The sequence below is a fragment of the Eleginops maclovinus genome, chromosome 7 (genome assembly GCF_036324505.1).
Source record: "Eleginops maclovinus isolate JMC-PN-2008 ecotype Puerto Natales chromosome 7, JC_Emac_rtc_rv5, whole genome shotgun sequence".
NCBI classification, from domain to species: Eukaryota; Metazoa; Chordata; class Actinopteri; order Perciformes; family Eleginopidae; genus Eleginops; species Eleginops maclovinus.
The window spans coordinates 9,774,180-9,837,173 of record NC_086355.1 but is presented as its reverse complement, the minus strand read 5'-3'; the positions used below and the strand labels follow the sequence as shown (position 1 = coordinate 9,837,173).

Below are 62,994 nucleotides of genomic sequence, written 5' to 3'. Positions count from 1 at the left end.
AAGTTGCAGTTCTTCTAATGGCCACTAGATGCTGCATCCCACCACCCCATGACTTTATTGAGGAGGCTGAGAAACTCCCCCCACATCCTCTAATGGACCTCTAATATCAGACCTTCACAGAAGACCTTTTGACATGCCACAGTAGGAGAACCACAGGCGATAATATAAATTAACGATGACTGAACCCCATTTAATGGCTTCAGTTTCAGCTGCTTACTGAGACACTTGAATATAGCAAAGCCTTTGGACACAAGTAAACCCTGTGCACTTCCTATAAAAACACATTGGCTATACTTCTACTTTATTTAAAGATATGGCACATCCTCGGTCGACACAGTTATTTCTATTAGACCTATTTTGCTGACTGTTTCGGTGTTCACAATGGGATTGATTGGCCTCCTATAAATCTCCAGTTTTGAAGCACCTGTTAGAACAACTCACAACTTCATCACTCACAGGTAGAGGGTGTAACTTTAATCCTAGCTCATCCTTTTCCTACCCTTTTTTACAGTGTTGTCATAATTTAAAAAAGGCACACTTTTTGTTTATTTAATTGGATCTAATATGCATTATAGCCTTTGTATGCTGATTTCCCATGGCTTTACAATGGACATATGATATAGAGTCACTAAAGGATGCTCGCCTTTTTTCATACACCTTATCCAATAACAACAACAACAAAGCAAGATATAGAGCCAAAGAAAAATGACGCATCTTCTTTCTTTGACCATTTTTTCTAGGAGGTTGTTTACAATTAAATGATATGTGCACACTGGTAGATCAACAGGATAGAGAAAGTAAACATGAAGGGACAATCTGGAAAACTGTCAAATTAAATTCTGAGAAACCCTATGACCTTTGCATGACTCAAAATTGATATCCACATTTTGACTAAGGCTTTTTCAGTAATTCTCAAACTTTAGACCCATTTTTTCTTAACAGTAGGCAACACAAGTCCATTCAAATGTTGCTTTTGTTCATTGTGCAACTGCACACTTCAACTGAAGACCATAAGAAATATTCATCATGTGCCATGAAGGCTTGCAGTCACAAGAAACATAAACAACATAAAAAACTTCAGATCCTATTTAATATTTCAGTTTAAAATCATGTATAATTATGCATTGGCTTTAGAATAATATTGCAATCCCAATATTTCAAAGTTAGTATTGTTCCACTACTGTCAAAATTCAGTGACATTCAAACACCAATACTTCTCTTGAAAACTCTTTAATAAAACAATGTGACCAATTTAAAGCAAGATTTACACTTTTGAGCCGGTAAAAAGAAAGGACGATCTGAATAGTGAGATTTTAACTAATTAATGTTCAGAGTAAGATACATTTCAAATTAAGATTATGCAATTTAGTGACTGCAATGCAAAAATATGTTAAGGTAAAACTCAACATAGAAAGATTGATCAGCTGCACAATTAAAACAGTACATGTATGCAAATGACTCATTATTATTTATATTAAATGTAAATTCCCAAAGCTACAGAGGCGAGCAAGACAGTGTCTTAAGAGTACAATGTTATTTATTTTATTACAAAATGGTCACATTGACTACAATTAAATGTTTGACAGTAATTGGTTTGATCCTGTGAGTAAAACATGATTCTCTAGAATAAGGTTTTTTCATTTTCCTTTTATATGAACAGTTTTGGATACAATGATTAAGTGGACTGAAATGAATTTAAATTAGGAGAAAGCATTACGTTCATATTGAAATTAGGCAATAAAGGCTGCTGATCCTTGTTATTCTCAGGTCTGTCAATATTCAGAGTCAAATTCTGTGTTATCCAAGAGGAAGACATTGTTCTGATTTGAATCTCAATACTTTGCTCACCAGTCATTTTAAAAGATAGGACAGAAAGTGTAAGGTTAGGACTGTGGCTCTCTGGATCCTGCAGCTTTCCGCTCGTCTGAAATGGTTTGGCAGAAGTCTAATTAAAATAAATGGTTGTATTATCCTTCTATGAATTTCTTCATACACTAATAATGGATGGAAAAGCTCACAGAGTGCTCAGGAAGACACAAGTCAGGTTATCAGGTAAACTTCAGCCCAGACCTCCCATTCAAAACCTCACATGAATGGCGGCAATTAATATTAAAACCTGCAGGAGGCGCCAGAGGACGCATAGAGGATCGTCTCATGGTGCCTTTATGGTCATTTCACTTTGAGAAACCACGAGTCCATGCATGGTGTTATGTCTTTACACATCGAGTCTCCGGTAGAATTAATATGTTGAATAAATGTGGCAGTTTTTGCTCTGTTTATACCCTAAGAGCCATACAGGTAAAATATGTTTCGATTGGGAGGAAATTGTTTCATATAGATTGTGGTAAAAACGAAAGCTATTCAAGTAAACGCTGTTAAATCTGAGTAATTCGTTCAAATTCAGCATCAGAGTCAATTAAAATGAACAAAGACAATGGAAAAATGACCTCTAAAATATCAAATTTGGAGAAAAAGTTGCTAACATAAATATAAATAATAAAAAAGATTGTAAATACAGTCCATACAATACAATAAGATTATTCTGTAGTCATTAAAGCGTATATAAGCATGTCGCTAATTGTGTACTAATGCAAGCATCATCACCACATCAAAATGTGTCTTTGACGAACTGTGCGGAACAAAACACCAAAACAAGGAAAAGTATGAAATATACAAAAATCTGCATGGTTTTAAAAACTAGACAAAAATAATAATAATATTCTTAATCTCCCATTATAAACAAGCACCTTAATCCTAATGCAATTTGCATACTGATTAAAGTCGCAGAACTGGTTAAAAAAAAGAAGAGAATAAATAAAAAGAACAACGATTAGAGAGGGGGAGGGCGTAATAGAGGAGGGAAACAATAGAGAATCAAAGCATAATAATATTCCTAAATGAAGAGGGAAATGTTGCAGCGCTCATTTTATTAATCAGACTGTCAATTTCACCCAAGAGGCCAAACCCCAGAGCAATCTAAAACAGACTCAGAGATCAACCCAGGGACAAGCACCTCGCTCCTCACTCCTCTCTTCCTCTCCACTTGGATATTATTCGTCTGACCGAAGGCCGCCTCCATCATCAAGTGACAGCCCTCTCCTATTTATTTGCTTATAAACCTGTTACAATAAATGATCATTGGAGCAACGTCAGCCGAGCATTTTAACAACGAACAGCAACCACTTTTTGATGAATGACATTTTGCTGCTGTGGGGAGGATGCACGGCTCATTTTGAGCAGTCGCTCGTCGATTGCATTCAGATTCTTTCATTTTTTGCGTCTTGCTTATAAAAAGGTTTAGAGACAGTTATTTAGAGACAGTTGCTGAGTTGCATGCGGATTTAAGCTCCGACACAACTCATTGGTGCTCCAGCCCCCCCTGGAGAAGTGTTGTGTGGCGTTTTTTTCTCTCTCGTCTTGCTCGGCTTAATGATGGAGAGGATAAGAAAAGAGATGATATTGATGGAGAGAGGTCTGCACAGTCCGGTCGCAGGGAAGAGGCTCTCAGACACGCCTGGAAATTCAGTGCTGGAGGCCCTGGAAAACTCTCAGCACAGCGGACGGCTAAGCCCTAGAATAACTTCGGCTTCTCTCCATGGAAATCTGGGGGACATCCCAACGAAAAGCAAATTTGAAATTGACAGTCTTTTCGGCTCGCACCACAACAGTGAAAATACCTCTTCAGCGGAAATTTCTTCGTCAGAAAGCAGAAAGAAAATGAGTCTTTACTCCGAAGTTTCTCCAGATTCAGATATTAACAGCGATGTGGAGGTGGGATGCCCCTCGCATCGCTCCCCGAGCCAGCACAAGGAAAACAACAAAGGTAGCATTATATTTTGTTCAATATTGACCTTTTTTAAAAATGTTCTGCTTTTATATTTTGATATTAATTAATGCTATTATTTACCCTACCCAGAAAAAAGAAATAACGCTAAATTCAAGAAACAACCTAGCAATATTTGTTGTATTGTATTTATGTTTAATATTATCACAACAAATATTGTTACTACTTTTATTATACAATAGGAATGGATGAATGTAACATCAATGAAATATTAACAAACATGTTTTGCATTTGCTTTGTTTTGTAAATAAATATTTTATTTTTATTTTTTATTATTATTATTATTATTATTATTATTATTATTATTATTATTATCCAAAATCCTTCAGGTGAAGTGCAGGCCTACACACGCACTTTAGTTTTTTATGTATTATGGATACAAATAACAATGTGTTTCTTTGTATTATTTTTTAGGTTTTTCAGACTCTGGATCTTCCAACATAAGCTCCAACTCCCTCCAGAATATGAACGGTAATTTATCTGGAGGATCAAACAATTCAAATAGCGACCAAGTCAGAAGATATCGGACTGCTTTCACCAGGGAACAAATCGGAAGACTGGAAAAAGAGTTTTACCGGGAAAATTACGTTTCGAGACCGAGAAGATGTGAATTAGCCGCAGCACTGAATCTGCCTGAGACTACCATTAAGGTACACATAAATCTTCATTATTCCTGTGTGCATGTGTTTGTGTGGAAAAAAGCAATCCAGTGGGCATCAAAACGATAATAATAATTATAATACTCTGTTGTAGAAAATATTTTATTTATTTCTGCTCGTAAATGTTGCATTGTGCAATTATTATCTTTACCTGGAGGCTACTCAAAATAACCCTTTTATTTACTGCCCAGCCAATGAGTGCGTATGAAATCAAATGTGTAGACCACAATACATTTAAACTACACCTTTATATTGAAAAACATTGTTAGTTGACATATTTAAGAAATTTGGTAGATTTTAACTGCTGCATCATGATGATTGATTAATTTGGTGATGAATGGAAAGAGCATTTTTAGGGCACTTTATCATCAGTGGTGTCTAAAGCCCATCTTCAGGGGGCAAAATTTAGATCTTTGAATTGACATGGCAGCTTCAACATGGGCCTTGTTTTGACTCTGTGTGCAGGTGTGGTTCCAGAACAGGCGGATGAAGGATAAAAGGCAGCGTCTGGCGATGTCCTGGCCCCATCCAGCAGACCCTAGTTTCTACACTTACATGATGACGCATGCCGCAGCTACAGGAAGTCTACCTTACCCTTTCCACTCGCACATGCCTCTACATTACTACCCGCACGTCGGTGTCACGGCAGCAGCAGCCGCGGCCGCCGCCTCCAGTGCCGCGTCGTCACCTTTCGCCACTTCCATGCGACCCCTCGACACCTTCCGAGCGCTCTCCCACCCCTACTCGCGACCGGAACTCCTGTGCAGCTTCAGGCACCCGGGACTTTACCAGTCACCTGCAGGCCTGAATCCCTCCGCGGCAGCCTCAGCTGCAGCGGCGGCTGCAGCAGCGGCAGCGGCGGTGAGCGCGCCGTCAGCCGCCGGGCCCTGTTCGTGTCTGAGCTGCCACAGCAGCCAGGCCGCGAGCGCACTAGGCTCCAGGAGCGCCAGCGCTGACTTTACTTGCACAGCTTCCGGGCAAAGATCCGAGAGTGGATTTCTGCCGTATTCTGCTGCTGTTCTCAGCAAGACCTCAGTCCCGTCACCAGACCAACGAGAAGAAACTTCACTGAACAGATAACTCATCATGCAACACACAACCTTTTCCCTTTTCTTTGCCCTAGCCCTACTTTAGAGGATAGGCCATACTAAAAAAAACACTCCTGGGTAAATAATTCGTTAGGCAGCATTCTAAACACACACACACGCACGCACACACGCACACACACACACACACACACAAACACACACACACACACACACACACACACACACACACACACACACACACATTTTGATGCAAAGTCTAATCAAGTCCAGAAGACTTTATAATGAAAAACACATGGATAGCTATAGCAGCGAAAATGTTGCAACTCACAAACAATCTTTTTCTAAAAGCTTGTGCCCTTGTGTTGTGCCAGTAGACCGATTTTTATGCTGGATTAATTTATAGATGTTTGGAAAAATAACAAACCATGCAGTGTATCCATTCTGTGTTCACGCCTCAATCAATGTGCCATTTTAAATGCATTTATTTATTTCTACAAATCCCACAAATTAACCAAACAACTGCAACCACATTCCATATTTCTACGGCTCAATTGTCAAATATTCAGCGTGACGAACCAAGTCTCGCTACCTTGACTCCACTGTTATTTAAAGATTCAAACATAAGCTAATTATGCTATCTAAATTTGGATAGCAGAAGGTCTTGCTTTTCTGCCCAGCAGCATATCTTTCTTCACTAGGCCTAATAGACTGAGCTTTTGGCAGGGATGGCTTCTCCCCCAGCCTCTGCTCTATGGGGACCCCCCTAATAAGCTAGAAGGGTGCATATAATTTTGCACCGCGTCTTTCGTGTCAATTTTTATGTTAATAATGAGAGGATCATGACAAAAATTGCCAATCATGTACCTAGATGGAGCTCCTTTGAATACATGACTGTAAGAAAGTTCCTCGTTTTGAGACCCGCTGTCAAGTGCTAACAACCCGCGGAGGGAAGTCATTAGACATACAAAAGAGCTGGAACAAAGCGACAGTCCTGCTGCACAGATGCACTGGATAAGAATAATATATGACACATATAGGGTTTAAAACTATTACACACAAAACAGCCAACAAAGAGCCCCTCACATTTAGTTTGCTGATAATGGGAAATACCTCGACACACAGTAGCATCTCGTTTATTTTCATTGATAAACCATATCAATTCCAGTATTTTCATAGGTGTGTAATCCCCATTAGGACCTTATCACTTAGCACACACATTGGGGAACCGAGCAAGGCGAAAGTTCAGACTAAACAGCCTGAATTTACAATCTGTCTGCGCCTGTAAAAATGGCTATAGTGCTATTTTATTCGTTCCTGTTGGGACATCACCAATATGTTAATTATAAAACATGTGAATTGTAAATCGTGAAATATTTTGCAAATATCATGAATAGTTCTACTGATAGTTGAAAATTGAATTATTGATCGCCCTGGAAAATGCTTCACGAATTGTGGATGGTAAACTCTTTTTTTTTAAAACATTTTTTTCTTTATTTTGTGTGACTTGCTGAATGTTTTTTTTATTGTTTAAACACTGGATGTACAAGCCAATAGGAGCATCACGTAGCCTACACATTGGTCTGTAAACTTACCAATAGTCCAAATTCATGATCTGTATTTCGTGCAAAAATTAGGACTGAATTATGGGTAAAATGTCTTTACGGTCCACTCAAAAGAGGCTTTAAAAAGGGCTGACAAACAAGCACTGAAATTAAAATGATGAAAATAGTATTGGCCATTGTCCCTATGGGTCTCTGTTATAACTCTATATCTCTGTATTTAAAATATCAATGACTGTATGAATTTAAATATTTTAACTTGAAAAAAAATTGTGCAATATGAAATGTAAATCCTGTTATTTATTGATCGTGTTTGTTCTTGGAAAATAAATAAAAACAATCTTTACAGATTTTCGCTTTTTTACCTTAAATTAGTTTCTAAAAAAAAATTCGTTGTAGTATAACAAACTATAACTAATTATATTGCTGGAAATAATGCAAAGTGTTGTATTTCATATTTAATCACATTTAACCACGACAGTTAAGACACTTTGCGTTTATTTAGGTGATGTGACACGATTTCTTCTGCAAACACTTTACAGCATGAATTAAAAATACGTGGAAAGCTGCAGGGAATTTGAGGCCTGCCATCACGGGTCATTCCGGCCCTATAATTTACCATTATTTTTACATTACCTCTAAATGATACAAGCTGATACTGTCGTTAATTGCACTTGGTAAAAATATAGCCTACACCAGAATGCCCCCAAGGGACTTTGAGATAAGTTGCTTTTTTGAACATCCCCATTAAAGAAATAGGATTAGGGCAGCAAATATGGGCGTGATGTATCACCATGTTTCCTTGCTCTTTACTAAAGCGAGGGTTGCAACCCATACAACAAAAGCATTGAGATAGATGGAGGTGTAACAAGGAAAAGACAGAGGCCAGAAAAACACTGCCCACAATAACACGATTAGTTTTGTATCCAATGTGCAAGACTGAAAAAAGAATTCATCATAATGCAGAACACTGTCTGTCACCTTCGCGGAATGGGTTTTGACAAGAAAATAAATCTTTGGGTTGTTTAATATATTTTATATTTTCTTTATTTCGGTGCTAATAGAAAACCCAAATTAAATGTCCGCCTGCGAGATAGAAATGCAAAGATCGATGATCCTGCCCCTACTGTCCAATCACCCCTATTTAATTGACTGTATTTTCAGGGTAATTGAACTGCTTGTTGTAAATTGAGGATTTTATAGAAACGACATGAAAACTACATTTACTGACATTCATCGCATCTTTGACATTGATTATCTGATCAGCGCCGTGTCATGCTAACCTCCAATTCTTCATTACACACTGTTTATGAGCTGTTACAGAACAACTTGCTTGTTCCAGAGTGATTGATTGCCTTATTAACGCGTGTTCTTGTAAGTGTGACCGGACTGATTACGATGCATATGTTTAGAATAATGTTTCATTTAGCTGACTGCGAGTAATGCAGGGTGACAGCTGCTGCGGGAGGACAAAAAACCTAAACTACAGGGAGCAAGCGGGGCCAAAACGCATTTAAGGTGGAACTAGAAGACAGCAAAGCCCCATAATGGTCAGATGCAGTCACTCAGCGGCAGATGAAGGGCTGGCAGCTCAGGGTCTTCTTCACTGAGCCAACTGAGCACTTAAATATATAGGCTATATATAAAAATGATGATACCTAAAATCACTATATGCAGTTTCTTTGTTCCTATTAATGTTTTAAAAGCAGGAACATACACCAACAACTGTGCCGCCAAACATAGCTTCTTAAAACATATTGTCCCCACATTTGAATCTTATGCAGAGCAGTATTTACAACTGACATACCAGCTGTTACATCAAAATATTGAAATCCATCAAATCTCATCAAACACTGCCAAAAAAAAAAACATACCAGCACTTCACACCTTTATCTCCTCTTCATGTTTGAATTTTGTATATGTTTTTTTAATATTCCTCCAAAATGTAAAGAAAACATGCAACATGAACTGCAGCCTGATGAGATTTATGCCACCATTATGCATCTAAAGTAGTCTCTGCTCTGTTTGTCTCAAATCATTGCCTCTGTTCAAATGCTACTTTCATATATTACATGACATTAATTCAACTATAGCTCATTAAGACAGAATGAAATGGTTAAATTAACTTATCAACCCATAATGATGATGAATGAGGTATTAATTCAGATACAAGCTGGGCAATTTGCAATTTTGCGCGTTTTGATGGTTCTCAAATAACATTTAATATAACGGGTCATCCCCTCAATCAATTACACGAGCATGCGAGTCGGTCGTATGGAAAATCCTTTTTTCATGCATATGTATTGAAACATGTTCTCAATTATCTTTGAAAATTGGTTTTATTGGTTTAAAGACCAATTCTTATAGTAGTCCTTAGCTCTGGATACACTTAAGGTGGTGCAAAACATTGCTTTTCTTCCCTTTTATTCTTGAAAGACAGCCTGAGATACCAACATTAAAAAATAGTTTTTGATTCCTAATATTTTTGGTAAATATTATTATATACATAGTTTTTAAAAAAATAGTTTGAAGTAAAATATTTGAGTTTATTTTTTCCTGTAAAAAGGATTTCTGGTTGAATCTGGGCCCATCAAGAAATTAATGTTAGTCTTTTTCTATACATTTTTTTGTAGAATGAAGACTGTTTGGGATGTCTATCTCTGGTGTTACAACTGTGTCCAAAAATGTCACTTAAAAGAACCTCAAAACTTGGAAACTCATTAAAATTCATTTGAAATGATAGACTTGTTAACATCAAATCATCAACATTGCTAGTTTATTGCACATACAGCATGTGTGCTTCATTTATTTACAAACAAAAAAAAATGGTTTCACATGCCTGATTTGTTTATTTTTAGTCTCACTGAGATTCACTTTGCCCCTCTCTCATTGGAATACGAGCTACAGTGGTGCTCTAAGGGAATAGCTACGGCACACACACCACCTAATCCCATTGATAATGACAATCATAAAATATTGTTATTGGTTGCATCTGCAGGTACCAAAACCACCTAAAGTCAGAGTGATTTTGGGTCAGTTTTGTCATAATTCTATCATATTGATCTGGTTTATAAGTCAACACTTTTCCTTTCAATATACTTTTATTTTGCCAGTATGAATAATTCCCATTACAGTCAATATGTTTTTGGCTCTTTGCTGTAATTCTTTAATGAGTCTGGGTCACAAGAGATATTTTATTATTTATTAAAGTTTGACAAAATATGTAGAAATGGAGGCTTGAATTATTCAAGGGTGTTGTTAACGAGCAGAACGATATTTTTTCAATAGCATTAAGACTAAACTTCTGACCTGACCTTCACCTGTCTGAAGCTTGTGGCTATGAAAAGTTGTAATGTTAAATCAATATTCTCAACAACATTTATAGAGGATGATGGATTCAAACAAGTGTGCATTTACCTTTTTATTTTTCCCCTGCAAGATGTTGTGAGAATGCCTCTCCCCAGTAAATGTCTCACTTTTGGGAATTACCTGTTTACTGAATCTGATGTTTAAGTCAAAATGGAAGGAGCACTTCAGAATGACAAAAACCTTTCAGATAAATGCAGGATTTACTTCCCATGTTTTGACCTGATCAAGGCTCAAACCTGATCTGATCCAGGTTACTTTTCACGTGAAATATTAAGCAGAAAATAAATAAAATGGAATGGAATATAAAATATATATTTCTAAAGACATTGTAAAAGTGTTTCGAGTTGGGAGCAGAAGGGCTATAAACATTTAGTGTTTATATTGAATAGTAAATACAAAATATATATATCAGCTTTACTGTTCCCCATATAAAACCTTTACATTTTAAATATCTTTAAAATATATTTAAAATCAATAGTTTCCAAAAAGAATTAACAGCCACATAGAAGTCATCTCACTCTGATGATAAAATATTGATATGGGTAGTATACAATATTTTACATTTGTGTAGGGTTGGAGATATGGAGAACATCTTCAATCACAATGATTTTATTTCATAGAAACATACATGCATCTTAAATATTTGACTTTAAAAATGTTTGAAGTAGATTACCTTGCAATCATAACAATAAACTCATATTCAAAAACACTGCCATCAAAGACATTCCTTTGCAAACCCAACGTTGACAAGCAAAACTTGCTCCATGTTTCACAAACATCCCAAAAATACCTTGCGTTCAACATCTCAGATCACAACAGCAGAGCAAACACACACATAGCACTCGCCAAATCACAAAACCTTCAACCCTTTCTTCATGTTACTCGCATAAAGAAGTGGAGGAATTTTGGTAAGAGTTGCAACACTTGCTCGAGCATTACAGCATTTATTATAGGGACACATTTATCTGCATAATTCTACAGTTTGATAGGAGGCACAATCAACTCTACACTAATAGCTACCAATGCTTGCAAACAAAAAGTTATGCAACGCGAGTCCTCCAAATTTGCCATAAGAAAGCTAAAAAGAAAGGCATAAAGGACATATCTGAATTGGTATTCCTTTTCTTGAGTGTACTTACCTTGTGCTGCCATTTCAGTTGATTCCAGACCAGCACATTATCCTTTCCTGATAAACATTCTTCAGTGGGTCCCAAATCGATTAACTTCACGTCAAAGTAGTCAATCCTTCTTGTCCACAGCAAGGAAGCCAGATATAATCTTTAAACAAACAAAAAAAAAAGTGTCAGTCCTTTTTATCCACTAAAAGGAACCAGATGAAACCTTAAAAAACACAACTGTGCAGGAAGATAATTAGCAAACGCAACTAATACAATTTAATCCATCAGCAGGAATATCAACAGCTACAGGCATAGCCAGTTAAGGCTGCATTTATTCATCAAGTACAGCCATAGTCATAACTAGAAATTCAGGCCCAAACCAAGTTAGTGCAATAGTAGCCGTAATGCTCACAACTACAGCCACAACCCTAATCTCCAGTCACATAACATGGCTAGTGGAGACCAAGCTAGCTTACATGAGTTAGCTTAGCAATAGTTGCAAGAGCATTAGAAACCACAGTTGTCATAAAATTTCCAGATTAGCTTTGAGCTAACTGATTAATCTTTACACACAATATACATTTAGGATGATCCAACTGCTGAATTGTCACAAAACTATACACTGATTTTTGCACATGAATAAGAATTCAGCTAGTAGCCTAAGTAATCAACACACAGCTAGGCATAGCTAGCCAAAATAAAAGTGTGAATGTGTGCTCATTCTGGGGAAAATAGTAAGCCACTTTAGCTAATGTGGAAACTTGAACTTCCTCAAATGGTGTTATTGAAAGATAAGAAATATTTAGAAAGCAAACATTTACATATTTTAAGCCCTCAGGTTCCTTGCTAATGCTCACCTGAAGCATTGGTGCGGTTGACACACAGTAATATGCATTGTAATGGAAGCACTGTAAACTTGAATGTAAACCAAGTGGCACATGAAAGGATTAGCTGATTGCTTTTGTAATCTGCTAATCCTTTTTTGTAAAACTTTTTGTATCAGCATTTACAACAAGACAGCCCACTAGAGCAAACCCCAGCAACTGCTTGGCCACCTATTGTATACCCTGCCAGATAGGATTGGAATAAACCAACCATGGGGGGGCTCACTAAGTTTGCACACACATAAATATACAATTTAATCATAAAGATTTACAATTTATACAAATGTGTTGACAAATGTTTGAGCAAATTGAGAGATAAACATATTTGTAACCATTAGCTTCAGGAAAAACCCTCTTTCAAAAATACACAACTTTTCAATCCCTGTTTTTCAAAAATGGTAGAACCAGGAAGTAATAGAACTAAAAAGGTAACAAGTCATTACCAAGGTAAGACTTTGATATTTCAACTTGGTTTATCATCAAAAGCTAGACAGCCTACATGTGTTTCTTTGGAATAAACGGACCCAGATGCTCATGTATGTTATTGGGGATAAGCTAATCTAACTGTTCATGTGTGTTTGATACTTTGTGAAGGACTGTTTACCCTTATCTTTCTATATCACAGCCATACAAATATGGAATCAAATGTTCTATGATCAGTTGAATGTCCATTAGCGTGATGCTGAAAGCAAGAACTTTATAACCTTCAAGAAGTTGGAAAAAAGGATTTTCATGATTGAGATCCAATGGAACGGACCTCCATTTTGGGTTTCATCTTCAGTGTGGGTATTTTTGGATTCTTCCGTTGATCTAAGGGGACCAGAAGAAATACCCTACATGGAACCAAAACCATGCCAACATATCACTCCTGCCTAATGATGTCCTGCAAAAATGTTTCTGAACCTTGTAGAAATCAGTTTAAACTGTAAGTTGGTCTCAGAAAAGGGATTACTTGACAACTTGGCTCTTGACCCTTGTCTTTTCAAGGGGTTCAGGAGTAATATAATTGTATAACATGAAAGGCCTACAAAAATACTGTCTGGAATAGAATAAATTGGTACATTATATAAAGCTTGACAAACAAATCAATGTTGAAGAACACTGACTTTCATTTAAACAGTATTCAAATGCATATGTACAGTATGTGCTTTTGTATGGCTGGGTTTGTTGTGACTGTTGAAGTGAACATCTGCCTTGACTCAGGAGTGGATCCTTTTGTTGCTTTTCCATCCCCTTTCTCCTCCCATGTTTTGTCTGTTTCACAGTTACAATAAAAGCTTGAATTATAATTGTTTTAAAACCTGGATAATGTTAAATAAAGTGCATGCAAACAAGGCATTTACTTATTCAGTCAACCAATACACAATGAGTCATTCGACTGCCCCTGGCTTACACACATTCATACATTTTTCCGACACCAGGCCTTGACAGTGTGCCTAGGAGTAGACAGAACTGATGGGTAATTTACATTAAAACTGAACTTGAACACAATTAATGGGAAATGCAAAGAACACCATGAGCTCTGGTATCATTTAGAATTGAATTGATTTTTTCTTCTTTTTTGAACCACTATCATCTTAACTCACACGTGATGTTATTTTTGATAACCGGGATCAAAGTTGTGAAAATAACTGTTGAATTTACCAAATCAGCAAACCTAATAACCTGTCAACCGAGGTCAAATTCATTAGAAAGGACTAAGTGTTCAGAAACCACGAAGCTGACGGTCAGCCTATGAGCACCATTTAGCTGTTGAGTCATGTAGGTGAAAAATGGCCAGTGTTTACATTGTGTAAGTATTAGCACGATTGACCCTTATGGTAGACGGTGGGAACAAGATGTCTGATTTACTGATCAGCCCAGAAAATGTGTACATTCATCCATCTAGAGGTTATCTGTGGAGCTAGGGATAGCAATGATTAAGTGTCTTTATCCATTTAAATGGATTGCAATTAAGTTGGTATATCTATTGTGCCCTTATGATGAAACCTCGTAACTTTCACGCAACATAACATCAAGCCCAAGCAATAGGGTTCAGATTGCTTAGGCCAACATGAAATTAAGAAATAAAGTCCCTTTTACATGGTGAAATAGTGCAGACAAGGTGGTGGGCTTCATCTGGTTTATCTCCAAAGGTGTTAATTTCTCTCATAATTATTATTTGGGTTTCCATCCCCTCTCTTAAACATATTTCTTTGAACCATCTCATAACAAACATATGGTGTTTACCTGATGTTAAAACATTATCTCGTACTCATTGACGTTATTGGAACACACTGTTTTAAGTTTATATTGTTTAGTCTGTTTTTAATCCTAGTTTTCACCAAATAATGGGCTTGTTGTGATGTGCTCTGGCTTTTAATGAGCACCCTGAGGCAATAAGGGAGCTCAGACTTCTAATGAATAATGTGTTACCTTGCAAATCTGAATATCAGCTTTGGAAAGTACACCTACTGCAATTGTATAGGGTTACAAAAGCTTTGTTGGATTGGATACAGGACTTAAACAGTAAAATTACATTTTTGTGTGTAAACTACCATATCAATCTAACTCTTTGAATTGAGTCATATATATTAGGCCTATAATACAGCATTGCCAATTGTACTGACAATGTTAGCTCAGCTTAAACTTCCCAATTTTTTTTCAAAAAGCACAGGCAACAATACCAGCTTACCAGACACTTTTGTCCAAAGTGACTTACATTTTTGTGTTCAGTGACTTTTGGTTTTGACCACCAACTTGCAAATAATGGCCAATGAATGGATAACCAACTGTGCTAAAGCCAGTGGCGGTTCTAGACCAATTTTACTGGGGAGGCCAGGCTGGGGCCAGTTACCTTATGAGAAGGGCACAATAAATGCGGGTTAGAGTAATTGTTTCTCTACAGGTATTTTTTTCAGTAACTTTAAGTTAAGGTGTTTTGTTTCAGTAACAACATTGAATCAGTATTTTTTTATTTATTTACAATCCTTGTTTTATTAACTAAGTTGCAATTTTAAGGGGTCCGACAAGAATGCCGAGTTACATTGATTCCGCCTATCGCGCCACTGCTATAGCCAATAAATTGTAATATTATAAACTTTTCTTTGGGAGGGGGCCAAAGGGTGGTCCCAGGTCGGTGTCACTGTTGCCCCCCCTCCCACCCCCCTAGAACCGCCCCTGGCTAAAGCCATTTAACCTTTTACCAGAATATTATATTTTGATGTAAGTAGAGGTGTAAAGTAACTAAGTAGATTGACTCATGTACTATACTTAAGAACAATTTTGAAGTACTTTTACTCCATTACATTTATTAAATACCTTAAATTGTTTTGCAGATTTGTTTTATCAATCTGAAACCTAATCCATACTTAAAAGGGACTTTACTTACACCTGTAGTAAATTCACAAGGATCCAGAGCAATTTAAATCAGCTTCACCTTTACCAGCTTTGATGAACACATTAATGCATCACTAATTTTAATCAGATCATATCATATCATTCTGAAATGGGCCAATCTGCATAATGAGTACTTTTTACTTTTGGTATATTTTGATGCCAATACTATTGTAGTTTTACTGGAGTAAAGTGTTGATTGCAGGACTTTTACTTATAAAAGAGTATTCCTACACTCTGGTACTTCTACCTTTACTTAAGTACTAGATTTGAGTATTTCTTCCACCTCTCTTCATAACCAACAGTTAGCCTGCAGACCACAAAAAGTTGCCACGCAGGCACTTTACCTGACCGTTTTCTTTTTTTCTACCAGTGTGCATAGGAAGACTTACTATTAGTTTAACTGTACTAACAGTGAGTGGGCCTCATCAGACTCAGACCTCAGGCCCAGCACTGTTCCTTATGTTCCATGCTGTTCTTTCAGCGGACACTCCCCCATTTTGTGTCACACACCCTCTGTCTGAATAGGACTGGAGGACCGCTCTACTGCCACAGGCTGTAGAAACAGGACGACTCCACTGCCAAGGTAAATATTCCCCCCTCTTTTTCCAAACAATTCGCTTTGAGCCATTCACTTTGCAGGCAGATTAGTGTGTCTCGCTTGCTTTGACAAAGAACGTTAACCAAGTTAGCAACGGTTGCTAATGCTTATCGAGACTAACGGTTACTTTTGTGTTAGCATCACCTGCTAATGGTTAGCTCCCCCTGGTTAGCGTCAGCAATGCTAACGCTGAGGTTTTGCTCCATTTAAGTGGGTTAAAAAGTTATACTTGAAACGCCAGTCGTAAATAGCGACATGACAAACCTCTCCTTTGAGGACGGGTGTCGTTAGGTTATCACTGGTTTAAGGAAGGTTGCCTTTGAACAGTGAAATTGAAGTTATTTGGATAAGTTAGCTAAGGGTTTAAAAAAACCGTGTTGGAATGACATATTAACATATGCAATGATAAATTCAATTCTAAACACTATGTGAAAGTGTTTCGTTGTGCGCCTTTATATGTCGCAGTGTATGCTGTGTGAGCATAACCAGTTACCCTAGCGTTATCACTCACTCCAACAGGTACACGTAGCTAAACGTTTTGTTAACAGCAGCCCTTTTAACACTTCATTAACAATGTTCAGTTTTTGTTGAAACAACTAGGACATGTTTTTTGTGGAGTTGAGTTGTATTTTATCAGATGTGGATTGCACATGAAAAGGCACTTTATTGCACACAGTAATAACAGCTTGTGTTGCCCTATGTTGAATTACACTGCATAACTTTAAACTGCATAAGTTTAAACTCCATGTGTTCAACTCACATTGCAAACTGAGTCTATATTGAATCCCAGTACTGTTGCCAACAGGTGGAGAGCTTATCTGTGAGAGGAATCAAAGGAGGAACTCAGTAATAGAATATCCTATCCTCCCTCATCAACATGGGGGCCATCATCTCACGGTGGAGGGTTTGTTTTCAAATCTTTTACTGATTATGACTATCTGCTTCATGTTTGTGTAAAACAAATTCCATAATTGTACTTCCGTTAGCAATATTTGTACTTGTTTAAGATTCCGTTTAGTTTTTATTTTGTGTTTCATATTTAATACGCTTTCAGATTGCAGGGACATGTAGGACTCTCACAAATAAGGGGTTCTACCATCTGCATTCATTATGACTAGATGTTTAAGCTAACACCCCTCCAGGCCCTACCACTTCTTGGTGTATTGGCATGCACAGGTTAACTTAATATTATTGCCAACAAAAAGAAACACATGACGCAAAACACTCAGAAAGGGAATGATGAAACAGGAAGTCTCCATATCATTTGAAGAAGTTGAACGTGCAAAGAACACTATTATTATGGCAAGTTTCATAATTTCTCTCTGACCTTGATTTCGTAATGTTTCTCTTACAGGCTAAACCATCCACTGTGGAGATTTTGGAGGGAATTGATAAGGTATACTTATCAGAAACTACTGCTTTTCTTTATAAAATGTGTATGTGGATTTGTTAACATGGTATACATTAATCAAAGTACAACAAAGCCATTCTCTAGCTCAATATTTTGTCACGTCATTGTACCATGATGTAGGTCATTTCTAATTGACATAACAGAAAATATATTGATATTGCAGGTTTTCTGGTAATTCACGCTAGTCTTTTTTAAATAACACATAGTAAAGACAATTTTGGTTTGCAATAAATTCATTGAAAGTACTGAGTTTTTAGAGTACTGAGTATTTTCTAATAAATAAATAAGAACTTTAGAGTAAAGTTATTGAGAAACAAAATATTTCCAGCTTTACACTGAATGGTTAGACGTTTGCTCACACATACAGTGTTATCAGATTAAGAGAATAGTTTGATTTGAATGGAGTCAAGTTTGATTAATCCTTTTGAAGTGAGTGGTAGTGTGAAGTGTGATGTAATTTCAAAAACTACAAGAACATGGCCTGAGGTTGGATGAGTTCAAGCATGCAGAAGGGGCTGTCCGTCAAATTAATAATATGCATCTACCGTACTTGAAAGTAAACTACGGCTCATTAAAAGGTGGGTTTTATTTTTTCCAGCTCTGGCCATTAGTTATATTAGTGATCATAATGTTGTACGCAACAAAATCATATCAGAGATCTTTTTCTGCAGAGCCACTGGAAGAAAAACAAGTTTTCAAGCCCAGTGCAGAACTGAGCAATATTTTATATTTAGCCTTGCGCTGCCCCCACTTTTATAACTCTGGAGCCTCCCCAGGGGTCATGCCCCCTATTTTGGGAACCATTTAGTCAGTCTGTAAACGGCTGTCAATTAAATGTTTCATATTTTTATTTTTCGCTTTGAATCCTTAGTTGCCAAATAAATTGGAACACTACTTTGGGGTTCGTTTACAACCTGTCAATTGACCGTTGATTAGTTACCACTTAAGTAGCTTTTTTATTTAGAAACAATGCTAAGTAAAAACATGGTGTGTAAGCATGCGTCTCTTGACCATAAACAAACAGATGTGTCAACAAATGCCAGATCAGCTCCTCATTTGCTGACTGATAGGGCTTTAGTGCTCTTCTACAGTAAAGCTAGTGTTAGGTTATTCTTAGCACCTGCCCTTGAAGCAAGAGACACTACACATATACACTGAAGAGGTCACGTGGCATTGACATTTTGAAGAGACAGTTTTTGGCTTGTGAGTTATCCTCGGTAAATATCCTGTCACCTATTAAAAAAGAAAATGTTGGCTGTAATCATTTTTTAATGTGCGTGGTTGCACAACATGTACGCAAATGCATGTGGGATATACTGTATAGCTGAACATGAGATCTGTTTATCCGGTACTGAGAGTGACAGACACACATGTTATAGAAGAACCATAGAGACCAGAGGAAGTCCCATTCTGTCTTCAAGCTTTTTATAGAAGGGCTGAACAGCACTTTAACTCAGTGGTGTAACCTTTACATGTTAAACAGTTTGTTAAAAATTAAATAAATATTTGTCTTTTCTGTCAGAAGAGAAGTTTGACCAAAGTCATTGTTAGGTATGCTCCTGTAGTCATTGCCAGGTTTATGTTATACTTTATTTATATGCATGTTCACCTTTTTCAATTTGAAGTCCTGCATAAGTGTTCATTGTCTAAAGTTCAACAGCTAATCCTGATATGAATTGCCTTTATTTGCATCTATGTAAACACATGGCGCACATTCACTATGTTCAGGTGCCATAAAGGAAGTGGTCTTAAACAATGGATTCGCTACAAATATACACTCTATTTAATATTTAGGGAAAATGCACATATGATGATGGCCCAGCTTTACTGGAAATGACATAACAATATATTAGAAATAACAATAATTGAATGACCCAGATCTGAGGGCAGAAGCAGGAACCTTTAAGAGTCATAATGTTTTCAGAATATTAAAATATAGATTTCTTTCCAATCATTCGAGGTTCAATATGTGCTAGTAGTTTGTCGTCTCATTGGTTGGCCATTAGAAATTCCTTCTTTTTGAGTCATGCTTGCCTTTATAGCCATTTGTTCTCAAAAAAGTAGAAATTCTGGTGGGGGTTATTTTTATTTATATAATTGTATATCACAATATGGAAAATGCATGCAAAACAGAAAGAAATCAAATTGATATTTAAAGCTAAAAGATGTTCCACTGTTATCTATTACATGAGATCGAGCTCTAAATGTGCGTAAAACAACGTGTACTAATATAACTCTCATTTGACGTGGTTCCCCACAGGATTTACAGACTCTCGAAGAATACAGCGAGAAGTATCAGAGGCAGCTGAAGATATGGGTCGGACGGCTGATTCTGTACTCGTCTCTTCTCTACCTGATCACATGTGTAGTGGTGTATTTCTGGTACCTGCCCGAACAGATGATGGGACGGCTCATACTGTCTCTTCCCTTCCTACTATTTCCATTACTGTAAGTGCGCAACATTGTCAATAACATTTATACTAAACTGTTACTCCAATATAACCAATTAACATAGTTTTTCTCTTTCCTTTAGAGTTTGGTTACTTAGAAAGTTGCTTATAATTATTTTTTCACGAAGAACTGAAAAAAATAGTAAGATCATTTATGCTATTTATACATTTCTTAACACATAAGATTTTGTTTTTATGTTGAAACTATAATAACTATAATCCAGTAAAACAAATGTTTTGTTTGTTTTTTCAGATGAAAAGTTAGAGGATCTTAAAATACAAAAAAGGAAAATAGTAAGTGATTTTTTACACATTTGTTTCACATGTGTTGTTTTGATCTGTGATTTCCTGTGCTATTTATATTGAAGACCTAGCGCATTCATTTAAAACACTTTTTTGTCAACATGTAAATACCACTTTTAATGATTTTTATTCCCTCGTTTACCAGTTTCTCCCATTTTGAGCCAACTGGTATCATATTCCTCAGCCACTATCTGCCCAAAATCATTTAACAAAAATAACTATTTAAAAAGTAGGTATGAGTCTTAATGAGTCCCGGTGTAGAACCAACAATAGATTGGGGTGTAGCTGCTGCTTGTGTGTCAGTGTCAGTTTAAGATAATGGGTGGCTGTCAAACCATGTTCTATTCTCTTTTTTATGCTTTATAGTTTGGACTCACAATATCACTCGGTGTAGCAGAAGTAGTTATAAGGCCATTATAAAAATTGCACCGTTCGCATCTTGCAGATATGTTCTCCATCGTCCCTGAAATTACCCCTGCGAGCTTGAGAGATCTGCAAAGTGACGTTTCAGAAAACAATTGTCACGCATTAGTGGCTGGCAGCGTGATCAGAGATGTGCGAGAAACGTATTATAAAGCTCATAATCTCTACAGAACACATTGTAACTTTGATGTGGTTTCTAGCGGAGTGAGGACTTGCACTTCATTTTGTAAGTTACGTAGGAAGCCTTGTAGTATTGCTCTTATTGATCCCCTCAGCATCTGCAGTAAGATACTTGCTAATCTAGGATCTGCACAGACCGCGTTTGATCGGTACAGTGCATTAACCCAGTAAACCACTCTGCTAATGTCACTTTAATTAATAGCATTTAGTGCAGGAAAGAAATAAATCTGAGAAATTGCTTGTCATCCTCTGTCAAGTATAATAACTTTCAATAATTAGGGCTGATGGATTTTCACACTCTCCATTATCGAAGTAGTGAATGTAATTATTCTTCATATTATATGTAAACATTTAGAAATGTTGGTACTTAAATAAAGATGTACAATTTAGTGAAGTAACTTCCCCGTGCCCTTTCGTAGCCATGTTTATTTGTAATGTTATGGTAGGTGATTCTAGGATATTAATGTGTGTTCGTTTACCACCTATTAATTACATTAGAGGATCATCAAATAATTACTTGGCAATATAGCTACTATAGGAATCAACGTGTGTGCAAGGCATTGGAAAAATGATGTTGGCATTAATCTTTTGATACCTTTTCATTGTCTTTTGTTCAGCTTGAAGAAGTTATGGAAACTGAGACGTATAAAAATGCGAAAATGATTCTGGAGAGATTTGATCCTGATTCCAAGAGAAAAATTGTAAGTTATTTTATTAACATACTGTAACAAAAGTCTCATTGTCTGTTTGGTTTCCATATGAATTATTTGCACTCCTTGTTTCCTGTGTGAAGGAGCTTGAATCCACTCCTGTTGGACCTCAGATGACTCCAAAACAAGGACAAGGTAGCAAAGAGTTTTGAATCTGGCACTATTTTCTCCACATGTCCTTTGCTCTTTCTTACTATTGTAAAGCAAATCATAATCTTTTCTGTTAGAGCTTCGCCAGCGCAATGTCATCCCGAAGACCCCCTCAGTGGTGGTGAATCCTGCAAGCGGCGTTGCAGCGCGCCCTCCTACTGCCTCTGGGCCCACCTTTCCTGGACGATCTTCCCACTCTGCTCCAGGTGGACCCCCAGAGAGGGCCCTGTCGGCTATAGCTGCTCAGCAGAGCTTGATGAGGAGGCCTGTGACCCCGGGAACACCTGTTCCAGGAATCGGTGAGTTACCTGCGCACAGGGGGACCACACCATAATGTGGTCGATTAAGGTGTGATTTACTCTTCCTTGGCTCTGTGTCCCCAGTTGCTCAAGATTCTGTGGTGTGTGTTGTCAGCAAGAATGGTACAGTATCTTATACAGTAGTTGGAATGTGTAATCACCTTAATGGAGTTTTCAAATATCTAACTAACTCCTTTCTCAGACAAGTGTTACATTTTGAGCTGGTTTCAGAAAAAGGCTATAACCGCTGACACAGTCAGGATATTTAGAGAGTATAATGAATGCATATCTGGCTGCTTTTAGAGATTTTGAAAGCCAGCCAGGCAACACTATAAACAACTTTCCAAAGAACAGTTGCTGTAAATACAAGACATCTGTGGAGTGCAGAGTTATTGCATATTCTTTATAAATTATTTATGGGCTATGAACACTCAATAGAAGATGCAAATAAGTAACGGTAAAGGAAATGTGTTCCTAGAGGAAGCTGCATGCTGTAATTGCCATGTGGAATGCTAACTGTGAGGTATGCACGAATCACGATTACATTAACTATGATTAATTAGCCAGACCTGCATTTGTTCTCTGGGCAATGGTGGTGGAATCTCACTAAATGTCTTTTAATGCTTGTTGAAATTGCCTTTGGCATTGGGAACAACCTCGCAAATGGTTTACATGACTTGATGTTATCACCTGCTTCTGCCGAAAATTGAAAGTGAAAAGCAATTTGATACAAAGAGTCACCACAGAGTTTCCATATGTTGGTAAATTAATAACCAGCAGGATGTTGAGACTCTGCCAAGTCTCACAGAAATGACCAGTCATCTTCCTATGATTGCTCTTGATGTTAGATTATATTAATTACTACTCACCAACACAGCAGGGATTCTGGACGTGCTTTGCAAGTGAGATCCGCTGCTAATTCATTAAGAAAAACGGGCAGGTTTTTTTTGTAATATCCATCATCGTTTCTGCAGTAAACTGTAAATCTCAGCCTCACTCTTTCACTTAGTTTTACTGTGAGCAGAACCTATTTAATGCAGTTTGTATTCAACACTATGGACTGTGTCTAACAGGCATTGATGTTGTGCTTTCACAGGGATGCACCCCCCAGGCCCGCCCCTGGCCAGACCTGTGGTCCCGAGGGATCGAGGCGCCATGGACAGAGTCATTGAGTATCTTGTTGGAGATGGCCCTCAGAACAGGTACACAAATCTCTTCCAGGCAATACAATTTTATACATTTTGTTGGGCAGGTATAGTAAATGTATTAAGCTGTGTGTTTTGAAACTAATGAAATTATCTTTCCGTGTTATTATGATGCCAGTCCCTACGCACTTCATTCTGTCTTAACTTGATTGTCTTTCCTTCCTCATAGATACGCTCTCATCTGTCAGCAGTGTCTGTCCCATAACGGCATGGCATTAAAAGAGGAATTTGAATACGTTGGTAAGACTTAGAGAACCACAACGCTCTTTGTCAGTCTCCATCAAACACCGTGCCTTCATTTGCCCTCTAGCATTTGGCAGCGTAGTATATCATATAGCTCTTAAATGCCTCTGCCACTACCGACCCCTGTAAGCAGAAATGCAACCAGATTGAATATGCAAACCAGTGCTACACATCAATCTGAAGTGTTTATGCATCTCAGGCATTTTCTGTCATTGCTTCAAATTCATGTATATTAATCTATATCTGTTTTCAGAATGCATTGAGCAAGTGACATAAACTATATGAACTGTGTTTTATTTGTGTTATTTCAGCCTTCCGATGTGCGTATTGTTATTTCCTGAACCCTGCGAGAAAGACCAGACCTCAGGCGCCCAGACTCCCCGAGGTCACCGGCGAACTGAAGATGTCCTCCGAGGCACCCGTACCTCCTCCTGCTGCTGCTGACATGGATGACGACCCATCTGTTTCAGGTGATAATGACACACAAGGCATATACCTCTTAAGTGTAATGGTCATACAAGTAATCAAATATTACTTTTTTAGTACATTTAAATATATAATGTTAAAATGATCAATTCTGTTCACAGTAGTTTCCACTTTCTTTCTTTTGACTTGTTTAAGAAACGTGCATATCTCTTTTAGGTGATGCAAAGCTTGCGGATGTCTCTGCTGAAATGGACACCCAGGGGCCGGACACACCAACGAACACGGAGCCCGGCTCTGCGTCAGACGGCCAAAGCACCGAAAGCACCCCAGAGTCACAAGACGTGCCGTGTGAGAAATCTGACGAAGAGCAAGATGTGTCCCCCATGGAAGTGGAATAAAACGGTGGCGCAGTGATTTCAAGTCATGCTGGAACTTATTTGTTCTTTGAAGGGATGAGATAACCGTTAACTTATAAGTAAAGGCCGTGAGTTGAAATGATACAGTAAAAACGTCAGCAGTGATTTTCAACTTACAGTACAGAATGTCTTTTCTTTTGAGAATTGCTTTTATATTTCTAGAAATAGAAAATAATGAAATATGAGTTAAATATTTTGTAGCAACATCAAACATACCACCAGTATGATTACACATCCATCACATTATAATCTATTTTTGCTACATATATCTAGTTTTCCCATGTTTGTTTGTTCATATTTTTTTGTTTTTGACTTAATTTCTTACAGTACTTGAGCACATTTAATTGGAAACAAAGCAAATATTCTGTGGGGAAAATTTTAATATATTATGGGAAGTTATTTATAAATATTTTTCTATAATGCTGTGCCTTTCATGACACTGTAGGAAGGGGAACTCTGCAGCACTGTGGTGCTAAAAACATGTTTACATAACCATGCTACCATAATAGGAATGCACACATAAAGTATTTATTGCTAAAATAGAGAAAGGAGATTTATCTCCGTACTGTGCACCTGCCCTAAGTGCCTTTTTGTATTTTAAGTCTATGCTTCAGAGTGGTGTCGATGAAATGTATTTACATATAGACAATAGACACATTGAACTGTTTACAGGCTGTATCTCTTTGCTGTTTGTCTGAATTCTTGTAATGTATTAATAATAATAAATAAACTTTTGAGAATGTCTGTGTACATGTATACTTGTATCGCAACACATTCATCCCACAGATACATGGTTTTTCTTTCTATAAAAGTATGATTTACTGACTAAATGTATTTTGTATTTATGCATTTAAAAGTGATTATTCAGTTACATCAAAATATGAAAAAGGAGAGGTCAATCTATTGCCCTGGCTCTCATGTATTCCTGCTACCTTCATTGTGTCACGCATTTTATAATGCTGCCCTATTTCTTCTCTGGCCAGCTTCTCATCGAGGAGCATGTTTAAACAGTCCATTTTCATTAGCAGGCCAATTTTAGCTTGTGATCATTTTATTTTAGCTCATTGATCATTTCAGACAGCGCAAGATAATGGCGCTGACACGGAGCCCGACCAGTCTTGATTGCTTGACCCTCTTCATTTGCAACAAGAAAGTCATTGCTACTACAAAGTTGCTCACAGCCGTCACATGACCCTTTTCCCCTGAAGATAGACCGTAAACTCTGGGTGAGGTCAACAGCCCACGTCTTCTATGGGTTCTGATAATGTATGTTTACAGAGATGTGACCTCCTGGGCCTTGTAATGCATCACTGTGACATGACAGTAACGCCTGATTCCACCGCATGCTTTTTGAGGTTGACCTCTGACAAGAGCCAAACGGGGGAAAAAAAGGGACATCAATAGGACAATGTTTGGATTTGTTCACACCATTGGGAGGTTGCCCAGTATACATAGCATGAACATATGTGCATCATCATAAGTGATGTACAAAGATATCTGCGCTGTGTGGTTTGCAAATGTATGTATGGGATATATTGTTGATTCTACAGCACTGAATCATTTCTTGACAGATTGTACTTCACAGTCAGTAGAATTATTATTTGTCTGCAGTTTTCAACTAAGTGTGACAACATTCAGTTTTTCGTTTGCCTTTTTAAAAAAATCTATTTAATGCATGAAGAATTTCTCAGAGATAGGAAATCACAGAGAGATCTGGCTGCTTTAAAGAAACAAACACATACGTTTTCGGCTGTAGTTAAATATCTTTCCCTTTTTAAGTACTATCATTTTTATTGGCAAACAGAAGTCCTATTTAGACAATCAATATTTGGAATGACCTTCCAACTATCCGGTCAGGTTTTATTTTGTAGTCGTTGACTGCACCTAATTGTCATCTCAACCTGCAGTTCAGAGGAATACTGTTTACATAATGTGAAAACAAAAGATACAACCAGGGGTTTGTGTCCAAACACTCACAGGATTACATCTGGATTGCTATCATGGAGACACTAATTGATTTTCAAGGATGACAAATGACATACAAAGCCCCAGTGCCAGGGTAATTTTGAGCAAGCGATGAGAATGTACAGTCGGGCTGTCCCAAGGTTCATAGTTCTTTTCATACTCATCTCTCACATGTGCATTCGAGGCCACTTGACTCAAATTTATACTGATCTTTTATTTATACCCAGAAAAAATGGCAGATAAGAAACATAAGTGTTCTTGATATTGTGTTTTGTCATATCTAGCAGCCAAAGATTGAAATCCTGCGAAACAATTTTCTGTAGAAATGAAAGAGCGTGCCCTTCTGAACCCTGGAGGAAAATAACCCCACGGTGCGAAGCAGAATATGAAACAGAGGCACAGAATAAGTAAAATAGACAAGTGCACCAGGCTTGTCACTTTTCCATTTGCTGCCCCCGAGTGTGAGCACTTCAGAATTCTCCTCATCTCGGCGAAGACCTTCATCGTTATGCTCTATCTACTGTACTGAATAAGAAAAAAGCGAGACAAAAGCAATAAAGAAGGGACTTTTAAACATTTACCATGTTTCTGTCCATCAGGACGTAGAATGCAACAGGAAAAACAACAAAGTCATACATATACACCGCAAGCCATTGTGCATTGGAGGCGAAGTGGAAAATGCTGAGATGAGTGTCATAGAAGCAGTTTAACACGGTTGTGATATCAGACATCACTGTTGGCTCTTGACAACAGCATCATTACACAGTAATAAGAGCACAATCTCCTTCAGAGAAGCATTAAAATCAAATTAGATTATACAAGAGCTTGGCTTGATGAGCTGCGAGGGGAGGATCTCTGGTTATTACTGTAGCTCTTTAGCTGCTCGGGCTTGAATTGCCACTTGACAAAGTTGAGCCGCTTTTCACAAAAGGTCATCAGCTTCAAGAAATTAGTTTTTGAAATTCAAGTCATTTGAAACCTACACACCCAGATGGATCGCTTTCCATTTTTATACCCCCCCCTACATTCAATCTGTCAAATCACCAATGCATGCTGCTGAATACATGATGCCGGCAATAAACCACTGTGCTGTAGTTTAAACCAGAGTGACATTCAGGGATCAGGGAGCATTGTCATTCTCCGTCCTATCTTGAACTCATTACAGCACTGAGCGATGACATCTGTTTGAGCACTCATACGGTCTGACAATTATTACTGCAAACAATCCACTGTTGAGATTTAATTAAATAATAAACCAGAGGACAACACTTTTAGAAAGACAGGATATGCATGAACATTTTTGCATCATACTATTAAAATCCTGCATAACTTAAAATAAGGATCAAACGGAGTCAGCTCCTTACACAGAAATATAATTCATTTAGGCTGCTTCTACTTTTAGTGTTGCTGTACAAACATCATTTTTATGTTGAAAATTGATGTATTGATTAGTTTTATATAGTGTCAGCAATCAACATGCCCTTGAAATCAATAGCATAAAAACAAGGTTGACCTAAATTTACAAGTCCTGTCATATGCAGGATCAACTATAGCGCAGAGTCAAAGCGTAAGGAATATTCTTTGTTTTTGATTGCTTTCTATTTGACTAAACTATGACATCCAAAGAAACCACCAGAAACAGAATAAGAAAGAAATGGAAGGCCAAGACAACAATTCCCTGCTACTACCTCATGTGGAAATCATACAAAGCATCCTGCAGGCAGCAGGTTCGTTTTATAGCTTCATCTATTACCACACTGTCATTGTTAATTGTCTTCTTTTTACCTCTGCAGGATTCTCCAAATTGGTCCTATCGAATGTGACAGGAGGAAGAGCATTAAGCATCTGACAAGATGATATCTAAGTTCAATTTCCTACTCCTCACCTGATTTATACCTGCAGCAGATCATTTTCCTTTCTGTCATAAAGACCTCTATAAATCAGTGGTGCTTATGGAAGCACTACAGAACAGGGTCTCTGGATTTGTATCCCCTGTGTTTGCTATTAAGAAGCCATTACAGCCACATTTTCCTCCTTCAAACAAAAATGATCAAATCTAATACTGGCAAGATTAGAGAGATAAAGAGAAAAAGCGCTGGCAGGGCTGTTCAACACAGTCGCCCTATCTAAACAATATGGACTAAACTCGATAAAAACAGGGCTTTTTGCTGGTGACACCATTATCCATCTGTTTGGACAAAATTGCTGTATCATGGTATAAATCTGCGATACAAGTGACATATCCTCTAAAATAAAAGGGAACATTAACTGCTCTATCTTCTAGAGGCCATGGGACTAGCTGGCTATAAGCTCAGTCAAGTGTGATGGCAGTTATACTGTGTTTTACTAGACTGCAGACAATTATACTTTGCTCCTCTCCCCTAAGAAGACAAACTGCCATGGCTTCAGCTGAAATGATTTCAAATAGATTTTCCAAAATGTCTGTCGCCAGATTGCTTCCATACATTATTTCACTTAAATGGAGAGAAAAAAGAGGGAGCAAATCCACAAATCAATCACAACGGCCCACTTTACCAGATGGAAAGACGAGAGCTTTCAGAGAGTGTGTGTGTGTGTGTGTGTGTGTGTGTGTGTGTGTGTGTGTGTGTGTGTGTGTGTGTGTGTGTGTGTGTGTGTGTGCGTGTGTGTGTGTGTGTGTTGAAGACCTGCAGAGAAGGACAGTTATAGGATGTGCACAGTCCTGTATCTGCTACATGTGTCTCACTCATCTTGATGGATGACATAGAGTAGCTACTTTCAATGGTGAGCTGGCAGTGCTGTAAAAGTGGAATAATGTGCAATGAACTGACCCGATGACTTCTTGAGAGTTCAACAACTAGTTTATATAACCGATCATGTGTAATCAATTAAGAGGAAACGAACATATATGTATTTCACTCAAGACGGGCAGCACACATTAAAACACAGTCTCTAAAATTGTATTGCAGAGAGGATGCATTAAAAACACACTTAATAAGAAAAATAACAAGGGATATATTTTAACACAAAAGGGGTGGACATAAAAAAGGCTGAATGCTTTAAAATATTATAGAAAGTATTAGCATCATAATAGGCTATTTGAAGTGCCATAAGTAAAAGTAGGCTGCAGATCGTTCTGAATGTTTAGCAGTGCAATAGTGTGCAAACATTACTGAATATATTGCAAGTTAGCTTAATTTATAAATATATTTAAATCAATAATCAAAATTCACTATTCAATTAAGTCAGTAAAATGGAAGTACAAAAATGTCAATTTACAGTAGGTTGTGCTGCAAATAAATTGAGAATGAGATTACAATGGAAAGAAGCATGTGTTTATTAAATAGCTCAAGCCAAATTGGACAACCTAAACCCCGCCCCTTTACCTTATATTAAATATGGTTGGATGTTGACGTTAGAATTTCATGCTGCTCAGCCAGGTAGGCTGAATCAGGGCCGCTGCTAAGCTTTTGGAGGCCCTAAGCATAATTGCCCCCCCCCCCTAAAAAAAAACGTTAACTTTGAAGACTGTAGGCCTACCATTAGATTCGGGGAAGGGGTGGGGCTTCTTTTGAAATATTAGGTATAAACTTCTAATTTGCCCAAATTGAGGGATATGTACATACTTTAAAAAAAACAACGGTGGGCATGTTCATAACTAATATATATATATTTTTTCGTGTAATAATGTAATGATTATTATTACCAGGTAGGCTACTGGGGACCCTACGCGCTCTGCGTATAGGGAGCGGCGGACCTGGGCTGAATACGACATTTCGAACATATTGAAAGTCTAAATTCATTTTAGCCATGGCTACTCAAATATGGCGGAAAATGCTGTTTCAAATACGATCAAATATGCACGTATTGCAGCTCAGAATCTGTGACTGCGCAGACCGTGCGCTTAGTGAGCGTGCCGAGTGCCGACTGCGCGTATTCCTGTCCTCACCAACAAGTGTTCACACTCCAGTCCGACTGGTGGCGTAGGCACGTAGCTGTTTGACCGAGAATAAGAAGAAACAAATGACACAATGGTTGTTTTGAAGAGAGATAGTTTGAGGACATTTCGGCTTTTACTGTCGTTAATATAATTTATCTTTAATTGTGAACAAAGAGAGCTAAATGGCATTAGATTCCTGGCAAACAATGTAACGTGATGTGTTGATCGCCAAGCGCTTGCATGTAAGAGCGTGCACACCCACGTGATTGCAACGGGGAAAGTCTGTATGTATGTTTACATTATGAAATCATCTTATACATACACCAAAAACAATCGTCCAGTAATATCGACTGCACAATGTGATACTCTTTTGATAGTATTAGCTTACACAACCTTCTGAATGCGTTAGTTGTACTTTTAAAGAAGCATTGTTCATACTGTGGTTTTGCTCTTTTAATTAATTTAACTATGTGTATTAACTCCTACACTGCTTTTCACCCTATCAATGTAGGATAGCAGGCCAGCCACGACTTTGTACCAGGGAACCAACTCCAGTTCTGAGGCCAAAACTTCCATCTACATCAATGGCAGACGTAAGTGAAAACAGTTTTCTCTTTTTATGCTATCTCTTTAGAAATGTACTAGCTTGTAAAAATGTAGCCTATGTTCCTGTAAACAATGTACATTGTTGCAGAGCTTGGGAGACAGAAGAGACACTGGACAAACACTGTTTTCATACTTTTATTAAGGATATTAGCACGAACGCACTGTGTTGTTGAAGTAAATAGAGAGTCGGAGGATGAAACCCTCTTTGTTAGTCACATATGCACACAGCAGAGCACACACAGTGAAATTGGTCCTCTGCATTTAACCCATCCTAGTACTAGGAGCAGTGGGCAGCTATCGTGCAGCACCCGGGGAGCAATGGGGAGGGGGGATTGGAGGTCTCCGGTGCCTTGCTCAAGGGCACCACAGCAGGGCCTAGGAGGTGAACTGGGACCTCTCCAAGTAGCAGTCCACTTTCCATATTTCAAGTCTGTTTGGGGACTTGAACCGGCGACCCTACGATTCCCAGTCCAAGCCCCTACTGACTGAGCCACTGCTGGACCAACCAACGCCACACAAGGTGTTGTCATTTGGCAAAGTTCTTCTTTGGTCAGTGAAATTCCTGTAAGCACACAATCCTTACAGATTCAAGAATACTTTGTAAGGTGCACTTTTTGTGTTTATCATGAGAATCATTGAGATAGAGGCTACAAACTGAATATTCCTACATGCTTTGGAATTATATTTTCCACCTATACACACAGTGTAATCAATGTTCAGCAGGATACATTTAATTGGGCCTGTTCACTTCCATGTTGCTGTTAGTTTTATCTTTGTTTTTCAAGTTATGCTCATCTCGGAACACATTCGCTTATGTGTTCCGCTCAGTTCCCAATTCAGTTAAATTTGAATACTTTGTCCGTCCCCTGGGTTGCAATTTGAGACAAACTGGTTAAGAAACATGAAAACAAGGCCTAAGAATTCATTCACACTCAAAACTATGTTAAAACACAAGAACAAAAAAAAAAGACCAATCTAAAGTTGACTGTCATATACAAACAACGGAGCCTCCATGTACTTTGGATTTCCTTGTATCTTGTGTCTTTAACTTACCTTCCAATCGGCTGTAATCTGGTGAGAAGCAAAAGTTTACACAAAGTCTACTCATTATCATTATGGTTACAGAAAGGCTGCTGGTTAAATGGTGATAAAATAGCGGTTTACTAGTGGGGTTTGTTCACACTGCTCTTACAGTAACCTCTCATTTGTGGCGGTCCACTTGTAGAAGTCCAGATGTGGGTTCGTTGTTTTTTGCCTCATCTTCCTTGTTATCTGCAGTGCTTCCAGATAGCATGATCATCACAGCAGTGAAGTTTAGAAAACAGTTGTTGATGTGCTATGACAGTTTAGAAGAAAGTTCACAAAAGAACCAAATAAAAAAAGGAAAACTTTGTCTGGATTAACAGGATGGTTAAAAAGTTGGCTGTCATTTTCAGTCTTATTGATCTCTTTTGTTGCACACTTACAATTTGATGTTTCTCATGAAAACATACATTAGTGTGATGTATGTTTTTAGTAAAGTACCTGTTTTGACTTGGGTATCGCCATTGAATTCTGGCATAAACATCAGCATCCTGTGACCCGGGACAAAAACAAACAAACATGTAAAGACATTGAAAGAATCCCATGACATGTTGCCACTCTTTGCTGCTTTTCTATACACAACTGACAGATAGAAGAAATGATGAGTGAACAAAGCAATTGCATGCACTAAATTCTCTTGAGTCTAAATAGAAACTGTTCATATGTCTCAATATCAATCACATGGCATCTGACATACGACATAAAACACATGTGCATGTACCATGTTCTAACAACAAGTAACTTTATACTTAATTAAAATACCTGCACAAATCCAGTATTGTCTTTCAACCTACAAGGAAGCAGTCACACACATTAAGACACGGCTGCAATTCAGCATTATAGTCATGCACATTTATTACGTTTACTCTGGATGGCAAACCTCCATGCATGACTCAATCCATCTCTGTTTTGTGCAGATAGAGTTGGTCTTGAGATAAATACATGCAAATAAAAAACTGCCACAAATGTGCACAAATTTTGTGCTGAATTGAAACAGTAGATAAATTAAAGATCTGCTTCACTGATCTTCATTTGCTAAATGAAAGAATTACAGGCCTCTCATGGTTCTTTATCATCATTTTGACTTTGTTTGTGTCTCTTCCATAATGTGACTATTTCATTGGAACGTCTGGATGAAGATGTACAATAATCTACCTTCATTTAACCAATCTGTGTCTGACCCATGGTTATTCCACAGACACTGTAACTCAATAGTAACTTGAAAAGAATTAGGTTAACACAGAAATTACAGTTATGTGAAGATTTAGGACTGTGCCGCTACTAATGGTTTCCGTATGTAAATTAAACAACATTGCAGTAATGGAGAAAATGCTTTGTTTATGGGAATTATACAGTTTAGTGATATGTGATTATATGCATTATTATCAATAACTTGCAGATGACAGTACACATTTTCTATGTAGATAATAAAAAAGCGCTAAAACAACTGCTAAAGTTGCCCTAACTAAATACATTTGAGTGAATTGTAATTAAGATACTTTTTTCTTGACCGATTTTCAGAGTCTCTAGGTAAACCCCACTTGAAATAGCTAAGGCCAACAGAATAGTTTAACGCTGTCTTCTTTAATCTCTCCTTACAACCTCCAGAATCTCTATAGATAATCTCTTTTGTAATTCTCTCTTTACACTGGTGGTTTGTCTGCTTTGAACTCTACCTAAAACTTCACCAGGTAACACAGAAATACAAGTCTAAAAACTTATTGATAGATATAATTATTGCAAACACATCACACATCACAAAAAATGTAGTGGGGAATGATATGGTTGAAAGTTCAGTAATATATGTTTAGATATCCAACAAGCAAAACTATAATGTTCTCACTATTACTTAAATTATTTCACATCTAAACATTCACTTTGGCAGTTGTCATTAGGCAGCCATTGAATACCAAGACATGTTTTTGCTTGACTTGCTGTGATATGAAGAATAGGATTGGTAAACTAAGAATAACCTGAATAAAAGCAGTTTAAATGCAGCAATTTATGTAAGTGAATATGTACCTAAAGTTGTTAATGATAGATGGATTGTATGTAGGTTCCTGTACTTTATTAACATATAATGAGGCTGTAAATGTATTATTAAATGTGAGTTCTAGTTAAATGCTTATAATTTATGTGGTACTAAATGACACTAAATGAATGGCTTTGCTTGCATGATAGGATTGCAACTCTGAATAATCTGTACAAGCAACGCATCTGCTCTTTGCACTTTTCAAAACTTCAAGGAGATTTTTTCATACAGACCACAGAAATGACAATAGCTAGTGTGCCCTTGATGTTTTGAAGTGTGATGCCTGCCATAAAAAAGTCTGTACATTTATGTTTAAAGTACTGTTAGAGAAAAATCAAAAAACTAAAACAAAAGACGAAGGATAGACAGTGAAAGCACAGAGCGTAGAAGATGGCAGTTCAAAACAGTATTTAACAAAAACCAAATACAGTTTTTCAGTGTTTATTACATCTCCAGCAGTATGACAGCCCCCAGACAACATTCATGAAAGTAATTATCTCAATAAAGCATAGGTACAAAAACAATCCTGTGCCTCTTCTTTGTGGATATTAGCCTGTTGGCACCGCTGTGCTGTGACTGTGCACCACAAAGTCTTATACATGGATATTCCCTGTTGCCAGCCATAATTAATTGCTTTACAGTCTTCGAGGCCATAATGCTCATCAGTTATTAATTAGAAATTCATTTCACTGAATAAATAATGCTCATGATTGATGATGAAACTTGTAATTAGGTTCTTGGAGTAATGCACAGGGGAGAAAGCCTTTACACTTGAAACCAGGCTATTAAATACTGCTCATTTAAGGGACCGCTATACCTCTTGTCATAAAGCCGGGCTGCCATGGTAGCATCTGGATTCAGGGAGCAGGAGTAAACATTAAGTCGTTACTCACATTATGTTAGACTACCTGCTTCAATAACAACTCAGGATCCTTAATGCTACTTTTGCTGCAGAAAGAACCCCAATGCATTCCCACAGTGTCAGGTAAGAGCAGCAATGACCTGTTATCAAGTTCAAATCAACAGCCTACAGGCAAAAACAGATTATGTTATTACTAATCTGTGTCTTTTCAGACAGCAGGGTTGCTACGTAACAAAAATCTCAAGGTCCTTCCAGGCATCATATAGACTCAAGTGTTTTTTTAAATGACGAGAGAGAACTGTGAAAACTCAAGCCATCTATGGCTCAATATTGATTTTACACGGAAAGCCCAACCATTGTTGATAGCCTTTTTGATATATTTTCTTACAAAGACCAGTCCCTTTGGAGTTTTGTGGAAAATAAACCAGTCAATATACACCTATTAGGATTTCTTGATCTGAGCCCATAAACCTATGCTGTGCAGCGTTTCCGATGCTCATTGCGTCATGACAGCAGAGAGACGAAAGCTATTAATGGACGGATGGAGGGTCAACAATTAAATGGCTTTCTGTAATATTCTACTTTCTGGCCAATTAACATAATTGACTGGCAAGAGAGAGGAAGGTGCATCACGAGGGCCCTCAACAAAAAAAGACTGAAGGAAAAAAAAAACCAGCAGCTGATGATGGTGTTGCCTCATCAAGCTATATACAACTGCTGGTCCTTTTCACCTGTCATCACGGGTGGGAGTGAGCAATGGTAACCCCCCACTTCTTCTCCCTTTTGCTAACCAGTCTTTTCCCTATTAGCAATTTATAATGGAGATCAAGAAATAGTCAGTGGAGAATGAAGACAACTGTCTGCACCCATTGCTAATTGGCTTTATGTTCTCTTTCTGATAAATGGTTTGCAACTACTATAGAGTCCCGTGGATTTTATTCCCCTAATAAGACTCAATAACTGGATTTACTAACAGATAGCGGGTCAAAAAGGACATAGAGAGCAAAAATGTTAATTAATATCAATAATGGCCAATTATTAGTTTGACAGAGGGATCCAAGCTAGCTGTGTGCTCTAATGACTCCGAGCTAACTTGAAGGGAAACACTGGCGAATTAGCATAACTGTGTATGCGCACTCCATGGAGGTGCCCAGCAAACATCTGTTATGTTAGAAATTCAAATAGAATTCCTATTAGTAACCCTAGCTGTGGTTGCATAATCAGTCATTCTTCTCTGGCCATTTTGGAGGCGCTAACAATGCCCCTGTGACTGGTGGAACTCCTCCCTTTGGGCTTTCCAATCAAATTTGGCCCCATGTGGACCAGGTCCTAACAACAGACGAGGCAGCGTGGACTTCTGAGGGGAGCTTTGTGCCCTGACAGGAGCTCAGTCTATTCATCCATGACACATGACTGAAGAAAGGAAAACTGTTATTTATTTGAATACAGCGGATACAAGTTAAGGAATTAATGTTGAAATATGGCTTTCTGACCTGCTGGGATAAAGCTACTTGTTTTTTCTGCGCCTTTTGTGTGGTTTTACCCACATGCAAAGTGTGTTTTGAGCCACTGAATTGTTTGCAAGTTGAATTTATGCCATGAATTCTGCTTCAACACTGAATAAATACATAGTTCGGAAGAACATGGTGAATGGGGGTTTATTCATTCATTTTAAGACAGTAGTTTCTGTAGGATATTGAAAACAGAAAATATTCTGCTAGGGAATTGATTTTCTATTTGGAGCAAATAATGTTCGTTCTTTTTACCTTATGGGATTTACTGCAGACTCTATGGATGCTAGCGGGCATCTTGTTTTGTCTTTGTAATCAATGGCTGCTGTTATACAGAATAAATGCACTCAAAGACAAAAATCCTCACACATCCAAGATCCATCCTTAATAGCTGTATGCAATGATGTGAAAATAAAAATGAAATCCAGTTATTTTGCAGACATTATTGAACTGGTCTGTTGGCTGCTGGGTTGAGCTTAATATTCCATACTGATAACAGCGTGCAGCAAAGTATGGAATAACAAGGACTGGCTATTGTAATAACAGTTTTTCCATCCTTGAATCAAACAACTACAAATAATTGTTATACTTGTGAAGATTATCCCCACATCTAAAACATATTCTGGATGTTATGTCTCTGGCATTACAGTGCTAACTGACGAATGCGACATATGAACACATCAAATAATTTCTTCTTCCCCTCCTCTCCATTAAATAAAACCTCAGTTAAAGTAGTTCTAGACCAAGAGTTTTTTGTACTTTCTCATAATATGATTCCTTCCTATGTTTGATGTTCAGTTTGACCTTATTTTACCCTACAATATGCATTTTATCACATTTTTCTGTCTTCATCTACTTTGGCAGGTTCATGTGTAAGAGAAAAATATTCATCATTTGATAAATACTACCGTTTATTGTAGGGATATTTCCATCCAACCGTAAATTCCCAGCCTGCCTGTGCTCAGTTTAATGTCACTGCATTAATTCTTAAAGTAATATTACCCTTCGCTTTCTGTTAAATAGTGTGAGACTGCTGTCATGACTTACAACTCGGTGTGACCTTCTCTGTTATAATCTGAGCATGTAATTCCCTCTAGTGTAATGTCATGTTTGATCAGAGAGCTACCAGTGTCCTGATCTCAGCAGCGCGCAGCAGGAGGTGTGGCGAGTCAAACGGACAACCAGAGGTTCCTCTTAAGGGCAAAATCCACGCTATCTGCATACTCTTCCCGCACTTTGCTCGGCTTTGTGAGACGGTTTAATTTTTTTAATTCTGAAGCTGTCAATAATGTGGTATTAGAAAGAAAAAGTGTCAAAAAAGTGTCATGATGATGACCTTTAACCGGTAGGAGATCATATGAAATCCAATTTTTTAATTAAATCAACTGCCATATTCTTCTGGGCATTTATGTTCATTTTATTTATTAATTTACTAATTTAGCGGAGTCTTTTTTATTTTTTCACAATTGAATTTATATCTGAATCCTGATTAATATCTGTTTGTTAATGAAAAAACAACAACATATGTTTGGTGCACAGTGCTGAATCCGACAGATTTGGGCACAGTATACATGACTGGGCGACTCCATGGTTGTATATGTGAAATAGCTTCAGCTTTACGCTCCTCTCCATTCCATGGCCTCGGGTGTATAAATTTAGTTGATGGTTTTCGTTTCTCTTTCTTAATTCATTGCAGTCGGATTCCTCTTTGATGCAGTTCTGTTGTCCCCCAAACAATTGAAGTGGAGACAATGGAGGCATAATGATAGATCCGTGTACCCACCATCTGTAAGAGCAGCTGCTCCCTTGCATCTGTACAATATGCTGGAGCGGGGAGCCTCAGTAATCTGCATAATAAGGAGAGGGCTTATCTCAGTCTAGTTAATAATCACAAGCAATCGATGCACTTCATTCCCTCACTCTTGACTGATGAGAAAAAGCTGCAAAGTTTTGGTATGTTTGCCATATCCTCAAGATGGGCAGGGGTCACAGCGTAATGCCTAGCTGTTGATTTTGCCTGAAGCTACAGATTTAGTCTGCACTCTATTTCATCTTTTCATGAATACCATAATTACAGCAGGACGCTCTGAGTTATCATACTGCTTCTCCCCTTCTCACTCCCTTATAGGGTTTATAGCCTCTGTAGCAATCCCTCTCTTCATATCAGAATTGGGCGTATGACTCAAAGTCTGTGATAAACACATAGCTTGTGTACTGTTGATAAGAGTCACACTTTATAAGCAATACTCTCAGACTCTGGGTAGAATATTGGCCCTGTAAAACACTAAAAATTCATTGGAAATGTAACCTGCTGTCTGAAATGCCTTCGTAGAAACAGCCTCTGTGCATGTAGCCATAACACAAATGCCGAGAGCGGTTTTCTCAAGGACACATTTATCTCTGAATTCAGAAGAGTTTTTTTTTCTGGCCACACATAAACTGTATGTTTCACTTGAGACTTATCAAGCATTATCTTTTTAATTATCAACCACCTGCTGTGGTTATGAAGTGCGGAACTATGGCAGTGAAATATAACGTTTTTAATTGGAATAAGTGGTTTATATAGAACTGATTTGACAATAAACTTTCATAATGCTTGATAAAACATTGCCTTTTGGTCATTTAGATTCAGCTACAGGGTTTGAAAGTCACTGTTTATCTTGTAAATACTTGTTGACAGTCTGTTTGAGTACAAAATCCATCCATTGAATGGCCTTCTTGTGTGTTGTCCATATATGACATCAAACATTTCTTCATGCAATTTAATAAATGCCTCCTGGTTTATGAATCAGTAAAATTATTATTTCCTTAAACAAAGCCCCTATTTATTAGACTTGGTAATGGCTCCTAAGCAGACACTACATTGATTGGATACAAAGTATGCAATAATATTGATCAGCAAAGTCTCCCCTTGGTATAGTCTTGTTAAATATGCTCATTAAATCAAGTCTATTTAATACTCTGCAGTGTATACGTGGAATAAGCTTTACTTTTTCTGTTGAGAATACTGTAAGGACTATTTCTGTCTACAACAGACTTAGTGGTGTTGAGAAAATCATTTATTTTGACAGAGGCCTTTTCATTTGTGATGGAGGTGATCTTTAAAGTATTTCAGTCTTTAATTCCTCTTTTTGTATGATTTACTTACATAAAATGAATCACCCTTTTTAAATGTTGAATGCATTTATGCATTTTCATATCCAGGAAAATATACTGTGCCTTAAACAGAGCCAACATTCCCATGGTTTCTGAACCTCCTAATTAAGCATGCATGATGTTTCTCTCCCAGCTGCTAGGCTTCTGAAATGCACTTGGCAGGTGTATTGAGCCCCCAAGTGAGGCTCGAGAATCAGAGTGGTATACGTGGAAGTGCAGGTGTGACATGTAAGGAGGAGTCCAGGTGCTTATTGAGTTATCAGAGGCAGCCACTGCGTGTTTGATTTATCATCTGGGGTTTAGCATTGCCTTATCTGAGCGGCAATATATCAGACAACAAAATAAAATGTTGAGAAAATTACCCGCTGGAGCGCTGCAGTCGTGATAACTTACACCTTAGCACGCTGTCGGATGTAGTGTGGCACGGAGTGACACTTCATGTGAAAAATTGACGATGCTTATTGAACGTGTAAAGTGACAACACACACTAAATCATGAATGCAAAGCCTTTAGCCAAGCCAAAGCTTCACCTTGAATTCACCCTTTAAGCGTTATGATTTGTCACTGATTTGTGGTTTATGGTTTGTTTGCCTGCACTTGAATTAAATGTCTAAGTTGCGCCACACTGGGACACAGGTCTCATTTAGAGTGCATTAAGACCAATTATAGCCTCATATGTTTGAACGCCTCGTAACCACATCCATTAGAACTAGTCTTCAGGTACTCATCGTACAATTTGTGTTCTCTGACATGAATGCCTTTCGTACCTTTGCATTCTTAAGAGCCTTTAACTTCGAATGAGCCAGCCGGTCTCCATGAGCACATAAAAGGTACCCAGATTTATGGGGAGTTTTTTTATCCCTGACTCAGGCACGATCTGATAAACAAGCACACTTTGCTTGAGGCTAAATAATACTCTTTGAGGTCCTGATTTACAATGCTGTGAAGGATCCATTTGTGGTTCAGCTCTGAGGCTCGCACCTCTGTGATTGGTCATCCGTAAGCTCAAAATTTGGGCTCAGATCTACAGCTCACAAGATTGAGGATTTCTAAATGGACAAATGCATAAATGATAGTACTTTTTTTTTTATTATTCAGAGTTAATAGATGAAGAGGAATGAACTTTTCAGAGATGTAAAAGGCTTTTAGATTTAACAAAATCCTCCCCAATTCCCTTTGATTGAAGCTAAAACTGAGGCAGCGTGCAGCCAATCTAATATTCCCGGCTTTTCAAAAGGGAACTCTTTGGGGTATTGGTCCACTACATAGACTCCTAAGAGATCTGATTAAAGGGAAATCCCTCTCTGTTTTCCCCTCACCTTCTACTAATAAATCAGATGCACATTGCAAGTCTAAATTCATCTCACATGGCTTTGGTTTGCCCAGGAACATGGTCCCAGTGAAGGGGATATGTGCTCAAACGTACTACTTGTAATTTGTCCTTTTTCAGATATATGATATGTAACTATTTTTATGTAACTTAAATATACGTTAAATAAAGTGGGCTTTATTTTGGCATGCTGATAAACACTTTTTATCAAGCTATATATATATATATTTTAACTGTGTGCAGTGATTTGATTATTGTAGGAACGTTATGGACACAGGAAAATGCACTAAATCAATCATTTTGAGTTTTTTAATTGAGCATCATTTATGGTGTTTGTTAAAGCTCTTGTACGTTTTCAGATTGCCACATAAACTAACAACGATTAAAAAAGGACAAACTGTTTATCATGACAGTGAGTGATCTGTGTACTGAAGGGCATGGACCCCAGGTTACGACAGGAACAATAAACTAATGTTAAATAAAATCAAGTAAGGTTGTGACTTAAAATGAAGGGCAAGACAATTCTCTATCACTGACGCACACAATATAATGTGTCTACAAGTTCCATTAAAGAAAACATTTAGCTTTGATATTAACTAGTGAATTAACTGCTAATGATAGCATCAAGTTGCATTAATGAGAGAAGAATCACAGATCATTAACCTCTTGTGGATTGCCTATAAAGAGGGAGAAGAGGATCATATTTGATAAGTATTGAATTTATATTAAACTTCTGGCATTAAACTATTTATCTCTTAAAATGAAGCAATGCCGTTCTTTGTTTTGTTAATTTTAAGTACATTTATAAATGTTAGAAGAACCCAGCTTATATTCATCACAATCCTCTTGTGTTGCCCAATCAGACTCGGTCTTTACTTAAAAACCGCACTGCTTTGAGATATATTTATCTTCATATCAAATGTCACTAACCTACCTTTGCTCTTTAACCTGCCTCATTTATCTGCAGTTGTTAAATGAAGTTCAACACCTGAGAAAAACAACCAACTGTTTTGTGAGGTGGTTTATAGAAATTCAACGCTGTCATTGTGGTTCAAATACATCTAATCTAAGCCTGTTCTTTTATTTGATGTTTATGGGGTTGTGAGAAGGCCATGACATTGTTGGGTCATATTTTGACACATTAATTGGACTAAGGGTTTTTCATCACAGCTGCTGGGAAATTAAGAGGAGATTGAAAGCCCCTGATGTCTTGTAATTACCGTCTCATGTTGTGTAGCCTCACTTATGAACAGCAGCGCTCTCTGATAAATGGGCAGTAAAAGCAATAATAGAGTAACTACCATACAACAGCGTAAAGAGGGAAACGGCTCCTTTTACGTCAAAAGTGGAGATCATGAGAAAGCAATTCAATTTGCGACATTTAGAAATGAATACAAAGTAATGTATATAGGATCCAACCAATCCAGTTGTACTAAAGTCAGAATAGAATTACACGGTTAACTCCGGCGTGACCACAATCAAGTATCAGCACAATCAACTACACCATTTTGGCGGTGTAGCAGCATGCTTATCAAAGGTCATATTCCGCCCACTGTGTTTTAGGCCGCGCTCTAAAAAAGGGGAGGGGCAGCATTCAAAACAAATCGCTGTCCCTGATATCAGCTGGTTAATCCTCCCCTTTTAGTGGCTTTATTGGTTCATTCAAGAGGGTCTGTTGACATTCCCCCTGCCCTGTTAAAAGGCGACTGCATCTCAAGTGAAATCTGGAGTGTTCTTTACACAGGCGGGAGCCCCATGTGGCTCCTGCCTCCCAGTGGGCCTGTGATTTTCCTGCTTTAAGTGTCTACTGTCAACACTAATTTGTCCCACTCCTCCTCCGCCTCCTCCGGAGGGGGTGGCTCTCCTAAAGTTTTAATAAAAGATCAGCTATAACTCCCTGTTTTTGGGGGTGAGACAAGAGCTTTAAAAGCCACAGAGGCAATAAGATGCCAGGTGATGATTACAAGGCTTGAACAGAAGCAGTTACCAATACCACATGCTGTTTTACACAGCACACTGGAAGGGTGTGCTGCAGCCAAAGTCATCTTTACAGGTTTGTCATCTACAAATAAGAGTCGAGTGTCAAGATTGAATCCTGGGATATCAAAATATATATATATATATATTTTAAGTTTATAGGACTAAATTGAATTTGATGAGATGGAAAAATTAAGCTGATTTCGTTCAAAATCCTGAATATCGTGAGATAGTTGTTCAAAGGTTGGTGCTCTTAAAAACCTACAGTCTCCATCTCCTGCCATCAAAATAGAGACATTGTTTTATTTTAGTGAGCTACGGTATATATTGGGTACATCTCATTTTTGAATAATCACAACATCCGTCTCAAATGGTGTTGATGTAAAAACTTTGTATAAAAGTTACAATTACATTTTTCATTTTATTCCCTCTGTGTGACTGCACGTGTCTCTCCACACTGTTAGTGGTCTAATACAAACTGAAAATGTGTTGTAGCCCAATAAATCCCTTTGTGCTGTTTCATTTATCCGTTTTTCCTCAGCATTATTAAGAGCAACATGATTGCAAATAATAGTTTCCGACATGTTTTGCTTGAATACCATTTCAGAGCTCGACAAAGTAAATTGCTTCATTTCATTTGTCTGCCTTTGATGTCTTAAAGAAAATCAATGGGAAAAGTAATTTCTCACCTGCCATTTAACCAAATTCCCATTTACCTGAATGATAGGTCCCTGGGAAAGCAGTCAGGAGACTTTGTTTTCAATTATCCCTGACTTGTTTACATAGTGTTTTGTTCACTACATTAGTTGTGAACATACAAATCTCATATGGGTTCTGCTGTTATTGCGGAAGCTAATGCAATTTCACAGGTAGGCAAGAACCATGTAGAAAATTGTTCAATATCTCAGTTGAATCCCAATTTTCCCTGCATTGTTTTGTCGCACGGTGTATTGTACGGTTATGGTAATGTAATATGCATAATTCATACACCTAGGGCCCCCTCCTCATTTTTGATTCTGCTGTCCTGCCTGTTCATCTGAAGCTGAATTAATGCTACATTGTCCATTAGGCGGCCATAACACAGGGCAATACTGTCACACACTGTGCTTGAACTGAAATTCCCTTGAGGCAAATGGTATTCTTCATTTTTCCATTCTTGTATTTGCGGCTATACAAGAATTGCTTTTAGCAAAACACCACATTTCTCATTTTGGGTCAAGGCCGATATTTTAGACGGATACCAAGATAGTAATTCTGCTTATTAAATGGAAACAGCTTTTTCACGAGGAACTGAATGAATGTTTTTCCTACAGTCCGGAGGCAGAATTTTGCTTTGCTTTGTGCTAACTGTGTTTTAGCTTGCACTATTCTCAGGTGGATCAGTGGCTGTGAGAGCACAAAGAAAGAGCGTAAGATGTGGCTTGTTATCCTCTCCAGGGTTCACTTAGAGAGCCCCAGACTGCTGCAGTTGTGACCTTCATAAGGCACTGTCTCCCTGCTGGGAACACACACACACCAAGCACTCCACTCCACAGCCGGCACTCATTGGGTCATGATGGGGCTAAGCAGCCCCATTACAGCATGCTCATCTAGGCTGGAATCACGTGCACAAAGCATAGAGATGGACTCTAGCCAAGAGGTCTTGGGCCCGTGGTTTCCTGCTCCACAGCCCTAATGTACTGTACTTAAAGCTGCAGGAAGGAGTGTTACAGTCCAAGATACAGTAAATTAATATCCTGTTTTTTGGTATGATATATCAGTGTCACCTTCTCCTCATGATACCATTCTGGTGAAGTTTGAGGCTGCGCTGAGTGTATTATAAATCCATTTTTTGGACAAGATGTGGTCAGTTTAATGATCATTATGTGGCTCAGATGGAAAAACAAGGGAATAAGGTGAATCAATGATTGATTTTACAATGTGACTTGATTCATTGGTAGTGCTGTGATAAATGGCCGTCTTATCGAGCTTGAGGGTAACGGTTTTGAAATATATTTCTATGTTGTGAGAGAAAAATCACGAGAGGCCTTTTTCGTGCTTAGTTTCATTAGTTGATCAGTATTAATATCCCCTAACATCTTAAAGTGTACTCTGCTGTTCAAGGTAGAATAATGTGTAAGCTAATTTCTATAAAGCAGAATACAGTGTCAATATAACAAGTATTTCATATATTCATTACTGAAATGATGCTGCAGCTGTGCCCTCCAAAATGTTCTGAGATCCAGATTTTAAATCCCCAAGCTCCACATCACCCAATATTTTTTTTCTCCCCTTTTTTATTTAATTAGTCAAATGAGATACAGAATTGCCGTTTCTCATTGTGATATGTAGCCCCTGTGCCAGCTCTGGAAGAACACGGGCATGTATAATATCAAGCGGAGGATCTGTCTTTGATTCTGGCTGATGGGAGGGCGAGCTTCACCTAAAGGTACTGAAGCAAAGAAATAATGGTATACTACACTGCTTGTGAAAAGCAATAGGAGAACGGAGGGGGGTTCACATTTAAAGTGTCTCTCTAGGTAACTGACATGACGCGACTAGTCAGACGTAAATAATGACAGACGGAAACTATCATGAGGTCTGTGAAGCATCCGCGTGCTGCCATCATTTTCTGTCTAACCTTGCATTGCCAGCAGCTCACCAGCTCTGGAGATCATTTAAAAAGCAGACTAACGATGCTGCCACCCCTAACACCAGTCACAAGGATTTGCATGAGTTTAGATCACCTAAATACACTTTATTTCAACCTTAGGTGATAATTCCCACAAAGTTACTTTTTTGAAACCATTTCAATTCTGGTATAATTTTCAACAATTCATACAAAATATTGTTTTTAATCACAATTTTTAAGGCTTTTCTATTGGAAGAAGTGTGTATGCTGTTTCTCTGTTACATGTAGGTTGGCCAGACTGCTGCTGATGAGGAAAATAAGGTTCATTTTTCTCTTTAAGTGGATATGTCACTTTTTGAGTGAGGGTAAAATGATGATACAAGAGGACTAAAAGTTAATATCAATTCATTGAATGACCTGGTGCTTCCACGGGTTGGCTTTTTAATTATATTCTGTTCACATGACATACAGTTGCTGCACTACCTGTAAATCAAATTTAAATCCGGTACCACGAAGGACAAAATTGAGAAAGATTGGCCTAATTCTAAAATGTTTATTTTTTGCATTGCATTGCAAGAGATGAGCAAAGTAATTTAGTTTGGGCAGAAGGCTTTTCTTCACACTGATGCACCGACCCACGGCACGTCTAAAATAACATTCTTATAATTGTTCTTTGGCTGCAGTACCTTCATAGCGTTTTTATATTTCTGATTAGGTCATTCATTTCTAGCTTCAACCGTAGAGCCCAAGGCCATATTTCATGCAGGAAATATGTTAAAGATATGTTGCATTTAAGTGATGTGAAAAATAATTTGAATATCTGCATAGACTCTCATTTATCGTCCCAGCTCACCAATTCCTTACTAGAGGACAATAACAATGCAAAACAAGAGCCCATTCTGCTATATAATTAAAATCATCTTTGGGGACATGTTTTGCTCTGCACACAGAATTTGAAACTTAAAAAATGGCATGGTAATGAATTTGCATAATATAACAATGAGTCCCACTCAACAAATGTATTAGTCTAGATTCTGAAAAAGCCATGGCAAAGCAACTTGCATGCTATAATTGGCATCTTGTGGTTTGCTTTCCTGAGGAGAAAGTGAATTGTATATGCTTTTATAATAAATAGCATATTTAAGCACCCAGGAAATCACTGCGAGACATCCATCCTCCATCGTTTCATTTATTCTAGTGTGTTTAATTAAAGCTCGGAAACTACATGCAATTTGTGTCTGAACAGTGTCTAATGTCTGAGACTGGTTATTAGATATTAAATTGATGCATAATTCAGGCAATTAAGAAAGTAATCACACAAAGTAATGTAATGGAAGTTAATTATTACTGCATAAGCAAACAGTTCATCAATGCTAGTTAACGCTGTGACTGCATCCCTAATATGCTCACCAAGCACGGAAATTCCTCTCCCTCAATGTTTTGATGTGCTGATTAAACATTGTAGAGGCAGATTAGTGGAGAGAAGAAGCGGCGCCCTCTCACCTCTGCTGTTCTGAGCGACAGGGTTTAGTGTGTTGTCGCAGCGGGGGGGTAGGGGGGTGTGGGGGTGGGGGGGTGCATCTAGCCCGACGCCTCTGCCAAAAGTGATGAGGAAGGTTGTTTCAGTGCAGCCAGGTCCGTTTACACTCATGTCACAGGTAGCGTGACTGACGTGTTTGCCCCCCCCGCCCCACACACACACTCACAATATAAGTTTTTCAATATGTCTGCCTTTCTTTTTCCCACATTCTGTAATGTTACAGTCAAAAATATCAAACAATCCCTAGGTCAAGCTTCTTCAGGGGGAGGATTTGATGTTTTTCTGCCTTGTTCAACGCTATTCTATAAGCATGACATAAGACGCTTACTTTGTCCTTTAGCGTTTGATGGCTGTGTGTTTGGCCTCTACCATCATCCGCTGCCAGGTTTCGGCTGTGACTGCCCCATGTTTGCATTGTATTTTCATACAAAAAGTTTACAGATGTTTTCTTAACGTTATCAGGTTCCTGTTACCATTTGGAAATCTGCTGCTCTATGCTGCGACTCTGCTGCTACTGCTGTAAACACTTTTGGTTTATCATTGTAGCGTCTTACGTTAGCATTTGTAACAAGCATAAACAGGTTTAATTTCTTTAAGAACAAAAGCAAAACGAAAGTGGAGGCGGTGAGTCATCTATCTCTATCTATCTGTCTATCTATCTATCTATCTATCTATCTATCTATCTATCTATCTATCTATCTATCTATCTATCTATCTATCCTTCTATCCTTCTATCTATCTATCCTTCTATCCTTCTATCTTTCTCTCTATATCCTTTTTGCAGCTTGAGAAACACACTGTGTAACCTTGTGTATCTGTCATTTTACTTGTGCAGAAAAAAACCCACCCACACCAAAATCACATAAAACCAACAATTGGGCAGCCAGACACACTCTCTCTCTTTTGAAGACATCCGATAAAACAAGACCTTCCAGCCTCGGGTTGTTTTCCCGAGTAAACATGCGTGTCACAGTTGACCTTTCCTGGGGTCAGGCTGCTTTTATATTGGCTGACATGTTTCCAACTTAATAGAACTGTTTAGCGGAGATCCCCTGGGCCCCGCTTTATTTATTAAGCTACAATGAGTTGCATCTGTCTGGTTAATTCAAGAAGACCAATCAGCCGAGGTCAGACACATAGTAACAGAGAAATATAGACATTCACCCGAACACATGCCTATTATGGACACACATACACACACACACACACACACACACACACACACACACACACACACACACACACACACACACACACACACACACACACACACACACACACACACACAGATGCAGGTTTGCAGCATGCACACACACAGAAACTGCGGTACTCCAATTTGCAATTAGCTTATTCCCCTCTTTTAAATGTTTATTGCGTTGATTCAAGCTCCTTGCACTATAAGTAGATGTTTAACTTAGAGTGGTAAATGTAGTAGGATACAGTATGTGAGGGATTGTTGGAGGCAGAGCAGCATGGGGTTTATTTAGTGTGACACTCCTTTGTCTTGTTTTCTAAGCAGTTTTCTGAAGAGTATTGATTTACCTTTGTTCAGCCATTGTACAACATCCCATAATGCCGGTCATTTTCTAAGACTGATTTTAAGCCCCTGTCTCGTAATCAGGGATAATTGTCAATTATCACAAGGAACCATCACATCAATAACTGCAAGATCAATGCAACCACTTGGCTTGTACTTCCTATTTTCCTCCAGCAGAACTACCACCTGAAATGGCAAAAAAACGCCTGTAAATCTAAGGATGCATAAACATCTAAAATATTAAAGTTTTTAAGGGTTGTTTTGTGTTGCTGAAGAGTCATTACAGGGTTGTGTTTTACAGTCATGTTTCTGGAATAGCGAGGCACCAGATGCACATCTTGTTGCTGTTGTTTTATAACACCTAATGGAGACAAAACTATTGTTACCTCTTAAACTGAAGGTTGTGTATCATATCTTTTCCTTTTTATGAGCGGGCTGGAGAGAGACTCAATTCCTGGTGGGTGAGATGACTTTCGTGATGAAAGTTAATGTCGTGCAGTCCTGATGTCCTTATTTTCCTCTCAGAGGCAAGATTCCACTTTCACCTCATGAAGGAAAGATGCCATCCACTGAATGGCTTCCTCGGCGTATGGAAACAAATGTGCTGCTGTAATGGAATAGCCCGGTCAGCAGCCTAATGTATTATCTCCTCCTCAACGTATTTATTTACACTCAACTACTCCACAAATTGTCTTGTCATCTTAATGGGTGAAGATTAATCTGTTGCCATGCAGGCTTAGGTGCATGAAAGATATTTACTTTTGAGAAAGTTTGTTTGTGGCCCCAAAGGGTAAGTTAACACACTAAGCTCCATGCTGGGAGATGCTGTACCTTTTTTTAGATTTGTTTTGCTGGTTTGTTTTACTACCTTTTGATTTAAAAACAAAGTAAATCTTATGGAGTTAACCATGAAAAGGCTATTTATGTATTCCATTATAATTAAACATGATAACAAGTGGATGGCTTTCTCGATATGGACTTTATCCTTTGCTTTTTCATTATAACCACAGAGTGTCTCGTTCAAGGACATACATTACGTTTCACCACTGAGAGAGGACAAGCTATATCAAGACAAATGGTAAGGTCATCATTAAATCAATCGCAGTATCTGTAATGCTTAATACAGAGTATATTGTGTCTACATATTAGATATTGAATCCTTGTTTAAGATGGGCAGCAGAATCATGTTGTCCATTTCGATATATGTCAATTGTGCTATAATCATTTTCAGTGAATCTAGCAGAGATTGTCATTTACCCAGTGTCCAAACTGCTCATATTTCATCCCCACCTGAAAGAGACTGCCATTGAATATAATCACATACACACCTACTGCATCAGACCAAGAGAAAACAGAGTGTGCACTTTGTGCACAGCTATTTATATCAATAAGTCCCGTGCTGAGAGGCACAAAATGAGCGTTTAAGCTGCAGGGCCCAGAGAGCTCAGTAGCAGGTGGGCAGGCTGCTTTGAGGTGCCTGGGCTGAGGGGGTAGTTGCTCTTTTACAGGTGTTGCCTGTCTCTCTGTGCATCCACGGCTCTGGGAAGGTTTAGGTTTAGGAGGGAGTGGGACAGCTGGGGCAGCAGGCATTGGGGAGATGGAGAAAGAGCCTTCTCTCACTGTCGGGGCCTCCGCAGGTCAGTGCCTCTACCCAAAGGGACGGCGGAGCGAAACGCCATCAATTCACAAACAAAGGAGCCACTTCACCCGCCACAAAGGAAACATATGTGATGGAGCTGACTCCCGAGCCGCAGCTCACTTTAACATGTCAGCCTCTCCTAATTAGCTTTGTTAACTCCCTCTGCTGTCTGCTCAACTGAGGCCTCCCTCAATCACATGTGGGCTTTGTGTTTACAAGGGCAAATGCTTGGACCCACTCCCAAAACCGACATTTTCCTTTGCCCCAAAAAGCTGGTTTGTTTAATTGTTACTACAAGGAGAATCATCTACACTTAAAGGCCATTCCCCTAAACAATTGCCCTATTATAGATGGATTCTATTGACTCAGTATTGACGTATTGATTCCTGTAGTGCAAGAGACCTAAACCATAGCCTTTTTAAAGGTGTTGCTGCTGAGCTTTAAACGACCCGTTATCCATTTTGTGGGCATGTGGGTCTGACACAAGTTTTTTTTAGATGAAAACAGCTGCTCCTCAATCTTTATCGGATGTTTTGGAGTCATTACTGGCCAGCCTTCAGCCTGTGGTCTGCCATGCGTTACATGTTGCAGTCCACACTGAGCCTCATGTGACCCCTGCTGCTTACCCACTGGCAGTGCAATTTAACCAGGCTGATGACATGCAGCACGACATCCCTAGGAGAAGCGTCCCGCTCACAGCTTCTTTGGGGGATTTGATCGGGGGGTGTTTGAACTGCAGGATCCCTCTATAACCTCTCAGAAGCAAAAGTCAAATTGTTTTTTATGTAATTTGTCAAATATCTCAAGTCACCTGTAATAGATTGAAGGTAGCAAACCAGAAACTTCCTCAACTTAGTTAAATGAAGGAAGTGTCCTGTCGTGCTGTGAATGAATCTCATTATCATAAGTCAACCTCAGTTAGAAGCAGACTTAACTAGGTGTCTCTGGCCTGAACGCAAGGTGTGTCTGACAACTGATATGGCTGAAATATTTATAGCCTTGTTGTTGTTTGCAATTTGCTTCACTCTGTTTACCTCCTAACAGCGGTGGTAGTTTTTTTTTCTGTTTGATGAAAAATAGCATGCGGCGAGCCTTGATTTATTCATACATACTTCCATGTACGCTGCGGTACAGTAACTGGATTCCACTGGACTAATATATAACTAAGCTATGTGAAATTCAGCCTCTGGCCCTGCTGGCTGCCAGACGGTCCAGCACTTGAGAAGCACTCGGCCCAGAGCTGTGTGACTGCTGCTGACTGAGTGTCATGATCCCAAGATCTCTGCTTTCTCTTTGACAGGAGGGTTTGAAATTCCTGGGTTAAAAGTTCTCTGAGATTATATCTCAAAAGGCTTTTGTGATGATGGTTCATGACAGGTATTGCTTTCAACTGGGTGAAGGAATTCGGCTGAATGTCTTCACTGAAAAGAACCTCAAAGAACTGCATCAATGAAATGAATGTGGAGAATTAATATTACTCTCATGGTCAATCATTTTTTTTCCTTCTATAATTGGATTTACTTAATGATTGACTTGTATTTTTGCTTAAACTGTATTAATTACAGTATCATTAAATGTAGGATATTTAAGATGCATTCCCCAGGTCTGAAATAATGTAGGGATGATTTACTAAGTCAGTTATTATCCATGTGCATTCAGGAGTAAAGGATATCACAGTGACCTTATTTACCATGATTGTACTTATCTCACTCCATTGATATTAGTGACTTCTTAATGAAGGTGCAGGTGTATGCATATATAAAATGTATGCATTACAGAACACCCTAATGAGCCGCAGTACATGTAGACAGCAGCTCAGTGTCAGTATATTAAAAAAATCCCATTATTTACATTCACTTTGAAATGCCTGATTTGTTAAAGGTTATTTTAAGCTTGGGCTCCCTGAAGTCCACCCGTTTTTTTAAGAGTGAGAATATTTACCACGCAAATGTGTATCAAAATATGGCATTATTTCCTGATAGGTGAAGCATACTTACTTTGACATGCCTCAGCAACTCAATGTATTCTACACACTCACTGCCAGCCATGACAGCAGGCTCCTTTTTGTTCTTTTTCTCCTCTTTTCCTGAACACTTAGAATAAAAATCACAAGTACTGTTGTGGAGGAATACCAAGGTAACAGTCTGGAGATGTCTGGCCAAAAGGGATTTGTCCCTCTTGGTACAAGGTAGGGAACGGTGTGCCCTGCTATTTTGCATTTCTGAATTGCTTAGCTGCCCAAGCATGCTTTATGTGGGCCAGGCTCTTGAAGTGTGTCATAGCATCATATGACCGCTGTACGGGAGGCTTGCTGTTGGACTTTACCCAACAAATATGGATTATGTTAAAGTGGGCTGTGAATTGACGAGGATATGCTAATATGTCCCAGATGGGTATGTGAGAAGCGGACGGTGGGGACATGCAGACAGTATATGGCAGAGGCAGTGTTTGGCAGGTCCATCATTCCGTCATTAAAGGCCACATTATTACTTACAACAAGGCTTGCATGACAATTGCTGGAATAAATGCAGTCCCTCTGAGAGTAGCCTGTTGTGTCCTTCAGTTTCTCTTTGCTTTTCCTTTTTTTTTGTTTTTTTCTTCCTTGCATATCTGTTCTCAGCCGCTGATACTGTGGATCTCTGTGCTGTGTAAGGGGGGTTGTGCGTACCTTGTTCAAACATCAATAAGACAGGCTATTACGAGCTGAGGCCATTCATTAATATAATGAGATGGTTTTGCTTTAATTGATAACCGATCGTCGTTGATGAGACATTATGCACTTGTGGATACAATATTTTGCTGCATATTTCCTATGTTGAATTGAAGCACCTGCATATTTGTTTTGGAGAGGCAGTACTATTATTCTGTTGTACTACCGGGCTACCAATGAGCTGTCCCCTCTGCATTATTATTGAACTAAGGTATTAGGTTTTCAGCTGCACAAGCAAAAAGATAATGGTGGCTTATGTGTAAATGTGCATTTGGGACAGCCTTTGTCCTTTTGATATGAACAGCCATATACATGGCAGGATTAAAGAAAACAGATAAATGATGCCCACCGTATGTAGTGATAAAAGAGTCATTCCTCTTATTTATAGTTTTTTTAAATGCCTATACTGACTGACAAAAAATAACTTGGAATATGTCTTTTTAATTCTTTGTTTATTACTCTAATGGCTTAAGTCTTATGCTTGACTCATGGTCAGACAAAACAAGCAATTTTGAAAATGTACGTTCTCCACTTTTCTGAACATTTATTAAATTGATTAATTTATAAGAGAATAAATAATAAGCAGATTAATAAAATAAAAACCTTTGGTTGATGCCTTACTTTAAAGTGTGTTATATATATGTTTGTATTTATCGATAAAATATAGTAAGACTTTCTTCATTGATCTAAGGATTTTATGTTAGCCACAGGCCTGTGTAGAGATGTACTTTGACGGGGAACAAATTACCACTGACACCACATCCAAGCACATCAAGGATTATCATCACAAAAATGACAGAATTAAAGATGTCAGGATTGGCTTTGAACCTCTCTCTGGAGACGTTGTTGGTCGGGTAGAGAACGGGGGGGGGGTGTTAACATTTGTTATAGACCTCTACACTCTGTATTTGCTCGGGGCATTGTTAGCACACAACGCCTCCAGCCCAGGACTTAGGCGGGCCCCTAGCAGATGCAGTCTACCCTGTACACACACACACACACACACACACACACACACACACACACACACACACACACACACACACACACACACACACACACACACACACACACACACACACACACACACACACACACACACACACACACACACAAAGATATGCTCCCTCACTAATACAACCCCACCCCTGGAAGAGGAAGAATAGATGCCCTGGGGCAATTCAGCTAGTGTGGATCACTTCAGATGAGGCACATTAAGTGGCTAGTGATAAATTTGGCATGACAATTGCAAACACCATCGCTTTTGTCTGTAATTAATTCCAGTGGTGCCTGAGGCCTTCCCGGTGTTGCTACTGGTGTGGGCCAGCAGTGCTTTGCTAACGAGGGCACATTACAGCCAGGATTATAGCCCAGATAACGGTGCTCTTAGAGGGAGGTTAGTGAGATGTATTTCTGTGGTGTTGAGATGTAGGTGAAGACCTGGAAGTCCTTTTTAGAAGAAACAAACATAATTTGACTAAACTTTAACCAAACAGGAGTGGTATGTAATGTAACTGTTTGGATTATTTACTATAAAGTTCATTCAACCTCGGTATCTTTAATGGCGCACAGCAGGTATTACTTTCACTGCTACCGTACATAATTATAAGTTGTAAACAAATGCAGTACATTAAAACCTTACTGAATAGTCTAATAAGGAATGCTGTTCAGTACAGTAATCATTGCCTCACAATACTGGTTTAAAAATGTACTCGGAGGGTATATCTTAGTGGCTGAAATGATAAATTGGCACTAAGCAGTGGAAATTATGAGCCCACAGATTGCACCTTTAATATTTGGTCCAATGGGTCCTACAACTCAGTTATTCTCATTCACTGGTAATGTGGAGGCATTAATTAACGGCTTGTACTTCTGAGTAGTTTTATTACGGCTAATGTCCCTCATTAAGTGAAATATAGTTACTCGAGGACATAAAAGAATCCCTCAGCAGAGCCATTAATCTTGATTCCACTTGTGAGGGTACTTGGATATCTTCGTCAACTTGCTCTGTAATGTGCTATCTCTTGCAGTCTTGTGTGTTCCCCACCTCCTCTGTAGTCTCCAGCAGGGGGAAGCTGAACACGCCACCAATCTGTGTCATTACTCTGTCATTGCATCAAATCACATGATTAGCTTCATGGGGCAGTGGAGGAGGCCTGCTTGGTGCGGCTGGCCGTTGCAGTCCCTGGGTAATGGTCCAGTGGCACTGTGATGGAGGGTTGTGTGCTGTCCTCCATGCAGGGCCAAGGATGCACCATCATTCAGCCTGCCGAAGATGGCCTTAGGGTGAATCGTGTTCCTTACTGCTCAGCCCTTCCACTTATGTTTGAGTGTAGCACTGCAATTTTCCCTTGAAAATATTGCTTATTGGTAACACTTCCTCTCTTTGACACGCTATCATAAACATGGGAAGTGAGTCGTTTGGAAATAGGCTCCACTGTGTATAATTTGCCTTAAACCAATTCTGGATCTGTCACATATAAAGACGGGTCTTTACAGTGGATGTTAAAAAAAATTACCAAACCATTAAATGGGATAAGGAGTAGCCCATGTAGGAGTACCTAACAGGGCCGGGTGCTCTGTGGAAGGCCAATCCGACAGTTTGTCGATGCAGCCTTTTATAATGCAAAGGCTTATAATTATCTCACGCTCGCTCATTTCACACTGACATATCGCTTTCCTAAATGTCAGTAGGAACAGCCACTGCACTTCTCTTGCAGCAGCTCAAGAGAGCCCTCTCTGCACCCGGCACACAGCTATGATGATGGCAGTGCTTTAGCCCTGAACGTGTAGCCCCCCGCCGGGGAATAGCGGTTCAGGCATCACCGATCGTTGACCTGGCTATTGTTGTTTGTGATACTTACTGGTAAACTTTTGCAATCAATACAACATCAGCCAGCAGAGCCCCTGGGAATGAAAACCTGAAACAGCGCACTTAATCTTGGAGCCGGCCCCTGCTCCCTGCTCTGCCGCTAAACTAGGTAGTTGGCCTACTTGATGCGGCATTATTGCCGCAGAGGTCAGATCTGAGCTGTCTTGCACATAGCCTGATGAATGGCTGTTTTTGATAAAGCGCCTCTCCCCTCCAACAAGAGACATTTAATAATGATGGACCATAACTGCACACCAAAAAATCCTTGTAGAAGAAAGGGAAAAAAAGCCTCCTGTCTGCCTTTCCCCACCTCAGACAGTGAACTAGCCTTACTCACTGCACATGTAGGCTTACGTACAAAGGAGCCACAGCATTGTGGACTTTACAGTCTCTGCTTGATTTGATTTGTGCAGAAAAGTATGCAAAGGTGGGCAACAAAGCCACATCTTAAGTTTTTCTTTTACATTTCTTACTTATAAATAGTTGAATCTACAAAAAGTAAAATCCTTTTAGAGTTGAATACTGTATGTAATAAATTATGAACTACGATCATATTTATAACAAAATTTGTATTGAACATTTTGACTATATTTTAATGCACCATCATTTATTTTAGGCATGGTGTTCCTGAGATTTACTCTCATGGGAACTGTGGGTAGGCACTGCAAATGCGCAGTTTAGACGTATACACTATTTCACAAGGAAAATATACCTAACAACGTTAAATGGTAGTATTATGTCCACAGTAAAGCAAATTTAGCATCCACTCAGCCTGCAGAGGCCTCCTCTCAAGATCCATCTCTGGAGCCACCCGTGAGATAATTGAATGTCTTTTAAACTGTGGATGATCATTTAACCAGCTCAGTGGTCAAGGCAACAGCTAGCAATTTTGCAATCTGCCATTGTGATGAGCAATCAAATCAGCATGTATTTAATTTAAGTGGCTCTAAATGAAATGCACACCTTTTTTAAATGAGTATAGTTATGAAAGTATACGGTGAAATTAAATGCCATTCTCCAGAAAACAAAGCCCAGAGCGCGGTGACAGTTTTGACATAGACAATGCCTTTAGTGACAGGAATAACAAATTAATTGGAACCATAACACATTCTCTCTAAAGGTGAGGTAAACACACCTGACTGTATATTTTTCACCATCAGTTAAATCTCAATTGGATCTAAAAATAAACCCCAAGACATTGAACAGTTTAATGGATTTTGACATCTCCGCATTATGCTGTCACTCCAGTATAAATGAATCATAACTTTGCTCTGCACCAAGGAATTACCATGCATTTTGAGAAAATGCATTGTGCGCCAAGCTGTGAATTATGATGCGAGATCAAAATAAATGTGTAATGACTTTGGAGATGCCCAGAATAATTTATTGGGTGGAGATAGTTCCATATTGAATAGAGGAGCCTAAGTGGGATACAGAGGCTCTGCACTGACACTGCCCTGAATGTGTTTGAATTCTGAAATGTCAGCGTTAGATAGGCAAAGAATCCAACCTGTTTACTGAAGCTTGGTAAATGAGGGCTTCATTTGGGATGCAGCAGTATTCAATTATATGGTTATTTATTGATCAGAGACAATATATGTCTGTCTGCAGCATGTAAAGATGAATTCAGAGGATAAAAAGAAAGTGACAGGGAAATTGGCCGATGAAGGATTGCATTTGATCTGGGTGGGAGTTCAAGAATGGAGACAGAATACCCTTGTGTTATAAAATGGACCAGAAGTGTATTTGCAATTAAAGTTTTCCACAAAGAACTGTCAAGTGGGATTTAAAATGAGAAGAAAGCATAACAACGCCAAAATAAACCAATAACTTAGAGTACAATCCTGTCCTACCTACTTACTGTAACCACTGTTTGTCTTGTTAGGACCAAACGTAAATATTAACAACAGAAAAATGATGCTCTAACTGCAGCAAAGTATTTCTCATTGTTTGGGGAGTATTATACTTGAACACAATATTGAATCATCAGTTTTATTAATACAAATATTTAGTGATGTTCTTTTCATTGGACTACTACTGCTTGTTTGCTAATAGCGTCCTGTTTTTACCCAACAATACAAGAGATGAAACAACAATAATTAGGACTATTTCATTACAAATCAAATCATCATTATTTATTTATTAATTGTTTAAGTTTTGTCAAAATGCAACTCATTCTCTGGTTCCTGCTTTACAATTGTGAGTTGTTGTTTTTTTCGACTTTTCTATATTATACAATTTTGTGAACAGAAGAAATGTTGGGTTTGAGACCGTTGGTTAATCAATAAATGAATTAGCGACACAGCCATACTGTTTTACCTTTTAATATCACAATTTAGAAACTAATTATACCTTAAATTATAAAACTGACATTATTATTACCCTGTGATGGTGAACTTTCACTGTCTTTGCCTCTGGGTTGTCCCCCAGCTTTTTGTAGGATAAAGTGTGAAACTTTACATCCTCTGGCCCTCTGTTGGCTCATTTACAGGGCTCAGCTGAAGTGTGCTGGGCTGTGCGATGCACCAGCGCACTCACTTTACATCCGCACTGTAAACACTGTCTATTATTTTATTCACAACAGTGTCCTCCAGAGAGATGGATCCCGGTGAGGCTCCTCTGAATATGGAACACCAGCTATTGTGCTTACCTGCTGCCCCATATCAGCGTGGCCCACAGTGGCCCTTAGATGGTTCTCGTTCAGATCTCTTTAGCTGGGCTGCAGGGTAATCCCTGGGCAGCCAGGGCTTCTCTGTTGTCTCCTGGTTGTTTTCTGTGTAGTTCATAAATTATAGATGGGCCATGTCGAGGGCCATCATGCTGCCTGATCCCTGTCTGTGCTGACAGCTGTATGATGCGCACTGAGTGCAGCAGATTGGGAGCTCAGAGTTTCATCAATAAATATCACTCTGACCCTCACACTTGGCCTCGTGTCAGCGGTCAAGGTAATGGCTTTTTATTATCGTGAAGGGCAGCCCAGCGTGGGGTAGTCTTAAGGTTGCTCGTCCATCTCAGGTCTGGAGACGCTAAGACAGACAGAGAGAGAGAGAGAGAGAGAGAGAAAGAGAGAGAGAGAGAGAGAGAGAGAGAGAGAGGGGAGAAGAGTAGCAGGCCTAAAGTTTAAGTGGACTGGGCTGTTATTATGTGAAGCTGGAGGATGAGTGTGGATGCGTTGTGTGTTTGACAGTGAACAGCAGGGAGCTTTTGTGTGGCGCTCCAGAGGAAGTAGTGATTTTCATGGACACATTATTGGATTAAATTAACCTTATTAACCAGCTGTGATGAATTCTATTGAGCTCACTGCTTCACAGAGACCTCCAAAGAAATTGTGTGAAAGTGTGTGGCTGTTTCTATTTTCATGTGCTTGTGTTTGATTGTGGAGCCTATCTGTCTGAGTGTGTGTGTGTGTGTGTGCGTGTGTGTTTCGCTGATGGTTAGCTCTAACTGCCTGGCTCATAGATGACAGGGCTTGAAATGCCATGATTGTGTACTGAAAGCTCAGGCAGCTGTACATGCTGCATGATGTCTTCAGAATACAGGTTTTTAGACAAAACAATATAGAACAGAACAGCATTTTGTCTAAAGTTCATTCATCAAAAAGCTGCATATTTTGAAAAGGGTAAAAGCCCCACACAACCCTGTCAGGGAAGCGCAAAGGCTAGATACTATAGATTACTTTAATCCCCTGCCAGATATAAAAAGGATAATTACATATTTGTGGTGGAGGCTGTGTGGTGAAAAAATCAATACAGCCTTTTTTGTATGACACTTCATTAGTGTGAAAAAAATCTTGGAGCTGAGAAGAACTGCACTGCAATTAAATGGTTCTGCTACCTTAGACTTTGTAATGGCTCTATATTATTATCCAGTTTATTTGAAATAGTGGTTGCACTTGTGGAGTAATTGGAAACCATTGATTATGTACTTTTATGTCTACACTCTTGCACATCATTATGGAGAGAAGCAATAGTTAGTTAGCCTCTCTAATGAAGCACTAATTGCACTAAGTAGGTTAAGATGTTAGTCAAACTGCACTCAACTGAAATGACAGCACAAAGACTTTCAATTAATCTGCATACACTGACTAGCAGATGTTGTTTTGGACTGCATATCTCTGAGACTTTATTTGCTTTGTGTCTGATCCCGTTGCGTGAATAGAAATTGTGTTTGTATCAGTGCATTGGCAGCAGATGAAATTGATTGGAAAGAGGGGAAATAAGGGGCGGCTGGGGAAAAAAAAATCTAAGGTGATGGAATATAAAGTGGCCACTTTGCTGCTGTTTTCAAAAGGAGTACCATTTGTAATGTAGGTTCCCTCCTGATAATGTCAGCCGTGTAACACTGGCTGGTAATTGTATAGGAGTGTCTGTTAACTCATACCACTGTGTTAACATTTATTTAAGGATGTGAGGACCTTGCACTCTTTTTAGCCCCTGACATATCTCCAATGTGTCCAGTTGCAATGAATATATAACACAGTAAGAAAACTGACATTATTTATTTTAGTTTATCACAGTGTCACAGTACAGTGAGGTTAGAGGGAGAGAGAGGACAGGGATGACCCAAAACACAGGCCGCAAACCAGACCTGAAACCACAACATTGCAGCACACGTGGTTACTGTATGTCCCCATATAATGCACTGAGCCATGCAAATGTTTAAAAAAAACCTCACTTCCTTAACCTCTAGTATTTCTATCAACCTCTCTGGTGATAATTATAGACTATATTTGAATTGTGTAGCTTTAACTAATTATTTATACAATTATAAGTAAGTAAATCTTTCCCATATATAATCATTTCTATTCGATTTCGCACCTACCTTAATTCAGGAATTGCATTAACACGGCATCTCACTAAATATCACTTATAGGAATAACAGCATATTCCTATTGATTTTCTTTTTTAAAATACCCAATTATTTTTCAGGAATGTATTGAAAGCTGAACACGGCTCCCATTCGGCTCGGTGCAGAACTCATTGTCTGCAAAAATGTGATGGATTGTCCATTTGTGCAAATGAATTACCCTGTCCAGATATTAGTGTAACACATTAGCCACTGAGGTCATTATGGGAGATGCAGGCTGCCGGCGTGTCCCTGCAGAGCGGATGGTATTGGTGTGGGGGTCCACATGGACGACCCGCACACTGTCCCCCATCATGGTCCTCTGTGGAGAGAGTGATGCTGACAGTACACTCCTGGCAATCAGTCAGCTCGCCACCCACCACTATGCGCTATCCGAGATGTGGAGAGCAGGGTCTGCACTGGTTACAGCTTAAACCCGGCGGCAGCAGGAGGACTTGCCGCCTTTGATCTTTTTTCTTTCAAAGGGCTCAAATGCTCACACTATTGTACGCTTGAGAGACACTTCAGCCTTCACTACCCAGGAGGAAAAAAATGTAAAACTGCTGTGCTGTCCGCTTGTTACAGAAAGGGACCGTTCAAATTAAAAGTAAACGTCTGAATGGGATAACATTCCACCATATTGTTGATTTGTTTAATATAAGCAATCTGTTGAGCAGGATACTTCCGTGTAAACCTGAGTATTAAATGTGAGGTGGAGACCTCTATCAAGACCTCTTATTAACAGAAGCTTGTTCTTGGTGGGATCTTAAGAAATCTCCTGGCTTTATATGACTGTCTGGGGAAAGGGTCAGACCCTGTAAGCTGTCATTGCACATGAAAGGATTAATGTCATCTTATAAGAAGGGGGGAAAAGCCGTCTTATAGTTATTTATTCTGTTTCATTCACATTCTGCTGGCTCTGTAAAAGAAAAAGGCTAATGTCTGGTCTAATTTGTAGCCCTTTAAATTCCAGACAGAGATTCTTTACATATCTCTGGAGCTCATGGCTCCTCGCGGCGCAGCCCCTCTCCTCCTCTCCTTCTGGGATTCCCCTTAAACCCCACCAATTTACTATCTGAAGCAAAGTGAAGATTTACATGAGTTTGTACTTGAATGGCTCCAACTCTAGCTTCATGCACTAAACACTCCCACTGTAATTACCATTCGTGGATCCTGCTCTCTGATACCTCTCTCTCTCTCCTCTGCACCTAGGCCAATTGAAGGGGAGAGAAAAAGGAAAATACTTATTCCCCAATGCTGATTCTTAGTGCTCCTTGTTCAGGATCTGTAATTGGATCTGTGTTTTCGACTCCCTGCTAATAAGCAGCTTACTTTGGCTCCCTCTAGACTTGACCCACTGCATTTTTGTTTTATGAATTTTACAAGGGGATTTTAATAGATGCTTTAGGCTATGCAAAACATAGGCTGAAGGGGAGGCATAATGTGGGAGCCTTGACACAGAGTACGCCTGAGTGGCTGCTTATCATTGCGGACAGGTCTCATAACTTTCATTAAGATTGATGTAGGACAAAAGAGAATGTGTGAGAAGAGGAACATGAGAGAATATTAACCTGTGCTCCTGTAACTAACTATAATTGTTTTGCATTCGGTCTCTCCTCGGGCAGCCGCCCTCATTATCTTTACCCGTACATGACGGTGCAGCTGATTTTAGAAGCCAGGCTTGTTAGAGGAGATTGGAGGTCAGGGCAAACTGTAATCTGCCTTTGGTTATTTTTATTGCAGAATCCGACGGCCAGGGGCTGAAATGGTGTATCAGTGTATTTTACAAACATAACACCTCATTTCCTTGCATTTTACATCCGTATAATTGCTTCAGAAGTACACTGCTTGGGGCTTTCCAGGTTTCAAAATATTTCATATCAATATTGTTTTTTAGATGTCTTGCCATGTCTTTTCATGCTATCTTTTAAATGAAAAGCTGAGCAGACAATGGGATGTCCATTTTCACGTCTGTGGTCTTCAGCTGTATGGGTAATGTAGAGTCTGCTTTTAGTCCAGTGCTCATTTAAAAATGGCAGACTGCCAGTGTAACCATAGAGGGTCATGGAAATGAGAGAGATGAAAAATGTAAAGACTAGTGCTGACCCGTAGCCTACCCACAGTT

General features: G+C 38.7%; 2 protein-coding genes across 2 annotated transcripts; both read left to right on the top strand.

Annotated features, from left to right (window-relative positions):
- The first annotated feature begins 3,429 nt into the window (after nt 1-3,429).
- evx2 (even-skipped homeobox 2) lies at nt 3,430-5,583 on the top strand. The gene is made up of 3 exons (XM_063888558.1): nt 3,430-3,823; nt 4,259-4,494; nt 4,969-5,583. Exons 1-3 carry the CDS (start codon nt 3,430-3,432, stop codon nt 5,581-5,583), a joined length of 1,245 nt encoding a protein of 414 aa, XP_063744628.1.
- Nucleotides 5,584-16,254: 10,671 nt separating this feature from the next.
- On the top strand, nt 16,255-25,414 carry lnpa (limb and neural patterns a). The gene is made up of 13 exons (XM_063886964.1): nt 16,255-16,443; nt 17,264-17,362; nt 17,813-17,854; nt 20,130-20,317; nt 20,403-20,461; nt 20,573-20,613; nt 21,843-21,926; nt 22,019-22,070; nt 22,163-22,384; nt 23,481-23,586; nt 23,759-23,829; nt 24,144-24,302; nt 24,475-25,414. The coding sequence occupies exons 2-13, from the start codon at nt 17,336-17,338 to the stop codon at nt 24,654-24,656; spliced, it is 1,233 nt and encodes a 410-aa protein (XP_063743034.1). The 5' UTR covers nt 16,255-16,443; nt 17,264-17,335; the 3' UTR covers nt 24,657-25,414.
- The last annotated feature ends 37,580 nt before the right edge of the window (nt 25,415-62,994 follow it).

Excerpts from the sequence above, each read along its gene's own strand:
- evx2 (XM_063888558.1), top strand. The coding sequence starts at position 3,430 with ATGATGGAGAGGATAAGAAAAGAGATGATATTGATGGAGAGAGGTCTG. Across the intron at positions 3,824-4,258 it reads GCACAAGGAAAACAACAAAG|GTTTTTCAGACTCTGGATCT; the intron begins GTAGCATTATAT and ends ATTATTTTTTAG. Across the intron at positions 4,495-4,968 it reads TGCCTGAGACTACCATTAAG|GTGTGGTTCCAGAACAGGCG; the intron begins GTACACATAAAT and ends CTCTGTGTGCAG.
- lnpa (XM_063886964.1), top strand. The coding sequence starts at position 17,336 with ATGGGGGCCATCATCTCACGGTGGAGG. Across the intron at positions 22,385-23,480 it reads AACACCTGTTCCAGGAATCG|GGATGCACCCCCCAGGCCCG; the intron begins GTGAGTTACCTG and ends GTGCTTTCACAG. Across the intron at positions 24,303-24,474 it reads TGACGACCCATCTGTTTCAG|GTGATGCAAAGCTTGCGGAT; the intron begins GTGATAATGACA and ends TATCTCTTTTAG.